This window comes from Pyrus communis, chromosome 3, assembly GCF_963583255.1.
Source record: "Pyrus communis chromosome 3, drPyrComm1.1, whole genome shotgun sequence".
NCBI classification, from domain to species: domain Eukaryota; kingdom Viridiplantae; phylum Streptophyta; class Magnoliopsida; order Rosales; family Rosaceae; genus Pyrus; species Pyrus communis.
The window spans coordinates 19,330,264-19,390,584 of NC_084805.1; the positions used below are offsets into that span (position 1 = coordinate 19,330,264).

The following is a 60,321-nucleotide window of genomic DNA, read 5'->3' on the forward strand; positions in this document are numbered from 1 at the left end:
TCTCTTCCAACTAAAAGGCTTGACCAAGCCCATGAAGCTCTCCCACCCTGCTTTGCATTGAGGAATGAGAAATTAGGGAAGTATCGAGCTTTAATCACTGACGCCCACAAGGAATTAGGCTCCATAATCAATCGCTAACACTATTTCGCCAGAAGGGTGTCGTTGAGCTTTTCAAAGTTCCTCAGGCCTAACCCTCATTCCTCTTTCGAATGACCCATCTTCTCTCTGGAAATCCAATGAATCTGATTCTCCCCATCTTTTTGCCCCTACCAAAATTTCAAAATCAAGGCATCAAATTCATTATAGAAGATCGTGGGAAACTTGAATAAATTCATAGGGTATGCAAGAATTGCTTACGCCATCTCCTTAATGAGGACCTCTCACCTCGTTTGTGAAAGAAAAGATTTCTTCCACCCTTGAAGCTTACCCAATAATCTTCCTTTAACATAGGCAAGCCCAATTTTCTTCGATCGGCGCCAAATAGCCGGTAGATCCAGATATACACCTAGGTCCCTGACCCTCACCATACTAAGAGTGCTCACCAGCAGTTGTGATAATGATTTAGGCACATTAGATCTGAAGAAAACATTCAACTTCGATTTATTGACTTGTTGTCCAGAAGCCGAGTAATAATCATTGATCAACTAGATCAAATGCCGGCAATTCTCTTCCTCTGCCTTGAGAAAAATGAGTGTATCATCAGCAAATAAGATGTGAGATATAGTCAGACCCGATGGGTTCATCTAAACTCCCTTAATCCACTCTCGGTCACTGGCCTGCTGAATTAGAAGTGAAAGTACTTTACTGACCAATAAGAATGGGTAAAGGGATAAAGGGTCACCTTGCCGTAACCCCCGCAATGGCACAAATTTGGGTCCTGGTTGACCATTCAGAAGGATGGTGAAATTCACCAAAGAAATGTAGCCCAATATTATACTTCTTCATCTACTATCAAAGCCCATCTTCTGCATCACTACTAATAAGAAGTCGCACTCCACCCTATCGTCGGCCTTATGCATATCCAATTTGATTCCCAACTCAAATTTACGTTTCGCACTTCTCATTTTGAGGAAGTGGAAAAGCTCATGCGCAATGCCAATATTATCTTGAATTTGCCTACCCGCCACAACGCATTCTGGGTTGTAGAAATCAAATTCGGAAAAATCATCTTGAGACAGTTAGCCAAGACCTTGGAGTACACCTTATAAGAGTAGTTACATAAACTAATGGGATGGAACTGAGATATGGATTCAAGTTTTTAAAGTTTGAGAATCAATACAAAGTGAGTAGCATTGATCCGCATAAGATTCTGAGACCCGTTCATCATCTCTCTAATTATTTCATTCACATCCGCAACAATAATGTCCTAATGCGCCTAGTATAAAAGCCCAGAAAATCCATCAGGTATGGGAGCTTTAAGACCTCCCATTTGCATAGCTGCATTCTTGATCTCATCAACCGAAACTGAACCTGAAAGAGATGCATTCATTTCTTTAGTGACTTTTGGGGTGATACAATCTAATAAATCCCCCCACTCCCGCTGTCCCGATGAAGTGAACAGGTTCATGAAATGCTCCTCAAACAACCGCTGAACCTGACTAGGATTCTCAACCTAATCCTCGTTATTGTTTTTAAACAAGATCACATTGTTCCTCATTCTTCTTTGCAAGGTAGTTTGGTGGAAGAATTTTGTATTGGCATCCCCTTCATTTAACCATTGAACCTTTGATCTTTGCTGCCAGTATTTTTCTTCCTGACTCCACAATTGATCCACTTTTTTAGATAGAGCTTCAATTTCCTGGAAATTCCCGCTCCAGTCCCGTTGAAGACTACCCAACTAACTCTTCATCTCCTGTATTTGCCTCCCACACTGTTTAAATTTCTCTTTACTCCATCTGGTTAAATTACCTCGGCAAGCATTAATCTTAAAGTTCCATCTTTCTAACGGGTTCCCCTCCCTGATATTTTCCCAATCTCTTCTCACAATTTCTTTGCAGTCACCATCTTTTGCCCAAAATGCCTCAAAATGAAACAATTTTTTCCTTTTTACTACCTTCGGCTCACAATACACCAAAACTGGATAGTGATCAGACCCTAAAGACGTACCATTTATGGCCGCAGTGTTTGGCCAAAGTGACTGCCAACTGGCATTCACCATCCCCCAATCCAGCCAAGCCTCCACAAGCTGCCATTTCTTGTCTCTTTCTATGTAAATTTAGGGCCATTGAATCCCAAATCCATAACCTCCACCTTGCACATGAATTCTTCCAAGAATCTCGGCCAGTTATATCTCACTTCCGCACCCCCCGATTTCTCGTGATCCCACAAGAATTCGTTGAAATGGCCACCACTTATCCAAGGAATGATGTCTGGACCGAATCTGTGAATCATACCCTTCCATAATTCCTCTTTCTCCGCCCTATAAAATGTGCCATAAACTCCAGTAAACCGGAACACCACCTGAGTGTCAACTAAACCACATCTAGCATCAATGAAATTCTTTGATGAGTCCATCACTTTCACCAGGACCGAATTATCCCACCAGAGGCTAAGACCTCCCGCTCTACCAACCGGTGCAACATTGAACCCGTTAGGATACCCCATCTACTTTCTCACCCCTATTATTCTAGGATCTTTCATTTTTGTTTCCGATAGAAATATCATAGAGGGTCTATGTTTCCTTATTTGCCCATGTAGGGCACGAACTACCGTGTCCAACCCTAGACCACGACAGTTCCAAAAGAAGTGTATCATGGCGATCTTGCGGCTGTTGAAGGCCAACTGCCACTGCCTTGAGATGAAGATCCCACATTCTTTGCCATCAAGGTGTTCTTGTCACCCGCATCAATCTCTTCCATGTAGTCCCACATGTCCTGGTACTCGATCGGGACTTCTTGTAACTCCTCCACATATATCACCCTTTCCATCATTAGACATTGTTCTCTGATGGTCATTGCCCTCAATCTCTCTGTTGCCCTTTCTTTTTTTTCTTTTACCCTTCTTGTCTCCTTCTCAGTTTTTGGTGGTGAGCAATGTAATACTATGAAATAGAATGAGATTTCTAGTAAAAAAACTCCACCAATAGTTACCTTGCCTTCAAAATTTAGCCACACATCATTTTAATTATCTCATGGTTACTTGTTATTTAATTAAATCTTTTATGAAAACGAAAAACAACTGAATAAATTAAAAATAAAACTTACCATTTATCCTATCAATTACACAATTGATTGAATTCTCTTAAAAGAAAACAATTGACTGAATTATCCTATTTTTCTTCCTCTATTCATTGCACATAGCACAACTCTAATCTTCCTTCTTATCATTATCATCCATGAGACCATAACTTCCAGACTCTGAAACTATAATTGTATCAATGTACCATCACTACTTCTTCGTTGTTTCTAAAATTCTTGATTCTCCATGAAGCCAATGACAACTATAAAACCTATACTGACACTGTACATAGCTTCAACCTTCAAGACAAGAGCATGCTAAAAAGAGGTACATTATATAAAAACCCTAACCGATTTTCCTATTCCGTAAAAAATTATTATAAAAATTACAAACCCTAACTATTACTGCCGTGATTAAATAAAAATTTCACCAGAAGTACTTTGGCATACCTTTCAATTGGACGCACGATGTAAAAGGGAACCACCCAGTTCTATTCTTCTTTCATGTGCATATCAGCCTTTGTATCACGATTGTCTTCTTTCATGTGCAAATAACCTGCAGGATTTACATATCAATGAGTTCCAGTAGGAGCACCACCCAGTTCTATTCCTTTGCCATTCAGTTCTTTTTTTTTTCCCCATCCTTTCTGTTGGTGTATCAGTACTAGAGGTAAAAGTTAGAATTGAGATTGAAGTTGTGCTGTTGCGATGAAGAGAAGAAGAGAAATAGGACAATTTAGTCAATTGATATTTTCTTAAGAGAATCCAATCAATTGTTTAAGAGTGTTGTTATTTCCACCCAGTGTCTTATCTTCCCACCCACCTTTACAATAAAATTTTTAATTACAATTTTGCCCATTTATAAAATGACTCATAAGAACCTTAACAGATATATAACAATAATTTCAGTCACATTTATGCCACTAACAGCAGGTAAAGAGATTTTTGTTTTCCGCTCAACTGAAAGATTTTGGTGTTTTATTCATGATGTGAAATTTTGGTTGTTCGGATGGTTCCAAGTTTATAATTTTCCAGTTTGTTGGCTTCCAATAATGCTTGAAGACTTGAAGTTCATCTGCTTGTCGTATTTTAGTAAACATGGCTTCCTCCAGACTTATCATACTTTTCTGCAAACCAGATACTTCCTTATCCAAATCAACAATTATTCTTTAGTTATTCTGTTCAATCTCTAGCTCTATGACTCTGTTATATGTTTTGACACGTCCCGATTTCGGTGTCCAAAGGACAACGGGATGGTCACGTGTTGGCCGACACTCGTGAGTGACGCAAACCATTTAACGAATGCATATGCCGAGAACATATGAAACATGCATAAATAATAGTAATAATATTCAACTGCCAGCAAAATAATAGTAATAATGCATGACATGTTTAGAGCATACTATTAATTCATAATATAAGGGGAAGGTAAAATAGAAGGTGCTATTACAAGAGATGTCCAACGTGGAGAAGAGGTCATAAGTTCACTGATAAGGAGGTGCAAAACAAAATATGAGCGGACCAAGTTATATAAAATAATACTAAAATAATTATTCTTCAACGTACTAACCCCCAGTTTAGAAAACTCATATAGTATAATAAGTAATAGGTTAGCATGCCATAAAACCTTTCATAACACATATATCATACTCGACCGAAGCCACTACGTCACCCGACGGAAGCCATATATAAATATCTTCCAACCACTACATCACCCGACTGAAGCCATAAATAAAAAACTTTTGCCCGTAGGCACATAGTATGAATAACCACTAAGTAAGCACATAAAATCATGAACATAATCTTTCCAAAATATATCTCATCAAAGCGTAATAGCTCAAACATCATATCATAAATATCTCAGTAAACAGTTATTCGATAAAGCATAAAATATCATAAAGCGTAAATCCGATTTACTCACAAACGTTTCATAAAACGTAGTCATAAAATCATGCTTTCATGCATGCATTTCTAATGATAAAATCATGCATTTTAGAAGGAGTCCACTCACAGATACTCCGTCATCTAAGAGTCGTGCGAACTAGAAAGGACAGAAACACCACTAACAAACGCACCTAAGCACATTATATATGATATATGCTTTATGAAAGGTTTTAAGGCATGCTAGGGTTTTCAGAAAACCTATTACTTATTATGTTATATGAGTTTTTTAAACTGGAGATTAGTACGTTGAAGAATAACTATTTTAGTATTACTTATATATAAACTTAGTCCACTCATGTTTTGTTTTGCACCCCCTCAGGACTTAGAATTGAGGCGTACAATCCCGGCATCAAGGCACTCCCACATCGGTATCTTCGAGTCCTCTCGGTGTAGGACCCACTCCCTTGTTCGTACATCTTTATATTATTCCTTTTACAATGTTCTGGATTAGTTGTATACTCTGAACACGTTCCACAATTGCATATTCATTATAGTTAAATTTACAAGTTTTATTTATGTTCGTTCTTTTTTCATAAGTTCTCATGCATGTTAGTATGGCTTTGTCACCTTCGAGTGTCGGTCAACATGTACCTACCTTAATCTTTGGAGGATATCGGGATCGGGCATGTCATGTTTGGCCTTCTTCAAATCTTCAGTAAGCTTTTCAATTGTAACCAGATTTTCTACAACTTCTGAGAAGAACAATATAAATGCACTTGTCAAGTCTTGCTCTAATGACGATGCCATTACTTGGAGATTTTTTTTGTTCTCATATTTCTCATTTATAACATTGAAAAGCATGTCTTTCTTTAGTTCAATAGCTTTCTCTCCATCCCCGTGATATCACTTTTGAGATTTTCTATGCTACTATCATTTTCCTTCACATTTCTTATAAGGTTCTTCACGTTAATGTCGTGCATCTTTGATTCATGAAAATGAGTAATTAGAGTGATTGTGGAATGATGTTGGATGTGATTGTTATTATTATGAATAGATTGGTGGATCAATGTGGCTTGAGAATAAAACTATGCTTCGTTGGTTCTTTGATATGTTACATGCTATGAATTAAGGTATCATGTTGAACCATAGTGATTTATCTGATTTATGAAATCATTGTTTCGCCAATGATGATTATGGTTAGACATTTTCAAATCTTATGGCTATGATAATTATGGTTGAAAATTTTAATATTTATGAAAGTCATGATGATTTTATGAGCGGGAATGAAATCGCAACCCGAGGCTATGATTGGTTTAATATATAGTGGTGAATAATTGTGATTTGGAATTCCAATGAATGTGGCTGGAATTTTTGATATGTGATTTGCCAATTCTGATGGTTTGGCTTGAAATTCTAATATTTATTTGACCAATGAGGGTTACAGCTGGAATTTATGAAATTTGTTTTGCTAATGATGTGTATGATGAAAATTTTCTGATGTTGGTATCACTAGTGGGTGTGGCTAGAAATTTTGAGGAAGAATCGTGGTAACGGCTATATATAGTCAATGATGGTAAGTGGTTTTACCAATGCTTGTGGTCATTATGCTAGTATTTATCTAGCCAATGGTAGATGTGGTTTGATAATCTAGTATTTATTTAGTCAATTCGGATTGCGGCTTGATGTTTGATAATCATTTTGCCAATGTGTATGGCTAGAATTCCTGATAATTATTCTGCCACTAAATGTTGCTGGGAATCTAAGTATATGGGTGAGGATCACGATGGTTTTCGTTGATTTATTTATTTTGAGCTTGAATAAACTCATAGGTTGAGGTTATGACTTTATTCACTATAAATGGAATGATGGGGAAGTTTGTAATTACAAATTTGGTTAGTTTGGTTGCCAGAATCATGAGTATTAATGAATTCTTGTTAATAGTGGCATGCTTTGTGATTGTGCAAAGATTGGTGTTGAAGTTGTGCTGGGACAACGATGATTTGTGAGTTGAGGTACAATGTGGTCGAACTTGAGTTAGCTCAACCTGGTTATAGCCGAAATGTGAATGTGTTTGTGCATCACTATTTTCTTGAATTGTTGCGTTCGCGGATAGTGATTTGAGAATAGAAATTTCGAAGGCGAAATATTTTTTTGGGGGGGAAAGAATGTGAAATCCTGTTTCCGGATTTCACTGTTATAATCTACGTATTTGTATTATTGAGATTTTATATTATTTTTCGAGAATTTATATTAATTTATTTGAAATTAGATTTCAATTAAACTAGTTACGAAGAGTGAAGTTTGGAAAATTATTATTTACTCGTTGACCTTTCGAGGTCACAATAGCGTTTTCGAATAGATCTCGAAACCACGAACGCTTAGGCGAAAGCCGTTTGCGAGTCTGAATTTTAACGGTATAGTTATGGACGTTTGAAGTCGTGAAACTTTAGGTTGTGGAAATTATTTAATTTCCACTTTGAGGGTAAGGGGCCCAAATATATAATTGGGTTAAGGGAACCGGCTAGTAGGAGTAAAAAAAACAAAAAGGGGGACAATCCAATTATTAGAGGAGCAGAAAGGACCAATAGGAGGGTGGACATTTCTTTCCCCCATTGCTTGAACCCGTGTACTCCACTAGCCATTTTTCAAAAACCGGCCAACTTCAAGCCAATTTCTACCATTTCTCAACTGATTTTCTTATCTCCTTCACCTACAACCTGCTCAACTACCTTCCTCCTTCCATCTCCACCAAAAATCAAGGGTTTTTAAGCTCTAATTCGGGTAGGACTCCACCGAAGAACCCGGGGGTTCTCGGCGACGATTCATCATTCCGGCGAGTATCACCATGCACCATCACCCTTAATCAACTTCCCTTGGACCCAGGAACAAGACCCAACTGGTAGGAACACTGATGAAGTCGAATTGATGAACACCTACCTTAGGGTTCCGGCGGTTCGTGGCCAGTTTGGGGTATTTTTCGGCCAAATTGGCCTTGGCTACAGGTATAAAGTTTACTCTACTTGTTGAGATCTTCGTTCTTGTGAAATTTGAGAATTTTTGGAAAAAGTCGAATTTTCCGATATGTAACATTTGATTTATGAAATGCTATTGGTTGAGTACATTTTCGATAAGGTCCGCCACTTAAATATTCTAACAATTGACGATCTTACCATTGAATTGACACCAAATTTTAGTATGCTATTGTAGATATGGTTTACGGACCTTAGGGTATTACTAGTGAAAATCTAGTGGACCTATATTGGTTTGATAGTGACTTGAATATATAAGACATGATTATTAACTTAATTTCTTAAGTTGGTATCAATTGTGATTAGGAATTGGTCTTATGAATATGATTTCTATTGAAATGTGATTTTTATATATTTAGCCATAGACCTATGCTTATTAAATAGGATTTGGCTTGTGCACTGATGATGTTTAGGACGTATATGTGTTTAATTATCTTTTTAATAATTTGATTGATAATTAAGATGAATGTTATGACAATTTTGGGATTTAAATATTGTTTGATAATTATTTGGATATGATTACCAACTGTATATCTATTTGAACTTGGCATTCTATCTAGCATGAGATGGAGATGGAAGGTAAGAGATGAGTTAGTTACTTTATTAGATTTTTTGTAGAAATAGTAATTGAGAGAATTCCTTGTGTTGTGCTCCATCTGACTTGATGCTGGTTGATATGTGGAATCGATAGCATGTATGCGTATAAGTATGTGTAATGTGTAATGATGAGATTGCACCACGTAGTTGTCGTACATGGATGGTCCTACTTGATATATCCGTGATAGGGGGACCATATGTATTAAGAGGTTATCATGCTTGGTATACCCGCGATGGGTGATCATTGCCTGCATGATGAGTTTATGCCTATGGTCCTGCTTGGTATATCCGCGATGGGGGACCATACGCATTCTAGAGGTGATGAGGATTAGTTGTACATGGTACATTTTTGGGCAATCATATTGGTTTGGTTTTGTTGAGTGGTCTGAAACCCGAGGTTGTTGAATTTCATGGAATGGCCTAAAATCCCATTGTTTGGAGAAGTAGGCTTGGCCTAACTGTGTCACTCTAGCCTTAGTTATATATATATATATATATATATATATATATATATATATATATATTTGTGTCAATGGTTTCGAGAGTCTTGTGAATTGAGTTAGAAAAGACGTTGGACGTCTGAGTGACTCCTTCGGGTTTTTCTATAATTTGATTATGATTTCATAAGGTATGAATTTAGAAGATATGGGAATGATTGTTATTACTTTGATCAAATTAATTAATTAATGCGGCTAGAGAATGGTTTTGTGCTTTGTCAGCTCTTAAATATGATGTGTGTTGTGAATTACGATATCATGATGAGACATAATGATTTATATGTTGGATGGGAGAGGAATCATGTTTTCATGGGGATTGGTTATGTAGCCTGAGTCCAAGAATTACATGTTGTCAGGTTATATTGAACGATTGAGGAATACTATGCTTTTCTGCTTGAACTTAGTGGAATAAACGTCTGATTTTGTGATAATGAACTACAAATGGCTTGATCCCTATTGAGGGTACATAGGCAGTCTAACGAGGAGGTTAGATGCAGCCATAAAGTATACGAAAAAATTTCTTTGCAATTTGATTCTCAAATTGTGATTTGCCATATCCCGGAGACGGGGTATGTGAAATATACGAGTATTTGGGTGACGTCACGTGTCGATCCTGAACGTATGTCGGGATCGGGGCGTGAAAATGTATATATTTTTCTTTCCCTTTTCTCTTTTCCATGGAAAAGAGGGTATTTTCCCTTTTGGTTTGGGAAACTTGAAGACTTGTCATTGGTTTGGGAAACACATCATCTGACTTGCATGCCAAGTTTAAAGTCGATTTCTCTTTTGGAAAATTCTGTAAAAATATGGGAAACATAGCTTTATCTCTTATCGTTTTAGGCATATATCACACACTACTAGGAAAAATTGGGAAAGCCTTCAACTCGTTATTTTCCCACAGCTGCGCAGTTCTGACGGGAAAACAACTTCTGCGGAATTAATTTTGAAAACTAGAACGTTTGGCTTTAGGGAAAATTATGAAATTTGGACACAACGATTATCGGCCACTTAGCTTCCTTCTCCAATTGGCCTTCCATCAAAACTCCCCTGGAAAGTTAAATTATCACCAAAAACGTCCTGCTTGCGTAGATTGGTTGAAACTTGCCATTTTTTGCTTGGAATGTGCTTCCTTCTTTTGGTTGGAATGTACTTCCTTCTTTTGATTTTCCTTTTGCTATTTGGTATTTACTCTCTCTTATAGCATTAGAAAGAAATTGACCCCTATTTATGAGACAATTGGGTGTGTGTTTTGGCCACAACACACCCTTGTCATGCACTGCCAATGTGCTTGCTGCTGTGTTATGCCTTGTAGCTGATATTGCCGTGCCTTCTGCTTCTTGGAGCTTGTTGCAGTGCGTCACTTTTTACCACACGGTGCCATGAAAAAACTGCAGTGAGGCTTCGCTGTGTAGTGCTTTTTGGTCATAATTTTCCCTCGGTGGTGACGTTGTCGTGCAGTGCAAGAAAGTGTGTGCGTAATCGCTAAGGATTTGAGTAGTGCGATTGCGTAGCATTTTGGTTTTCTTTGCTACAGTAGCGTGCTTTGAATGACTGTTTTGTAGCTGCCCTCTTTACTGTGTTGCTTAAGCTTTGTGGCTGATTTCTTTTCGTCGTTGTGACTTTGTCATCATCACCCTTCAACGCTCATAAGGTTTGTCTCGCATGTCTTTTGCTTTAGTGAAGCAATCTTTTTTTTTTTTTTTTTTTTTTTTTTTTTAACGTTGCAGCCATCATATTTTTCAAGTGCTTTAAGAGCAACACCATCATTATACTTGAAATAGCACTTTGTCGACTATTGGAGAAACCATCTTTGTTTTTTGCTCATTTTGTAATACGGCTTTGTAGCCGAATTCTTCCTTTAAAGAAATAAAGTATCCACATTCTTGAATTTTCTCTTTATTCTTTAAAGTGTTTGTGTTTTTGTTGATGATGTGATTGTACTTGAAGTTTTGAAGTTTCAAGTTGCCTACGTACCCTCAGTTGAGGATGGATCAAGTCATGACGTAGTTCAAAGGAATGATGGATTGCTTTTGATGATGATTTTGATTTTGATTTTTTCTGTTTTGTCGTACACAATTTATGCTCTTGGGGGCCAGGAGTGTTGGGTGTTGCTTTTTAAACTCGTGCGAACAAGGAGTGTCAAGTGTCGCATTTTAAGCTCGTACGAACAAGGAGCATTGGGTGTCACCTTTTAAGCTCGTGTGAACAAAGAGCATTGTATGTCGCCTTATAAGCTCGTGCGAACAAGGAGCATTGTGTTGTATGCAATTTAGGCTCATGTAGGCGAGGAGCATTAAGTGTCGCCTTTTAAGCTCGTGCGAACAAGGAGCATTGTATGTCACCTTTTAAGCTCATGCGAACAAGGAGTATTGAGTGTTGCCTTTTAGGCTCGTGCAGGCGAAGAACAGGGTGTCGCCTTTGAAGCTCGTGCGAACAAGGAACATTGTGCGTTGCCTTTTAAGCTCGTGCGAATAAGGAGCACTGTTGCCATGTGTAGTTTAGGCTCGTGCAGGCAAGAAGCATTATGCCGTGTGTAGTTTAGGCTCATGTAGGCAAGGAGCATTGAGTGTCGCCTTTTATGTTCATGCGAACAATGAGCATTGTGCCATGTGCAGTTTAGGCTCATGCAGGCGAGGAGCATTTTTCCGTGTGTAGTTTAGGCTCATGCAGGTGAGGAGCACTGTGCTGTGTGCAGTTTAGGCTTATGCAGGCGAGGAGCATTGTGTGTCACCTTTTAAGCTTGTACGAACAAGGAGCATTAAATGTCGCCTTTTAGGTTCGTGCGAACAAGGAGCATTGTATGCCTCATTTTAAGCTCGTGCGAACACGGAGCGTTGTGCAGAAGGTGTCGTGTAGCTTGAGCATGGACGGGAGTGGTCAGGCGTCACTTGGAGAGGCACATGATCGAAAGATCTAAACGTAATCGTAGTAGTATGTGTTGCAACCGTGTCTTCAAGTTCAAGCTTGATCTGCCATTTTTGTGTTAGCTTTATGATGAGCTCCTTGAGGATGGATCACTTACCGACAGGATGACTTATGATACGATGGTATTTGCAGTACCTAGGATCGATAATGTGATTGATCTCTTCGGGGTGCTTGCATTCAAGTAACCCAATCACCTTATTTTCCAGTAAGTTGTCTAGCATTGCAGCCATGTCAGAGTCAGGAAAAGGGTATGTCTTCTACTCTAGTTCCCTTAAGGTGTTTTTGTACCTATCTTGGGTGTGAGAAGGCTCACCTCTCTTCATCTCATTCGCTTTGTTCTTGGAAGAGATCTTAATGGGCGCAGAGGAGGTCTTGATGGGGGTAATATGGATGGCAAAAGCTTCCTTGAAGGGCTTTTTCCCAGTCTTGTCTACCTTTGGGGCAAACACCTTATCCTTTTTAAAGTCGGTGATTGGCTCATTCTTCCCATGATTGGAAATACTTAGCTCTATATCATGGGATTGAGTTGCCAACTCTTCAAATGTTCTCGGTTTTATACCTTGGAGTATGTAATGTAACCCCCAGTGCATGCCTTGAACACACATCTCAATGACGGAGGTTTCAGAAAGCCGATCTTTGCAATCTAGACTTAATGAACGCCATCTATTGATGTAGTCAACGGTAGGTTCATCCTTCCACTGTTTCGTACTCGTTAGCTCCAGCATGCTTACGGTGCAGCGAGTGCTATAGAAGTGGTTGAGGAATTCCCTTTCAAGCTGGTCCCAACTGTTGATAGACTCAAGCTCGAGGTCGGTGTACCAGTCAAAGACATTACCTTTTAGTGAGCACATGAACTGCTTGACAAGGGAGTCTCTCTCCATCCCAACATTGTTGCAGGTTTCAATGAAATGGGCAATATGTTGTTTACGATTGCCCTTTCCATTGAATTGCATAAATTTGGGTGGCTGATAACCCTTTGGCATTCTTAAGGCGTCAATCCTTTAAGAGTATGGCTTTAAGTACAACACAGAATCATGCGAGCTTCCTTCATATTACGCCTTGATCGTGCTTGTGATCATTTCTTGCAGCTGTTAGATAGAGAAAGATCACATGGACGTCGTAGCTTGGTCCACCTATAGCTTGTCCTCAGCTTTGTCCATCAGAGGCTCCTCCTTTTCGTCAGTTTCCTCCTTTGGTGGATTAACCTTCGGGTCAGCTTTCTTGTTGTGATGCGCCTCCAGACGATTGACGAGTGTAGCAATCTACAAGTCATTTTCCTCCATGGTCCTTGTCAGCCTTGCGATTGCTTCGCTCATTGAAGAGTACAAATTTGAAACGCATAACATGGAGTGTATATGGATGCCACATCCACCTCTTTATTAGAGCTGTACCATCATTTTTGTGCTTGAATAACATGTCACACAATGAAACACACTTACGATGTATGATAAAAGTTGAGGAAAAGAAGATATATATTTATTCTGGTATAATATAACAGATTGGATTGGTAAACATTGAAACTATGAAAATTTGAAAATTGAATCAAAGAAGCGTGAGAAACCAACCTATTGTTTGGTTGTTGGAATTAAACTAAAACGATAAAGTACACACAAATTTCATTTTGGAGATCATGTCAGCATTTCTCGATCTTCTTTTGACAACTTATTTCAATTAATTTACACTACTTTAAAATATTTTTTTCCTAACTTTTCTTCCAATCAACTAAATATTTACAAATACTTCACACTTAAGGTGGCACAATAAAGAGTTAATTAGTACTACGATTTAATGATATTCTATTTCACCTGTAAGTTAAAGGTCTTAGGTTCGATTCTTGCAAAATGCGAAGTTGAACCATATTATTATGGCAAGTTTATGTAAGGTTTAGCCCACTCTTCCACCCTCTTAGTGTAGATACTATCGTTTGTTCAAAAAAATAAAAATAAAAAAAAAAAGGCCAAATTTTTCTCACCCTATAATCCAGGATGACCGTTCATAGTTTTTCCCTTCAAAATCTTTCCATGTATCTTTATAACTAACCCATATTTACTTATATTTTATTAAATCTTTTGTGAAAACAAAAAACAATTGAATGAATTAAAAAGGAGAGGTAAGAATTTAGATAGTGTTACAAAGATATGTCTTCAAAACCACAAGAAACACATATGACATCAAGAAAGGATCAAGCTATTCCCGCAACCAACGCAAAGAACAAGAACATCCTTGTCGTAAGTGGTGGCACTTAGGGCATCACAACTCGAAGCAAGGCAAGAGCTCTCTCTGCCGTGCCTTCCACTCCTACATCAACTCTGTTGGAGGAGCAAGAACACTCGAGGCACGAGCTTGTGATCACCCTGGCGATTGCTTCGCTCATTTATGCCAGCTGTTCTTCAATTGAAGTCGCACCAGTAATCATGACTTGTATGGCTACGAGATACAAGTTGCTGCTTGAGTCGGTATCGGAAGTCAATGACTCAAAGTACCTTTACTCGAGGCACGAGCTTGTGATCACCCTGGCGATTGCTTCGCTCATTTATGCCAGCTGTTCTTCGATTGAAGTCGCACCAGTAATCATGACTTGTATGGCTACGAGATACAAGTTGCTGCTTGAGTCGGTATCGGAAGTCAATGACTCAAAGTACCTTTACTCGAGGCACGAGCTTGTGATCAACCTGGCGATTGCTTCGCTCATTTATGCCAGCTGTTCTTCGATTGAAGTCGCACCAGTAATCATGACTTGTATGGCTACGAGATACAAGTTGCTGCTTGAGTCGGTGTCGGAAGTCAATGACTCAAAGTACCTTCTCGAGCTTTCTCCTCCAACAGAGTTGATGTAGGAGTAGAAGGCACGGCAGAGAGAGCTCTTGCCTTGCTTCGAGTTGTGATGCCCTAAGGATGTTCTTGTTCTTTGCGTTGGTTGCGGGAATAGCTTGATCCTTTCTTGATGTCATATGTGTTTCTTGTGGATTTGAAGACATATCTTTGTAACACTATCTAAATTCTTACCTCTCCTTTTTAATTCATTCAATTGTTTTTTGTTTTCACAAAAGATTTAATAAAATATCAGTAAATATGGGTTAGTTATAAAGATACATGGAAAGATTTTGAAGGGAAAAACTATGAACGGTCATCCTGGATTATAGGGTGAGCAAAATTTGACCTTTTTTATTTTTTATTTTTTTTGAACAAACGATAGTATCTAAACTAAGAGGGTGGAAGAATGAGCTAAACCTTACATAAACTTGCCATAATAATATGGTTCAACTTCTCCTTTCGCAAGAATCAAACCTAAGACCTTTAACTTACAAGTGAAAAAAAATACCATTAAATCGTAGTACTAATTAGCTCTTTATTGTGCCACCTTAAGTGTGAAAGTATTTGTAAATATTTAGTTGATTGGAAGAAAAGTTAGGAAAAAAATATTTTAAAGTAGTGTAAATTTACTGAAATAAGTTGTCAAAAGAAGATCGAGAAATGCTGACATGATCTCCAAAATGAAATTTGTATGTACTTTATCGTTTTAGTTTAATTCCAACAACCAAACACTAAGTTGGTTTCTCACGCTTCTTTGATTCAATTTTCAAATTTTCATAGTTTCAATGTTTACCAATCCAATCTGTTATATTATACCAGAATAAATATATATCTTCTTATCCTCAACTTTTATCATACATCGTAAGTGTGTTTCATTGTGTGACATGTTATTCAAGCACAAAAATGATGGTACAGCTCTGATAAAGAGGTGGATGTGGCATCCATATACACTCCATGTTATTCGTTTCAAATTTGTACTCTTCAAATTATATTCGAAATTCGTGATCCGAAAGTCTATTCTTTTGTCGATGATGAGCGGTGACTTGCACTTGTAGAGAAAACATCCACAATTACCACAATCTCACACGGCGACTAATCCTTAGACCACATACATAATCATTATTCTAAGACTCCGGTACTAGGCAACTAATCACTGTTCTAAGACTCTGATACCAGGCAACTGACCACCACAACGTTTAATCCTTTAATCGATGGTGAGTTCGTGGCCTCCAAGCACAAACTGCTTTCAAGCATCAACGTCGCGACTCTCGTATAAATAAGAGTTGATGCTCTTTCCTCTTAGAGATGCACAAACTCACTGCTTCTTTTAGATTAACAAAATATATGAACCAAACTTGGACAGATTTCGTGGCGTGTATTTATATATTTATCATCTTGAAAGATAAAGATAGCTTATTTATTCGAAAATTCAAACTCTACAAACTTACAAAAGGAATCGTGGAAGATCGATAACATCCTGAATAATTTCAAGATGATCCTCAAACAAACCTACGATTGAAAGAGAGAACTTTGTGAAACGGTGAGCAAACCATTACAAATTCGAGGCACATAACGAAACAAGACTTTCAGCCAAACTCGAAGCAGGGCACTTAACGTCTCTTGCTTTCTAAGTTACAGCTCTTGTTTCGGCTCGCTACTCTTGAGCTTGGCAGGTTCATCCTGATCTCCTCCTCCTCCCCCAGTGCTAGAGATGCTGATCACCCTAGGAGTAGCCTTGATTTTATCAGGGGACAATTTGGCCAGCGTCACAGTGAGAACCCCATTTTCCAACTTGGCGTCGACGGAGTCTAAATCCACGTTCTCCGGCAACCTAAACCGCCTCCAAAATTTTCCATAAGACCTCTCAACTCGGTGCCAGTGATCCCCTTTCTTGTCTTCTTCCTTCTTCCTCTCTCCACTCACTCTCAGAACCCGGTTCTCCTCCACCTCGATTTTCAGCTCCTCCTTCTTGAGTCCCGGCACATCTAACATTATAACATGGCCCTCCGGCGTTTCTTTCCAGTCCACCTTTGCTGGTGAGAGTGCCAGCAGGGTGTCTTCTTTGTCAAGTTCAAACGGGAGCTGTTCTAGCACGCGGAAGGGGTCTGGAAAGCGCTCCGACCAGAGATCGACTAGAAAATTACTTCCTGGTCGATCCATGAACGGCAGCAAGGACCCATTGGATGACCTAGAAAGAAAAAGCAGAAAGCTCAAGGCGATGAGAATATTTCGAGAAGGTTGTTTCCTCATTTCTCTAAATGGTTTATTTGTTTGCAGGAATGGATTGGTGCAGTGAAGAAGAAAAGATCGATATGGCAGTGTCTAGTGTCTGCTAGCTTTGTCAGGGTTTGGACACGTTTATCTGTGTATTTATATAGTGTAGAGGTTGAAGTTATGCACGGGATGGTTCTTGAAACTTCCAAAATATGCTAACTTTACTTAGACCCATTTAGAGAAATCAAGAACGTTCCAGCTTCATCCTTCCTTTCTGTTTTATTTTTATTTTTATTTTATATATATTTTTTTATCTCCTTTCCTTTATTTATTGTTGATTTATTTATAATTATTTACTTCACATACCATTCCAAAAACAAAAAACAAAAAAAAAAAATAAATAAATAAACAAAACAAAAAAAACAAACAAAAGTTTGCTGTAGAGATTATTTTTTCTTTTGTTTTTTGGATCCTATTTACACCCAATAGGAGATGCCAAATAGTTAAAATTAAGTGAGTGAATTTTATGTGAAGCGTCCTGAGTTCAAGCACAGTGATATGTCGGTCCTAGCCCAACGATTTTATTGGCCTGTGGATTGGGCTGATCCTGGCTCGATAGGTTGGCCCTAGCCCAACCTTTTTGTTGGGCTATGGACTGGGCTGATCTTGTTTTAGGGCCGAGCTTTATTCAGCTAGATTTCAAATGGGCAGGGTCTAGGCCTTGCATTTTAGGCCATGGACTGGCCCAAGCCCTGAGGCCCTGTTCTTAAACCCAGCTCGATATGTCCCGACGTAATTTGAATACTTTTGAACTTTCCTTAAAATAATATATAATATAATTGACTATATTAACCAAATAAATAACTTAGTTCTTTTTTATGGGTCAAATAAATATCTTAGCTCAAATGGTAATCTCTGCTAATTAATAAAACATCTATATTAATTAATAAAACACTCATTGTCAACTAAAATTCTATGAAATTATCAGTTTAACCCTCTAATTAAAACAGAAAATGAATAAGAAATATGGGACAGAAATATAATTTTACACAACCAAATTTTGCTTTTTTTCTTCCTTCAAAGCCTTACCCACATGTAATCCTAACATATCTCTAATTAAAAAAAATAAAGAATAAAAAATAAAAATAAAAATAAAAAAACTTTTCACTCCCACATACTCTATCACTCTCTTCCTCTCTCATTCTATTTCAAAAACAAAAATAAAAAATTTTCTCACACACTTTGTGTGTGCCCATATGCTAATAAAAGTAAAATGGTAATTGACAATTAATAAAAGTAAAATGGTAATTGAAAACTAATAAAAGTAAAATGTCCCAAGTTCATTCTCAACAAAATTACGATTTTTTATAATTAAATGAAAAGAATTGTTATTAGCACTCCAAAAATATTATTCTGCACTCCAAGTTTTCTATATTAGGAAAGAAAAATACACTTGTGATGAGTGTATTTTGAGATTTTTTTAATGTCAATAACACTTCCCTAAATGAAAATTAAAGGTACAAATTTGGGCCGGTCTGAGCAGCTCGCTCACAGGCTAATGGGCTGGGCCAAGGCCTACATGTTCAACATAGAGTCGGGCGGGCCCATTTAAATCCTAAGGCTCAAAAGCAACTTGGTTAATTATTTGAACTTAACCCAAAAAAATAAATTATTTATATATATAAAAGGAAAGGGCAAAAATGATGAAATATTCATAATTCCAAAATTATTCTCTATATATATAAAGAGAGAAAGCAAAAATGGGATAATTTCAAAATTACCCTCTCCCATTAAATTTTTAATCTATATATATATTTAATAATTTAATAATATTAGAAAGTCAGAAGAAGAGTTTGGTGTCTCAAAGCTTCACAAAAAAAATTGAACTATAAATCCCCTCAAACAAAAAAAATTAAAACTGCCGTGAAAAATGGATTCATAATCCACAAGGGTATTTTTGTCAGCAAGTAATCAGAATACAACCTAATTGAAAAATTACAGGAAAAAGAGAGAGGACTGCCAGTGAAACCAACCCATCCACATCTATCTTCCACAGCCCCATTTTCTGATCAAACTTCTTCCTCACACGATCCAACAAACGTGATACGCCACGTGGTGCAGACGTGTAAACGGAAGAGGAAAAAACCCGAATGTCTAAGGAAACAGTTTCGCAGAAAGGGAAATCCAAACAGTATATATTGATTGCTTAACCGGAAGGGGAGAAATAAAAATGGGGTTTTCTCAATTTTGTTTGGAGTTTAATAGAAAGTACTAGTCTATATATCATAGTATTGAGAAACTATTCTGCAAAACTTTTGTCTCTTGCTCGCAGGTTGAGGCTCGATCACCTTGACTGCAGCTTTCATGGCCATACAGGTAGGTCAGCTTTTTGCTCCAAAACTTGATCTTTTGTTTCTATTTACAAACTTTGATCGGATTTTGGTAAAGGGTTTAGTAAAGAGAACGTTTTTATTTGGTTTGTGTGATGTAGATTTTAGAGTTCGTCCGAAATGGGGAAAAATTTGTGGCGGAATAAGGATTGGGACTACAAAGTGGAAGAAAATGAAAAATTTCTTGCGCTATGTGATTGTTTGCTTTCTGATGGGTGCATGCAATTCACATAGGGTAAGAAAGTTTGGTAATTTAATTTTTTTTATTTTTAATTTTGGTAATATTTCAACTGTTTCACATTGTGTGTGGATTATCATCCCTTTCTGAAGTCAACAAGCACAAGGGCATAATTGGAAATTTGTATCGTTAGCCTACATTTCATATTCAGAAGGTCAGTTGGTGAGTTTCGTATGAGTTTGGACTTTAACCCTAATGCTTTTTTTTTTTTTTGGTAGGTTTAACAAAACACTCCTAGTACTGTTCATTTTTAACAAAAAATCACATTTATACATTTCTCTGGTACTATTCAATATACTTTTAAAAAGAGCTTTTCATTAAAAGAAAAGTTTTTTTGGACTTTTCTTTAGTTTACCCTTTTTTTTTTATAACTGATTCATTTCATTAAACAAAACAAAAATCAAGGTGGTTGATATTGCAGTCCACTCATATTTGTTGTACAAAATCTGTTTAGTTTTTCTTCCTCAAGGTAACAACCTTCTATTGACATTTTTGATATATCATATCTGGGTTTAAGGTACAATCAGATTGGTTGAATACGCTTAGGCAACCTTAAATCGGATTACTTAATTGCACCATTATTAGTGGTAGGAGCCTAGGAGGGATATGTGCGTTTACTATATACAGATCAAAGCATGCATTTTCAATTGAATCAGGAGATCAAAGCATTTTTACCCATTTTCTTTGTTCTTTGCAGATTTGTAAATAAGGATTAGGACTACAAAGTGGAAGGTCTGAAAATTTTCTTTTTTGAAAAGGATTACAAGTTATTAAAGTTTCTGAAGGTGTCATCCACTCTGAAGTTCGAGCTACCTCACTGGTTCAAGCGGGTATTGAGGTCTTCATGTTCCATGACTATTGTGTGTTGTTAAAAGATAGAGGGCTTCTAGAGAGCAAGGGAAAAACCCCAAATCCAATATTGATTTTGCACACTTTTCTTTTTTTTGTTCTTTGCAGATTTGTCAATAAGGATTGGGACTACAAAGTGAAAGTTTGGAAAAATTTCTTGATTGAAAAGGATGATAGATTAGTGAAGGTGTACTACATTATGAAATTTCTATTCAATGCCCTGCTTAATTTGAATTCGTTTGTAAAATTCATATGATGTATGATTATTTGTGTACTAATTATTAAAAGAGTAATGTCTTTCTCAATTTTATTACCTTTTTTTTTTAATATTCTAGATAAAATACTTTAAATTTTTACCTGTATTATTAGAGATGATAATCGCCTTTATTTTACGTTTCTATATATTGAACCAATCCTTGCATATAAATACATCTAAAATGTGTAAGTTGCGCATAGTGCGCCGTGATTAAAAAAATATCTTCTGCATGCGCTCACGCGCATGCAGTAAGGCTAGTATATATAAAGGGAGAAGGCAAAAATGATGAAACCTTCATAATTTCAAAATTACCCTCTCCCATTAAATTTTTAAATAAAATAAGAAATTTACAAAAAAAAAAAAAAATTAAAAAAAAACCCCACTCCCATAACTAACTTTATTTTTTTACTATATTATTATTTTGTTTTTTCTATTTTTATTTTTTAAAATAAAAAATCAAAAGAGCCAATTGCCTAGCAAAGTAATGTGTGAAGATATTTTTCACAAATGTGGAGAATACGTAAAATGAATTGATTTCAATCAAAAATCAACTTTGGACTATCATATCAAGCTGAGTCCAGCTTTAAATTTTGAGTGATGTTATTTCTATCCCAATATCTTATCTTCTCACCTACATTTTAATGAATTTTTTAATTACAAATTTGTCCATTTGCAAAAAGATTGATAAGGACATTAATTATCTTGTTTTGCTTAATTTAAAAATAAAAAAAAAGTTGGGCATGGGAGACGATTTGTTTACCTTAAATCTTAACTCATATTTTCATCTCTTTTCATTTAGAGAAAGTAAAAAAAAAAAAATATCAATGGACTTAGAAGATTACTTTTTCATTGAACAGGTGAAAGATGATGCTTCTACGGAAGAGGTAGAAGATTATGTTTCCATTGAAAAGGTAGAAGAATAATTTGTGTGTAGGTCATTTGAATTTATCCACCGTATTTTTAAATTTATCGTTGTTGAATTCTTTTGAATTTGGATACTTCTGTGGTTTCCATTTGAATTTACATATCATAGTGGTTTTCATTTACATATTATTTTCATTTACATATTATTTGTTATATTTTTTTTAAGAGACAATTTTATAATTTCATAGTGGGTGGGGAAATAATATTTTAATTTGTTAACTTTTTAAGGTGGATGAAATTATAACGTGAGTAAAAAAATAAAACAATGGGATGAATTTAGTAGTCTTCTAAATTTTTGAGATAAAAGAGATCTAGCCCAGCACAAGCTTATGACTACCAGGTAGTCAAGTTTGATGTCATCTAAAATACCAAAAAAAAAAAAAAAAATTTACTGTTCTAACTAACATGAGTACGCTCATGTTAAATGGTAAAAATAAAATAAAATAAAAATAATTATTATTACAAATTAATTGACCATTTGCCTTCAACTTGATAGATACCTTTTCGTATATTGAAAGTAAATGAAGAAATGATTAGTATCTAAGTTAGAGCTGATTTAAAAACATCTTTAAAATGATTGAAAATTTTTTTGATAAAAGTTTTTTGAGTTTTAAAAGCACTTGCATCTAGGAAATTATGTGTTACTTGCATGAAACATTTCAAATGGTTTTTATGATTCAGTTACATATTTTTATAAAAGTATTTTCAATCAATTTAAAAACAATTCTAAGCACAATTTTTGTATGTTTTTCTTTGTATGTAATGAATTCCACTATGCTTATCAAGATGGTAGATTAAATTTTGTTTATTTTTACTAAATATAATAAACAATACGCGTGTAAACGGTTGTAAACGAAAATGTATCCTGTAACTTGGTGAATATCAAATAACACAATGGGTAAATTTCAAGAACACATTCTGAAAGCTGGTGATTCTTTCTGTTTAGGGCCTTTTTGAAGGCCTTTAATTCAAAAATCCCTTTTTCGAAAAATCAGAAAATTGGAAATACAAAGAAACAAAATAGCAAAAATCACGCGGAGGGAACACCCGCAATTGCCGCAACCTCCAGCTCCCACTGTGCGCGCCATAGCTGATTTAGGATTAGGGTTTTCAATTCAGCCCCAAATTTGTCTGAAACCTTGAAATGCGGCCCAATTGCTGCCACATATCCCTAGCTTTCGTGCTCAAATTACTCAACTTTCTTCAAGCCTTCATCGGCGTCTCAATCCTTGTCTACTCGGCATGGATGCTCAACCAGTGGAACCACCATATTCCGATAGTCCCGCCACCGCCTTCAGCTCCTTCCCCTGACTCTTCGTCCTTCTCCTCCCTCCGATTGAGCTCCGACTCGGCGGCGCTTGCCGATCAGATCACGCCGTTGGATTTTGCAGTCCATTTGGTGTCTGGATCCGATGAGGGATTGGGGTTCGGATTGAACTCGTTCAAGCTTCCAGCGCCATGGTAATTTCAAAGTTTCCAAATTTTGCTGAGTTTCAACTGGTTCGTGTAACCATGCTCGATTTTGTTCGAATTTTGACGTTTCTTGAGTTGGGTATTGAAGCAATTTGAATTCAGGGTGTTGTTTTTGATACGTTAAATTTGAATATTTTGGATTTTGGTGGGCTCTGGGCAATGGGGTACTGAAATTTTTGGTACATTAAATGCTTAGGAATCATCAAGTTTTCAAAGGGACCCATTTGATTGTTCATTTGATGCTTTGGTTTCTTGGTGGCAGGTTCATCTACTCTTTTATGGGACTGGGAATTTTGCTCTGTTGCGTTAATTTCATAGGTTGTATTGCAGCTACAGCAATTAATGGCTGCTGCCTTTGCTTTGTATCCTTAACCAGTTAGCCAATAAATCTTTCACTAATTTCAGCTAAGAAATTGTTTTGCTAGTGTACCGGTACTGCTTTGCTATGACTTCTGAAACTTAGATCAATGTTTCGAGACCCATGACATGGCAAGTTCATAACTTGTGAATGCTCAGTTTGGTTGGTGATTAGAAGTATTAATAGAACAAAAGGGAGAGACTTCTACAGTAGTAGTGTTCATTTGACGAGCCCCTAGGAAACAAAAGGCTTCGGTAGTTGGAAGATTTTGTATATTAGAAGCTAGACGACTACTTCCACTGTTTGTATTAAGGTCCAGGCAAAGCGGTAGTGGATTAGAGTGTTTTTATTGCATAATAAGAAGCATTACCACTAGCTCCAAACTTAAATAGTTTTGAGGTATTGAACTTCATTTAAAGTTTCACGGTGATTGTCCTTTATATGTCATGCAAGTTGAGTTGAATGAACCTGATTTCCAATGCGCCTTTTCTGCATTTGTTGATTATGTGTTCTACCTTTTTCTTAACTGGCAAACAATTCAGTACACAATACTTATAACCATGCTTACTCTACTAGAAGCAGCTTTGGTGGCATTCATTTTAATTGATCGCCGTTGGGAAAAGGTAACATTTTATGATGGAAAATAAATTCAGTAATAAATGTGCATTGGTCTTATCTAATCTTTATCCTATCAGAATAATATGTTTTATCATACCTCCACAGGATCTTCCATTTGACCCAACTGGTCAACTTGACAGTCTTCGATCTTTTGTTAAAGAGAATATTGACATCTGTAGGTGGGTCGGGCTCACTGTCATTGTAACACAGGTATGCTAAGTCCGATGTAGTGATGACTTTTATCATTATGTTTATAATTTCATAGGACTAAGATCAATAGAACTCTTCGTTACATGATTTGGAATTCAAATTTTGGACCTTTCGAGGAAACCTCATTGGATGGCTAATACTGATTAAGATTAATGTCTCTGACCAAATTGCGTTACTCATTGAATTTATTTTATTTGGATTAGAGATATTTTTGAGTTATATTTCACTAGTGAAGATTACTATTGCATTGAATTGTTTCCTTATGCTCATCTTTTATGAAACGTCAGGCTTTATCTCTGCTACTCTCAATAACTCTGCGAGGCATGCTTTCTACTCGCAAACCTGACTATGATGTTGAAGATGATTCTGATGCTAGGGCTAGAACTCGGGAGCCCCTGTTAAACCAAAAATTAAACCAAGCATCTGGATCAACCAAAGGTGATGGGAGAGGGAGTCACTCTGACATCTGGAGCTCACGGATAAGAGAGAAGGTATTTGTCTCAAGTGTAGCCATAATATATATACATTGATCCTATTTTTCAGTAGCGAATCTGATTTGATGTCTTTTCAGTATGAATATATTTCTTCTCTAATACCGACATCAGTATGAATATATTTTCTTCTCTAATACGTTGTTCTTGTACGTTGCACAGTATGGATTGAGCTCTCTGAATCAGAATGCGTCAGCGAGTATGAAATCCGAGTGAAGATGGTAAACGGTTTTTCATCTCACCGATGAGAAAAACCGATCAGCGTTGGAGGAAGTTGTGGTGTATATATCCAACTCTCGAATAGTGTGCTTGCTTGTTTTTCTTGTATGAAAGATGTGTTTCTGGTAAAATTTGTTGTCATTAAATGTAAATGAAAGAAAGCTTGTGATTTACGTATACATTGTGAGTCTGGCTGTCATCATTTCTGAGGAATTTGAAACGGTTTTACAGTAACTACCATCCCCGCCGCCGCTGTAGGTGATAGATTCTCTCTGTTGTCCTCATTGACAAACTATGCTTCTTTCATCGAAAATTCTATTATGTTTCAGAGTATCTTGTATGACGAGGCCGTTTTTTGTTGCATTGGAATTTGGACGGTTTCGAACCCTTGATGTAGCCTACTCTTGCCCATCTCATACCCACCCTCAACACTAGGCTAGCCCCAATGGCTTTGTATGATGAGGTTTTTGACCAAGGATCCAACGGACCTCTAGCGTATAAGATACCCGGAGCATACGAGAAAACCCATCCTTTCGTTTTCATTAATCCCGTGAGCTTCTGGAATCGTGGGTTCTTTCGTTTCATTTATTATTTGATTCCTTCCATGGAAATGGAATAACGTAGAAATGGCAGGATCACGAGATTTCTTTTGCCCGTCTTTTTCGCTTGAAACTAACTACTACTGGGCCACCACTCTGGGTACAGTGTGGTAAAGGGCACATTTGGTTTTTCACGTTGCACAGACGAATTAACAGTAGGCTAACAGAAGGTACAATATTAACACAAATTCGTAAGATTAGTTATGACATTATCAATTTTAAAAGATAAGATATGAAAGTATAGTGACACCAATAGTTAACGTAGTTTTTTGTAGTTTACCCTCTTATTTATAAGAGAAACATTAGATTCCGTACATTAAAACATAGTAGAATTTTCGGAGGCGTAGCTTTCTTTAGCATAACACACTGATATCCCAATCACCTCTTCACCATACAAACAAGAGAAAGATCTGAATGTGAGACAAAGTCAGTCACCACATGATTTTTTTACAATCTTGTATACAGACAGAGTGGACACATTTATCAAATGATGATAAACTGAAATATTTTGTGGCATTAAACAATTAAGGTGGGTTTTTTCAGGTCCACCATTGTCGAAAATCAAATACACAAAATAATAGAGTTACAGTAAAATTAAATAGAAAATGAATCAAAAGCCTCATCATGTCCTCCCTCTCAAATCCACCACTGCCTCCTCAACCAGCTCCTCCAGCAACTTCCCCTCTATTTCCTTCCCAAAATTATCAATTTCCAACCTCATGTTTTCCAACCACCCTTTCCCGACAATCTCCTTCTTCAACACCCTCTCCACCACCAGGTTGTTGATGTCCCCACCGTCCTCCAAAACACACCTCACCTCATCTGAAAACCACTCCGTCATTCGGGCCCACACGCGGTCTGCCAACCGGGGAGAATCACCCTCTAAGAACCTGTCATGGGCCCCGCTGCATGACGTGGTCCTTGTGCAGCTGTCTGAACCATAACCGGTGATGTCCACCAAGGCTGCATTTACGTAGTCGAATACAAGCTTCCGACTTGACCGCAATCGCCTTCTTTTGGCCTCATGCAAAGGCTCTTTGTCACTTAGGTTGGCGAACTTGTCTCTCAGAGACGGGTCCAAAGGACTTTCAAGCGAATGCCATCTAGCGAAAAACGAGCTGCACTGCACCTCGCCATCTAGGCCAGCGGTGGATAGAAGGGTCTGGACAATGGCATGCCAGTCTTGTTCTTCCCCCTCGGTTGAAACTGAAGGGGATTTTAATAGATATGGTGAGGCAGTCTCTGCACATGACTCATCCCATGATAGCGTCCGGGAGATTGATCCTATAGGTGGTGATTTGTCAATCAAATTAGACTTGGGGTGACTTCCTGTTTTAACACACAAAATCGTAAAATTAGACAACAATTAAGGAGGATATGAAAGAAAACTAATAAATCAAGGATTGAGAGAGATACCTAGGAGGTTTTGCTTCAAAATTACAGAGGATTCCCGAGTTGTATTATCATCCTCTTCCAACGGTGCTTCTAGAACTGATATTGGACTTGCCTGATCCAGATTTTCACCAACACAGCCGGGCACCACAGGCTTTGCCACACACAACCCTGTCTGCAAAATTGAAGCGAAAAACAAATCAATTGAACCATTCATGCAATGACAATACAACACTGAATAGCCATTCATGCAATGACAATACAACACTGAATAATTCAGGTTTTACAAAAAAAAAATCATTACTATGATGCATGCATTTTACTCCATATAGCAAAGTATATTGCTTTAGAGGTTGCTGCAGTTTTTTTGTTTGTTTTGGAGGGGTCCTTTGCAACAAATAAAGAGGGCAAGTACTAATAGCAGACGAAAATGAAAGATTGAACTACCTCGCGTGGCACTGTGCCTTGGTTTGGTCCCATGCTTGTTACATGCTGAGATTCTTTTCCTAAATATCCAAATAAAGCAGGAGACAAACACCCTTCAATGCCACCATCATTAGCACATTGAGATGCATCATCACTAATTATACCAGGAGGAACCAGAGAATTTGGTGGTTCAGCAAGGGCGGACTGAGATCCACTAGATTTGCCTCTGTTTGATTTTTTATTTCTGGAGAAAAATAAACTTGAGACCTTCCCTTTCAGCGATGATTTCATGCTCTTTGCCTTCGTTAGCTCTTTGGGAACATCTGTCTTTCCAGCATCAGGATCTGAAACTTGAACATTGACCCCGGCACCATATACTGTAGAAGATACAGGGAGAGATTGTGATCTAAAAAGACTTCTGGGAGAATCAACAGCACTTTCTTCTTCAATAGAATCAACAGGTAAGCATGAAACTGATTCCCTTGGTTCTTGTTCCTTCTGAATAATCTCATCCTCAGATCTTGCGGGCTTCTTTATCTCTGAAAGAGCAAGCATCTCACCCAATGTACTAGAGCTCCTCTGGGCATGTCTTTGTTCCCGAGGATTCCCATTTAATGCCATGATTGCCCATCTTTCAGAAAGTCGCTTCTTCGCCTCTCTGCAAACCGATGACTCTGGCGAACATGACATGCGGCTGAAGGAGGATGAAGAAAACGGGCTACCAAACCTATTGATGTAATCCCATGAATGCCTAGAAGATGGAGACATGACTTCAGAATCACTGAGATTTCCTGCTGCATATTCATGTTCTGATTTGTAAAATGAACTTTCATCACCAGTATAGCCATTGGAAAAAACAGAGGAAATCAAAGTTTCGTCCCTCCGATGACCCATCAAATTATCACGCATCTTCTGTGTGATCTCCTTTGCAACTTCTCTTGATTCTCGTCCCTCATCATCTTCATGTTCCTCATAGAAGTTTTCACCATATAATATTCTTGGTGATGAGGTGGGTGAAGAAACTGCCTTAATGTCATTAGCCTTCCCAGGGCTAGGCCTTAATACCACTATCCGAGTTGGCGGAGCCGGATATCCATCAACTTCCTGATCAACAATAGTAGGAGAGTATCCATGGTGGCTTTTGTCCCATGCAGCCGCTTGACCAGCCTGAGCTGATTTCTTTATCTGTTCATCACTCTTGTGCCCTATGCCTGATAATTTTTCGCTAGAAACCATCTTTGAAGGTCTAAGAACAGTGATCCGCTTCGTCTCAGTAGACTGAGGAGGGATAGATTGTAATTCATGTAGATGCTGAGAAAACAAGGAATTAGGTTCTTGCAGAAACGTGAGGAACAAATCTCTATTGGAGCTTAATACGTCAAGTGCATCTTGGAACTCCTTGGACTGGCGAAGCCTCTCATCCGTGGCCAAGCGTTTGGCTTCCATGAACTTCTGACGAACAAGAGCCATCTTCTTCTCATTAACCTTTTCATTATTCCTTCCCTTCTGCGGTGATTTATTTCTTCCATAACCTGCCTTCTGAGGTTGCTGCCAGACTTCGTAAACATCTTTGTAATCATTCTGTTCTGAGCACTGATGAAATTCGCGTAGCATTCCCTTGTCCAAAAACCCATCTTGTTGTTGCCAACATTCCAATGGCATGCTGGAATGATTATTTGTACATTGCGAATAGCTGTTTGTATGACTTCTTTGTGAAGCTGAATCAGACTGCTCTAGTGGGAGAGCATCAAGCCCCATCAACTTGGCAACCAAGTTGGGTGGATTCTTTCTAGACTCCACTTCTTTTGACATTTCTCGGTCTAAAAGGATCTTTATGGGTGTTCCACTTGCTTTATTGTTTGATGAACTTCTTCTTAACTCAGACACAATCTGAATACCCCATAAAAATGTAACACAAATCAGGAAACTGCGGTATAAATGATTCAATGAGAAACAATAGACAACTTTGAATTGCATGTTTCTCCCGTGGCACTGGATTAAATTCCATTAGTCAAGAGAAAAATCCTGCAAAAATTACCGGTTTATCGTCTATGTGATCTCCAAAAGGGGGAGGACCCAACATTGTTGCCACATCCGATTGACTCCTTGAGAGTGAAGAGCCTACCAAAACTGATGGATCAGTATTACAATTGACAGATACACGACTACAAATAGCATAAGAAAAGCAATCGCCAGACGTTCCAAAAAGATAGCAAACAGCAAAAATTAGAACAGGAATTTGACAGTTGAATTATGAAAGCAATTTGTAAAGCATTAGAATCTGTCACCCATTACTGATTAATAAAAGACTGTATCAAAGGAAATTACCATCACGGTGCGGTTTATCAGTGAGCAGCTTGTTTCCAGAAACCCCATTACCCAAATCAAAGAGGTTCACCATTCTTCCCAAGCATCCGGGGAAAGCCTTGTCCGCGTCGTGAGCTTTGCCGATCTGCATCTCGTTCATTTCAACCCCTGTGTGATCACATATTTCAGTATATTAATCCCAATATACAATCACCTTCAATTTTCATTTGTTGAAATGGAATAAAACAAATGCAGTCAAAGAATTCCAAATCAAATAAACAAAACCGTTGAAAAACATGACATCTTCAAGGAAATTTACTCGTGGAACATTTATTCCAAAAACAAAACCAATTCGAAGCCACACAATTCAACACGATTAGAAATTATGGAAAAATAAATTTAATAAATATTATTTTTCCATTTCAGTCAAACTCAGCACAAACAACGAACCTGAAAGCTACAAGCTTGAAGCTTGAATCCCAATCAAGAGAGAGCACAGTGGATTGAAATATCACATCAAATTTTTATGCTTAAAAAGCAAAAAAATAAAAAAAAAAGTTTGGATTTTTCTAAGATGAAAATAAAACCCAAAAGCAAGCTAATTATAAGGAAATCATTGAGCTAAAATTGAACAAAAAGCGAGAATATTAAGCTCAGGAAAGCTGCTATTTCTTCAGCTTTAGCTAATTAGAAAAGCAAATCCAGCTACACGGAAGGAATTAGATTCCCCTTGTCAGCAACACAAAGAAGAGAGAGAGACCAAAAAGGTAACACTCAAAAGGACGACACAGGCATAAATCTGACAGTTACAAGCAGCATACAGAGGGGGGGGATTGGGACCTGTGAGCGTCAAGGAGATGGGAATCTGTCATTCCAGCGATAATGCGGCCGGAGGAGCTGCCGGAATCTGAGGTGGCGATTGGATCAGCGGCGGTGGCTCTGAGCCCCAGTGGGCGTGGTTGGCTTCGGTTTTCTCCTGTGAGCTTCTGCTTTCTCTCTCCTCCCTACCGACTTTGTTCAGCTGTGTCTGTGTGGTGTCGGACTTGAAAATGGTATTGTTTAATTGAGATTGATTTGAGAGAGAGAGAGAGAGAGAGAGAGAGAGAGGGATCAAAAACGGAAAAGAGTTAAGTCGGGGGTAATCAGCCAATATTCGTATATTTTATAGGAAAGTTTCCGTGTTTCTATTTATGTCCTTGTACTGTTGGGTATTTACAGTTATGGCCTATTTCGTCGGGGATTCTGATAAGATTTGTGCCCTAGCTTGCTATCACCTTCACCCATGCCCCCCTTATTTAGTATGTGAAAGTGAAATTTTATCCGTTTTCTTTTCTTTTTATAATTTATTTCAATTCACCCTATGTTCTCTGAAGACAGCAGAGCGATGTTATCTGCATTCTAAAATATATATGTACGACGCAAATTTGCATGAGCTGTAAGATAAAGCGTGTGAACCATATGAATGCTCCAAATTTCACTTGAGCATCTAAATCTGGATCATTTTGACAATTCTCTCATTCATTTTGAATTAAGTAAAAAGATATTGTTTACTCATTGTCTTTGGTTTCCATTTTAACATACAAGACAATCGTGTTTATAAGTTTGGTAGATTACTTATGTCACATCCTGGCCCAGCGGGACCACTTCCCGGGCCCGACTCCACCGTAACACGATATTGTCCATTTTGGGCCCTGACCACACCCTCACGGTTTTGTTTCTGGGAACTTACACGAGAACTTCCCGATGGGTCACCCATCATGGGATTGCTCTCGCGCGCTACTCGTTTAACTTCGGAGTTCCTACAGAACCCGAAGCCAGTGAGCTCCCAAAAGGTCTCGTGCTAGGTAGGGATGAGAATATACATTTAAGGATCACTCCCTTGGACGATGTGGGATGTCACAACTTATCCCTAAATTTTGACCCGATATTAAACACATTTTCATCATTTTATAAAGAAAAATGCTAGGGATGTTGAAGAATAAGATCTCACGTCGATCATATAATAAATTAATATATAGGAGTTTTTACTCATAATATCACCAAAATCTTTTATGATAAAACTCAAAATCTAACAAATTAGTGGTTAAGTTAAAACAGTATTAGTAATGTTAGTAGTGGACCATACTAGACGCTTATCAAGGGAGCACAAAGTAGAATCCTAATGACCAACCAAACGTCCACGCACCTACATGATACAGAAGTTGTGTGTACACATAAGCCAAAAGAAATGAGGTGGACAATATTCTAATGCATGAAATGCCATGCATTTTTAGGTTGATTAATTAAGTAATTAATTAATTATATAATATAACAACATTTTCAACTTTAGCTAGCTAATAAGATAAGAAGATTTTTTTTAATTAATATTTTGCTGTTTTATTAGAATGCTAAGACGGAAAAGATGCACTCCTCATTTCATATATTATTAAGCAAGTTACCAATTAAATAAACGTTTAGGAAGGCACCTTGGAATATAACTAAACAACAAAAGTACGATTGTCTCGGTGCAGCATTAACATAATCAAGACTTAAACACCAAATAATTAGTTATTGTTTTTGTTCTCTTAGCAACTGAACCGTTTACAATATATATATTAAATAGGTTGTTTGTAGATTGTTTCAAAAGAAAATGTGTGATAATTTGATGTTGGTGCTATTTACACATCTCTATTTACCTTTTACACATCTCTGTTAATTTCTGCTATTTGATCATCTTTAAGTTATTTGATCCAACAACTGAAAATTAAGAAGGATCATATGTATAATCAAATGTATCCCTAGTAGGTCAAGTCTTTCGTTCAACAACAAAGATCAAAGTTAAAATAACAAGAAATCAACTACGCTAAAATGTATTGAGGCTAAAAAACCTCATCAATATCAACTAACAAATACCTCCAAGAAGACAAAATCTTAAGTAAGAATTTATGATCCTATCATCTGACAAAAGTATGATATTCTTTGTATCTTAATCTCATCAGACTTCATACTAATTTCACCCGCACAAGAGAGTTGTCCTAGTAAGCCTTTTGTTATTTCACTTTGTCCCCATATGCTTTATGTTATTTTACCTTGTGATAGATGAACTTTTGGTGGTGAATGTGAAAGTGAAATGCTTTTGGTTTTGGAAAGCAGATGGGTGAAGAAATGTAGCAAGGTGAAAGCATGGGGTAAACCAAATTATTATGGGCAAAGATGAATCTCAAGGGTAAAATCTTTGACATTGACAATATTGCTCAACATGGCTAAAAGAAGGACCTACCCCAACCACTATGAACTTACAAGACACATGATCTTCTTTGCTCACACGTAATTAAAGAGGACTACTCCATTTGGTGGGGGTTTGAATTTCCCTACTTAATTAAAACTCCATCCTTTCAATCAATTATATTGATGGTTATCCAATTTTAGGGTTCAATACAATTGGGTTCATAACACAATAATTCAACACCAATATGGTCTTTATAAAGTGATACTACTTACAACAACTCATAAAAGATTTTATGTACCTTCTTTTAAGTCTATGTATTTATGTGAAAAAAATATTTGATAAATAATGAGAGAATTCTACTATATTCACAATAAATTGCAATCAGGAGGTTCGAGCTTAAATGCAAAGAGCCAAGCACACTGATGTAACCAACTTGATTATATCCAAATCTGCTTCATAATTTTCTCTTGAATAGTACTAATCTCTTTATAATTTTATTATTTTACCTTGTTCTCTCTCACAGTCACAACATCATGCTTAATGTATTGAGTAGTATGTGTAACTAGAATCAGTTACAAAACTTTTAATCAAAAACATAAATGTCATGAAAAAGATAATTAATAAACCACAGTTCAATCCTCCCACTTAGTTTTGTTCAAATTCTATTTTTATAAAAAAATTGGGAACCAGATCTAAATACATATATTTCCGTAATTTATTACTACTATTATTTTCTTTACCTTTTTATTTTTTTCAAAATCCTTTTCTTTTTCTAATTATGTAAATAAAACATTTAATTTTATTTACACACTTATAATGAAATAATTAATAGTCGTTTTCCAATACTTCCTTTTTGTCACATATGCATATAATCGTTCGCATGCTTAGTGGAGTAGTCAGTAGCTTAAACCCGGCAGAAAATCTGTGACGTGACGCAAATCTTTAATCTTTTATCGACGGTGAAGCATGCAGCGTGCACATGCATATGGCAAATGACAATGACCACCTTTTCTGTTTCCATTTGTTTAGTCACCGATTCAGATTATGGGCAGATTTAGGAGCTTAATTGGTTGTTTATGTCAGTCATTACGAAAAGGACTTAACCAACTAACCACTCCATTTGGACCGAGGGAATGTGTCACCTTCAGGCATCTGTCAATTTTGGCACTGTTTTAGTGCATGTTTAGCCATAATTAAGTGCCTAAACTTTATACACCAAGGTGGAAGTTTTAAATATAATTATTATGTTAAAACTTGTACTAATCCATTTAACAACGTGACCAACATATAAATGGTTGATCACGGGAGAAATATTGCATACAAGATTGTTCTAGTTTGGAGATGTGATTGTAATTACCCCATAGTGAATTGGAATCACTAGTAATCACGTGCTCATGACATCACTACTACTTAAGAATTTCATTTTCTTCTAACACATAGCGGTTACTTAGAATCAAGGTTTTAAAAGACGTTAGGTGCTAATCGGATGGCGGGCCTAACGTCTAGGCGGACTAGGTTGATTTAAGTAAATTTACTATAAATAAGTGCCTATTTATACTAAAGAAAACACATAATTGTATCCAGATACATAAATTGCAAAATAAAATGATATATAAATTATAAAGTATTAGAACACATTGAAAATATGGGGAACAAGCATATAACAAATGTTCATCCAAGTATTCAACAAGCCTCTTACATTTTGTAGACAAAATATAATGCAAAATGAAAGTTATCGATTTTTTTTGTTTAAGTAAGAGTCGCGATCTATACAGACCTCTAAGCGGGTCTAGGCAGACTTTCTTAGTTTTCATGCACTTAGGCACTAATCAAAGCGGTGACCAGCCGCCTAGCACCTGAGATAGGACCTAGGCGGCATCAGAAGCGGATTTTTAGAACAATGCTTAGAATATATTTCATTTTTTTCCTATTACCTAGAGGTTATTTAGAATATTGTTTGACTTATTACAGTTAAAAATGAATGTCTTCGTAATTGCAAATCATAAATTAATATATACTGAGAGGATTTATTAATCACAAACAAAAAAGTATTCGGGTGAAAGAAAAAAATTCATTGGAACACTGCTCGATTGTTACAATTGAAGAGCCAATTATTTTCGCTACCTACGCTTATCTCCACCTACCTTATACAACCTGACCCAAGAGTCCAAAACTCTCTGTTTTCAAGAATTTATTTGTTAAGGATATGATGGTAAAACCACGACCTGCTACATCCACCGTTTGGCAAATTGCAATTCCAACTTCGACGAAGAATGTGAACAAAATTGATGAGGGGGAACGACTGATGACACCAGCAGACAAAGTGGGGACAGATGTCGTGGCAAGTAGGAGGGACGGCATGGTTTTGTTTGGAATAAAATTCTCTCCGCTTTAAATTCACTCCCTTCCGGTCCCTTTATATTTAAAGATCACGGTTAAGTTATGTTAACATCTTATGTTTATTTTTTTATAAAGAGAGAAAAACAAAAAGGAAAGTGAGAAAGAATGGAAAGGAAGGAGAAAGACAAAGAGAAAAGTGAGAGAAAATGGAAGGGGAGGAGATGTGGAGGAGAAATAATCCTACTCTTTTTTGTTGTTCAAAGACCACGAGAGGTTTTTTTAGTGTGATGGGAACCAAGTATTATAAAACAAGTAATTGAATATTTGAAAAAAAAAGAAATTCTAATTCATTTGTATCATGACACTTGGTATACCAAGACTTGTTTTGGCACACTAAAAATTTATCAAAGGACCACAGAGTTAGGGGCTTGTTTGGAAGTGCATTTAAACTGACTGACAACACTTTTAATGAAAATGTTTATGAAACTAATCCTTAGTAAAACTCCAAGTAGATCCTAAAAAGCACTTTTAAGTGTTTTATGCAAAATGCACATATCTAGTGCTTCTTTCAAATAGCATTTAAAATGCTTTTAAAATCCAACATTAATTTTAAAGACACTTACAAACAAGCACTTAATTCATTTGTGCGAAAGAACCGGGTCTATACTCCGGAGTGGAGAAAGGAGGACCGAGGACCGGAGAGTAAAAGAAATTGTTTAATCATTTGCAATGACTAAATCACATAATTAATGATGAATTTTAAGATTAAAATGAACCATTTTTTCAATTTAAAGTATCATCGTATGATAACACATCATTTTCTATCTTTTCTCTTTCGTTCAAATATGCTAATGACTTAATTGCATGCTAAAATCCAAGGGACCAGAGGACCCTCTGCAACGGCTACATTTAATTTGTGATGATCTTGCATTTGAATTATGTCTTAGTCTACTTAATTACAAAAGGTCATGAAAAAAATAGTGCATTCACTTTCAACTACTTTGAAGCATCATTGGAACCAAATCTACTTATTAGCACCCACTCCACATTAATTCCACTTTGATAATATAGTGCTGCAAAGTAAGAATACGGAATACATAACTCTCAAGAAAATTTGTGTGTTAGACATTCACACCGTCAAATAGCGTTACTAATCTACATGTGGTAATACGTGAGTGGACATGTAAGCAATGGATAAAGTATAAGAAGTAAGGAGAAGAGAGAGATGAAGAGAGATTGGGAGGAGAAATCAAAGGGTCTGTTCTTCTCAATATTCACAACAACGTATGTTAAAATATTACATATTGACCTTAAGTGGAGAGACACATGATTAACAATATTCAGAATAAGTCGTTACATCATACGAATTTTTGTTAATGCCATCAAAGTAGGATGATATTACAATATCAGATTCATATTAATTTACCGACCACCTCTCTTATGGTGGTTGGACTCACACAAGAGTTCCACATGATAGTTGAGACTCCCACGTGAACCTTACATGTCTGAGAGATGTGTTTACTTACTCATGCATTGAAGAACAATATCAACTTGCTTCTGCCTAAAGTCTTGCAAATCTAACATTTTCTCAAGTGGAAACAGTATGAAGTTGCTAAGTCCCTCTGCTCAAGTAACTTGCCCATCACTTAATCTCTAATGATTCTCTACACAATATACGACACGAAAAATACATTTAATCTACGGTGCTGGATCATTTCGTAAGAATCAGAAAGGCAGAAGTGTGATTCATGGAATCAATAACATGTACCTGTTTATAATGCTGCAATCTTGCAGCGATAAAAGAAATCCGTGCCCCAAAATATGAACTAGTATAACCGCTGCTGTCATACATCGTAATGTAGCCATTGACGAAAACTTACTTTACTATCAAGAATATTGACATCGCTATCAGCAAAGTTTGTCTCTCTTTCGTTACTTTCATCCCAGCTTGGCTTATCAAGCAGCAATGGCCATGTCTTCTCTCTGTCCAATGGAATTTGGAGGCAAAAGGCTGGGCTGTCTTCATGGACATCAACATTATCTTCAATGAAATGAGTAAGACTTCTTGGATGACTTGAGTCATCTAAGTATGTTTCGTACTTATCATCATGGTAAGTAAAAAGGCGGGAAGATAAGTTTTCCTGTTCAGGAAATTGTAGAGCTAGACAAGTTGATGAATCATGCTCTCTCGAGGAACCACTTAACGGAAGGTAGTTCCAACCTAAATCAGAATCAAGTCCAGAGGAAAGGAAAGATTCAGTATTAGGAAGATAGTACCCCTCATTGATAATTTTGCTGGAAAACCAATGGTCGTTTTGGAGAGATAATGTGGTGCTTCCAACTTCGTATGCAGTGTCATTAATGCAGTCTTCAGCTAGATTAATAAAGTTCGGTATACATGATGACAAGGTTAACGGAATTTGCTGGAAACCTGATTGTAAATCGCCGTGGCCTTCAAGACAATGCCTTAAAATTTCATTGTTGTAATAACTGGCAAAGGATGCGGATTGGTGTTCAGTTCTATATGTTGATAAGTTAGATAAACTTCTATCTTCTTCCGTACTGTCAAAATCCCAACCCAGCATAGGAACACATGGCTCTCTGTCGACCAAATATTCATTTGGCTGACGGAAAACATCTATCTCTTTGGCATGGCCAGACGTCAGCAACCCATATTCTTCAAATGGAAGAAGAGAAGGTGAATCACTCTCAGTGCATGAAATTGCAGTACCTCCTAATAATTCCTGGTCAGGTTCCCATACTCTGTAGTGAAGATGGTTCTTGTAAGCATAACTGGTTGGAGAATCGGAACATAAAATCCTCTCTTTTGATCTCTTTGACCAGCAAGATGATACAGAATCATTCAAGCAAGGGCTAAATTCAAGTTCCATAAAGTTTCTAGTAGGTGTTGAATGAAGTTTCCTGAATTGAATATCTGACTCATAAGATGGAAGTGCCATAGACTTGTCATTGGTGTCCAGTTGCCTAAGCTTACGATCCTTAAATTCCTGCAACAGCAAGTACTTTTCTTACCAATTGGAAACCATGAACAAGTGTAAATCCAATAATCCATACAAAAAGCTAATAGATGATACATTGGTCTCATTGCACTTGGGGATCAGCCGACTGAGGAGCACAGAAACAAAATCGTACCTGAGATAATATTATTACATCCTTAATAGGGGACATGAAGATAATGTAAAAACTTATTGATCATAGATTCATAATATGTCTAACCCCTTTGAGCAGTGTTCATCAATTTCAGGAAATGAGGTCTCTGCCACCCACTGGTGTAGTTTCTGTCTCTTCCTATCAAAAACGTCCGCATGCCTGTTTTGAGTTTCTGTCTCTCCAAAACAAGTTAAGTTTCCGGCATGATTCAAAATAACTTATTAGTGTGAAACCAAGATACCGAAACATTCTCAGGTTTAACTAATCAGATCTGCAGCTACAAAAATTAAAAGTCAAAGGAAAACATAATACGATGGTATTGGTCAAAGAGACAACTGGCTAGACAGAAATTTTGGAATAGAAAGCGCGTATTAATTTATCAGATTCATATTTCCTTTTCCTCTCCATCTCCTTGGTCACCAAATCATCATAACAAAGAAAAACTGTAGAGGTTTCACATACAAATTACCTTTACTTCTCAAGGAATTGTCACATTCCTCCACCATATTGTTCTGTCTCCTATGTGCATTCTCCAAGGTTGCACAAGCTCTCTTGATATTTAGTTCTACACATAAACGGAAGTTGCACTAGTAACTTCGAGGTTGAAGTACGCAGTTTCAGGCTTAACTTCACAAAATATGCATGTCAGACATTTCCCTTTAAAGTTGATGCAGTACAAATAGGCTTACAGGACACCGGTTTCTGCATTAATTTTTTAACTACACCTCTTTACATTGAAAATATGAGCTTTTGATGCACTACCAAGTACCAAGTCCAAGTGGTAGGAGAAATGAATGAGCCAACTTACCTGGTGTAGCATTTTCGTTGAAAAATGAAGACCTCGTGTCCTCTCTCTTATTCCGGACCACATTGATCCTCTCTGTACAGCAGGTAATTCGTCAAACACCAACCGAGCAAATTTAGATGGCTAGAACCATAATACACTGGTTTCATAGACTTCAGAGTTGAAAGATTACCTCTGGAACAGTCACTGGACTTGGAATTCTTTCTTTGGTCGACCTCTTCACGGAGAGAACAAGACTGCGCTTTACGGCCTGCGCCTTCCTTCAATTTCTTGAAGAAGGCGTACTCGGAAGTCTTGGCATTGTCAGCTGATTCACAGACTTTGCATCAGATTATTAACTTTTCAAACAAACTTCAACTAACCCATAATAACTTACGAAAAAAGGCGAAAACTTGAAAGACGTAACATTTTGAAAATAGCATTACCAAATTCGCATCTTGGGGGTCTCTGATTTTCATCGTCCTGCGAATCTGTAAATGTGACTCTTTTCTTGCAGCTGGTATCTACAAGCAGAAGCAAAATCGAAACACGAGCATTATCGAATTTGAACAATTTAGCCCTGTGAGAGTCAAAATTTTTAAACAATTTCGAAACTATTTGGTTGATTGATAAATTGGGTTATGGAATCGGAACGAACCTGTTGTTCTTGGGGGCGTTGCGATGGGGAATCGGGAATCGGAGCTCCGAATCCCATGAAAACCTCCACGATGCGATGGAATGTGGATTTGAAGCGGATCTTTGTGGTTGGAATCGGAAATTTTTCGCTTCATTGTGCCCTAAATAATAAAATTGCGAAGTCGATTGATGAGTTGTAATGAAACCCTAGCTTTTGGTTTTTTTGTGTGTTTGAGGAATTGAACTGTTTTCGTTGCAATTGGCGGTTTCGAGTGGAGCCACGAGTACGAGCATTTAGGCGCCAAATCGGCACGTGATAGTGCTTTTCATATTTTATTTTTCAAAAATTAATTTTTTCCTTTTAAGCAAATAATTTTTTTTGCCCTTTTCCTTTTCTGTCTTGTAAGTAGTGAAACAAGCACAAGTTATGTTTGTTTCTTATTAAAGAGAAATTAAGAATTAACTTCTCTCCGTGTGAGAGTTTCCTTCTCTCTTCTTGAGAGTCTTTTCCACCTTCTCTGTGTGAGTGATCTCCCCACCGACTAAAATCAGTGCCGATGGCCTTTGCTGTGGCGCGGGTCAAAGGCAAGCTTTTCTTCTCGCTTTCTATTTCTTAGTTTTATGTTAATTTTCTCCCCAGTTCTTCCTGATTCAACCAAAGAGTCTCTACCCAAAGCCTATCTTCCCCAACTTCTTTCAATTCGATCTTATTGAATTTTGAATGTCTATATTTTTGTATTATGTAAAACCAAGTACAAGGAAAGCTCATATAAATGAGCGGAAGAAAGGAAAAGAAACAGAAGCCGAAAACAAGGAAAAGCAAAGCAGAAAGAAAGGAAAAGTAAAGCAGAAAACATGGAAAAGTAAATGTGAGAAAACATGGAAAAGTAAAGCAGAAAACATGGAAAAGTAAAGGTGACAACTATGACAGCCAATGTACCATACATACACCCATGCTTTCTTCCAATACTCCCCCTCAAGCTGGATCAAAGGGATTAATTGATCCAAGCTTGAACAAAAGACGTTGAAAATCAGCAGAGGGTAATCCTTTTGTGAAAATATCCGCAAGTTGATCATGACTGCGCGTGTAGTGAGTGTCAATCACCTTGGACTGAACTTGATTTCTGACGTAGTGACAATCAACTTCAATATGTTTAGTTCGCTCATGGAATACAGGATTCGATGCAATGTGCATCGCAGCCTGATTATCACAGTGTAGGGACATGGGTTGTTGATGAGGAAAACCTAAAGTCAACAGAAGGCTTTTGAGCCAAATAAGTTCACAAGCAGTGGACGCCATAGCACGATACTCTACCTCTGCACTAGAGCGTGCAACAACACTTTGTTTCTTGCTTTTCCAGGTAACTAGGTTGCCTCCCACAAACGTACAAAACCCAGTGGTAGACTTGCGATCGAGAGAATTGCCTGCCCAGTCAGCATCGGTATAGCCTGAGATCTGAGTGTGACTATTGTTGCACATAAGAATTCCTCTACCAATGGAACCCTTAAGATAACGTAGCACACAATGAACAATCTTCAAATGATCCATGCTTGGAGAGTGCATAAACTGGCTAACAATGCTGACAACATATGATATATCAGGACGTGTGATAGTCAGATAAATGAGTTTGCCAACCATTCTTTGATAGTAACTTAAATTGGGAACTGGATCACCGTGAGTTTTTAGCTTCAAGTTACTATCCAAGGGGGTACGAGCAGGCTTGCAATCTGTCATTTTTGCTTCGTGAAGAAGATCCATGACATACTTGCGTTGGTTGAGGAAGAAACCCTTGTGAGAGTGTGCCATCTCGATGCCCAGAAAGTATTTGAGAGTGCCAAGATCCTTGATAGCAAATGTTGTTGAGATACTGTTTAAGAGCATTAATCTCTGACATATTATCACCTGTCACAATTAGATCATCAACATAAATGAGCACAACTAGTTTACCCACTAAGCTGGAACGAACAAATAGGGAAGAATCCGCAATACTTCGACAAAAACCAACCCTTTCCAGAACATGACTGAGCTTGGCATACCATGCATGTGGACTTTGCTTGAGACCATAAATGGATTTATGGAGTTTGCACACCATTTCTGGATTGTTTGATTGAGGATGACCTGGAGGTAGCTTCATGTAAACCTCTTCTTCAAGTTCACCATGCAGGAAAGCATTTTTAACATCCATTTGAAAGAGAGGCCATGCATTGTTAATTGCAACCGACAACAATACTCTAACAGTGTTCATTTTTGCCACCGGAGCAAATGTCTCTTTATAATCGACGCCATAGGTTTGTGTAAAACCTCGAGCAACCAAGCGAGCCTTATTCCTTTCGATTGTGCCATCTGAATGAAACTTAGTTTTGTACACCCAACGACTCCCCACTGCCTTATTTCCTTTTGGAAGTTTCACTATAGTCCATGTGTTATTTTCATGGAGGGCTTGAAGCTCCTCTGCCATAGCATTTCTCCACTCACTGTGAAGATTGGCTTCTTGAAAACTTTGAGGTTCTCGAGCTTCATTAATGGCACTTAGGAATGTAGCAAAAGAAGATGAGACTTTGCTATAAACAATAACATCAGTCACGGGATACCTGGCAGTGTAGGTCACATAATCATGCAACTTGGATGAAAGTTTCCTCTCTCATGCAGGATTGCGACGAACTGTAGGAGATTGAACTACAGGTATTTGAACAACATCATGGTTGGAAGGATCACTGGAGGATGCAGTGTGAATCTCCGATGAGGAAGGGTTTTCATCTTCAAGATGTTCCACCGAGTGAAGGTTAACATCATCCGGCACATGATCACTAGGAGTGCATGTTGCATCTTCTCCGTTTGGATATGGAAAAGGAAATAAGTCCATCAAATGCTCCCCCTGTCTAGAGTAATCCAGTGATTGTGAGAAGTAAGGAACATGTTCTTCAAATTTAACATCCCTTGAAACAACCATTTTTCTAGTTGTTGAATTATAGCACTTGTAACCTTTTTGGGTAGATGAATAACCTAGAAAGACACATTTGGCAGCCCTTGGGTCTAGCTTGTCACGATTTTGAGTTTGAATGTGAACAAAGCATGTACACCCAAAGACTCTCAAATGGGAAAAGTTGATCTTTCTATTTTTCAAGACCTCATAAGGTGATTTAAAATTCAACACTTTACTAGGCAATCTATTGATGAGATATGCCGCAGTAAGGACTCCTTGAGACCAAAACTTCTTAGGCACATTCATGTGAAACATAAGAGCTCTAGTCTTCTCAAGTAGATCTCTATTCTTCCTCTCGGCCACCCCATTTTGTTGAGGTGTTCCAACACAGCTTGTTTGGTGTAATATACCATGCGTGCTCAAGTAGTGTGACATGTTATGAGACATATATTCTGTGCCATTATCTGATCGTAAAATATGAATTTTTGAAGCAAATTGGGTGGCCACAAGTCTATGAAAATCTTGAAAAACTTCCATCACTTCACTTTTAAATTTCAAAAGATACAACCAAGTAATCCTTGTGAAATCATCCACAAAAGTTACAAAATATTTGTATCCATCAAAAGACTCTATAGTTGGTCCCCAAACATCGGAATTCACGATTTCAAAAGGGTTACTAGCCCTAGACAAAGAGGAAGTAAATGGTAATCTAGTAAACTTAGAAAAATGACAAACATCACAAGGACTTGTAACTTTGCACATATTTGGGAACAAGGTGGATAGAACTTTTTCAGAAGGATGTGCTAGACGTTGGTGCCAAAGTTGTTGTTCTTGAGCTAAGCTTGAAGTGACTTGAAAAACCTTGGGAACTTGAATATGCTTGGAAAGATAGTAGAGACCATTTAAGAAAAAGCCTTCACCAATCGTCTTCTTGGTGACTACATCCTGAAAGATCACATTTTTTTGAGAGAAAATGGCAAGACAATTTAATGAGTTTGTGATCTTGCTAACAGATAAAAGTTGAAAAGGGAATGAGGGAACATAAAGAGCCTCAGACTCGACATCACTTGAGATCAAATGTATTTTTCCTTTTCCCACAACCATAGCATTTTTTCCATTGGCAACTGACACTTGAGATGGAATAGAAAATTTTTCAAATTTATGCAAGTTTGTAGACTTGTTAGTTATATGATCAGTGGCTCCAGAATCTATAATCCAATAATCATGCACATTACCAATGTTGAGAGCAGTTGAGAAGGAGTGTAAGATACCTGGGATGTCCCTTTGTACCACGCCTTCATTTCCAGCCAGGAAGCCAGAAAACTGTCCTAGTAGTGCAGTTTGATTGTTGTCACACTGATTTAGTGGTCCTTCACTATCTCCAAGACCTTGTTTCTTGTGAAGAAACATAGCAAACTCGTTGATCAGTGTAGCTGGATTAGTGGTGAACTTCAGTGCTCCATCAGAAGAAGTTGTGGCAACATGATTTGCCTTGTAAGAAGGGTTGTACGAGCCTTTCAAGACACCTTTGTTATCCCTAGGAAACTTTGGTTTTAACTCTGGATGAAGAATCCAGCATCGGTCTCTTAAGTGGCCACCAACATCACAATGGCTACATTTTAAGCCAGTTTTCTTTCCTTTGTAACCTCTCTCCTCACCAAGTTTTTGGTTAGAGAAGTAAGCCCTAGCTTCTGGTATATTTGCCTTCATGTCCAAGGTCATGACTTTCCTTCGAACCTCTTCTCTTTGAATTGTGGCACACACACTTGAAAAAGAAGGCAGGTCGGGATTCATGAGGATATGGCTTCGAAGATCTTCGAATTCAGGGCTCAGGCTTGCTAGGAGTTGGAATATTTTGTCTTCCTCGGCCCTTTTAGTTAGCACAGCAGCGTCGATGGTGTGTGGTCGATACACATTCAGCTCGTTCCACATAGTGGTCAGCTTTCCAAGATGTTGCACAAATGGCTTCCCTTCCTGTTGCAAACCAGCAATGTCCTTCTTTAACTGAAACACTCTAGCCGCATTGTTCTGATTTCCATACATTTCCTTGAGATTTTTCCAAAGAGTCATGGAGGATTCAGCATAGCTAAAAATTTCTGCAATCTTACGATCCATGGAATTGAGTAGCCACGACATGACCAACTGGTCTTTGCATAGCCAAGCATCATACTCCGGTGAGGTAGTCTCAGGCATTGGAATAGCACCATTAACATAACCAAGCTTTGATCGTCCTCCCAGAGCAAGAGAAACTGCTCTCTCCCATGGAAGATAGTTAAACTCATTTAGCAAGACAGAACTAAGACGTTGATTTGGGTTGATATCAATATCTGAGTGTGGTGATGGTGGAGTAGCATGAAAGCCGTCTCCTTCCAAATTTACTAAGCTTTCTTCAGCCATGATTGAAGGACAAGAAGCTCACAAATCTCTCAAGAGAACACCACAGAGACAGGCCGGTTAGGGTCACTGCTCTGATACCATATTGAATTTTGAATGTCTATATTTTTGTATTATGTAAAACCAAGTACAAGGAAAGCTCATATAAATGAGCGGAAGAAAGGAAAAGAAACAGAAGCCGAAAACAAGGAAAAGCAAAGCAGAAAGAAAGGAAAAGTAAAGCAGAAAACATGGAAAAGTAAAGGTGAGAAAACATGGAAAAGTAAAGCAGAAAACATGGAAAAGTAAAGGTGACAACTATGACAGCCAATGTACCATACATACACCCATGCTTTCTTCCAATAGATCTGCAGTCATATTTCAAAGCAAATTTTTGCGTTCTTTTGAGAGGGTGCGTAAAGCTCCGGTGGACTCATCGGCTTGGGTGTTTTCAACACCACCTCCCTCTCTTTGTCTGCCTTCGATGGCACTTTCGTTTGGGGTGTTCCTCGGACTTCTTCCACTTTGTGGTTGAGATCGGGAAGATCGAAGCAAGCGGGGCGATTAGGACGACTTTTGTGGATGGGTTCTATGCAGTTGGTCGATTGGATTTGGCGGTGGCTGGAGGCTTGGTTCTGGGTTGATCAAGATAACTTTGCAGGCGGTGGATGCTGGGGTCCGGAATAGTCTTTTGCTTTGTTTCTTGTGTTGGGCTCTTTTGCTGAGCTTTGTTGGGCTTGTTGGAAGGTCCTTTTGTGTGTCTGGTTTCTTTTTGTATGTGTGCCTCTCTTTGTAATCTAGTGTTTGAAATAAAATTGTCTCATTTTTTTGGAAAATTTTCCAAAAAACAAAAAAAGAAAAGAGAAATTAAGAATTTCAAATTAAGCAATTGTGTTTGAGCTTTTACCTAAATTTTTAACTTAAACGTTAAATGATTTTTCAAAAATAAAATATTAAAATTTTGGACGATTCATCTTCTAAATTAAAGCGAATTGTTATAAGTTTATAATCATGCAGTGGGATGCGAAACGCGCAAAATTTCAGACTGACAAGATAAGAGTGTAGAATTATCTTTTTGACGATCCATCTTCCAACCTAAAGCGTTGTTCAAAGTTCAAACACACAGCAGTTGATTGAAGTGGAAATTGAAAGCTTTTGCAAGGAGGCATGCTTTGGATCATTTTTCAGGAGTAGGATTTTTGGCTTTAAAAGTCTACTTTAAAACTCCCAACAACCCATTACACAAGTTTATAGTCAGCATTAACTCAATCATATCCAAATCCATAGACAAATCTTACCCTGTCCGACTCAGATGACCGTTGAAGGTTTGAATGAACGGATTCCACAAAGCAAAATCTTTTTTGGCATAATTGCCATTGCAAACCAGGCCGTCAGAGTATCCCAATATGCTATAAGGGCGTTTTAATCGGTGAGCTGCAACCAGCACGGTGGTCTCGAACGTACCATTGTCGTACAAAGGCACCGCCACCGGAAATCAATCAAAGGTAAGAAATGGACGATTAAGTAAAATGGTGGGAGAAGAGCTGGTTTTGATGGAGTGTTGGTGATGCGGTTGGATGAAGTGTTGGTTGCGGATGGAAGCACTCCAAGCTTTGGAAGCATGCATGTATCGAGTAAGATCCTTGGGTTCTAGGCTTCTAGCAGTACAAAGATGTTAAACAGCAACTCCGGTGGGCGGAGGTTTGACATTGTACTTGTACTTGACGCGGCGGCAAAGCAATAAAATCAAATTGTTTTACTAGGTTTACGGAAACATAAAACCTAACACAAATCTACTCATTGTGAAAATGAAGAAACAAAACTGATAGCATAAGCCAGGATGATTTTTATTGACAGATTGATCAAGACTTTATACGGACTAGACTGCTTGGAACCCAAGGTATCCATCCTCTATTCACAATTCAATAAAAAATATCAATCGAAAAATAATGGACATTAATGTAATTTGCACAAAAATCACGAACATTAGGGTAATTTCCCAAGAAGAAAACTGATTTAAATTGCCAATGCGGATTCCAATGCCAGTACCAGTGCAAACTTCTAATTATAATCTCAAGGCTTCCAAAAACTAGGTCAAGTTCTAATTCCTAATAAGGTTTGCAAAAAACTGATCAAAGTCTGTAAGGTAATAAACATTCAACTGAATCAAAGTCTGTAAACTAAAAAACTAATGCTGTTATCATAGATCAATGATATGAGTTGAAAAAAAAAAAAAAAGAAATACAATAATACAAAGATGAATAAGCCTAGTCTAAAGAAAGCAGCATTAAAATCGGATCTTTTTCTGTTGCTTTGACTACCATATGAAACGGAATACCTTCTTCAATATTGGAAGTTTCTTCTTCTTAGGCCAACACACGTGTTGCTGCCTCTTTCAACATTTACAGGATCACCATCGAGAAGAGCACAAAGGCTCCCCGAGCCCCCCCACCTTCACAAACAATTACTTCAAACTCATCAGGCTTACGACAAAATTCAACTTGTTTCACACTCTTTTTCTCTAAATCAAACCAAAAAGGCTGCTCGCAGTCTATCTCAAATAGTACCGTGTGACCGTTCTTTGAAAATACCAAAGGTTTGATGTGGGAGTCAAAGTTCATGTAAGGCACACCAGATTTCTTGACAGAACAAAGAGGGGTCCGCCAAGATCCCGTGACTCCATATTTCTTCATAATCCAAACATCAATTTGAAAGCCTGCAACCTCGAAATTGTGATGACAAATATATAGATAGCTTCCCAGCAAACACAAAGAAATCTCATCCTGGTCCCCATGAACTGGGATGGGAAACTCGCGATATTTCTCACTTGCAAGATCAAGAGTTAGAATCATTCCTGGACGATCGTCATCGAAATGACAATCCATCTTCTAACTTATGGCACTGTTCAAACACACGGCAACTGATTGAAATGGAGGAAGTCGAAAGCCATCGCAAGGAGGCATGCTTTGGATCCTTTCCACGTCTTGGATTTTAGGCTATAAACGTTCACTTCATAACTAGCAACAACACTATCCTCCTATACACAATTTCCACAAACAGATCTAGTGGATCACCATTGATCCATGCTAAACTCCACAACTTCCACAAGTTTATAGTCACCATTAGCTTCCACAAGTTTATAGTCACCATTAGCTAATTCATACCGAATCCATGCCCTTGTTTCTTCAGTTTGTCGTTCATCTAGCTAATATCGAATCCATAGTGCCCTTGTTTCTTCAGTTTGTCGTTCATCTCCGATGGTTGCTGGAGGCTCGGCTCGGAGGTGGTTGTGCAAAGAATCTTCTTCCACATTCAGTATCAAACCCAACCACAACAACTACACATTCGGTATCAAACCTATTCACATTACCTACATATTCGATATCAAACTCATCCCCATTATCTACACATTCGGTATCAACTCATCCACATTACCAATATATAAGACTCAAATATAATAATTTTTAAGTTAAAAATCAAAATTTTACATAAATAACATTAAATTAGAAAAAATGATGGTTGACCCAAAAAAAAAACTGTTGAGAGTAAAATAGGCATGAAACAAAATGAAAAATGATAACCCTAGCTATTAATTGACCTTATAATCTCACCATGGTAGTTTTAATATATAAGAAGATAGTCAAAGGACGTTTGGGTTTTTCCTAAAATATTCCAGAACAAACGCAATTGGTAGTCACTTACTATTAATGTAAAATTACAAACAATCCCCACTGGTTAGGGGGTAGACCAGAGACGAGAGAGGGGAGAGAAACAAATTAGCGGGTTTTGAAATAACTGGTTTCTTCTTTTTAAGAGAGAGCTTGTGATCTATTTTCAAATTTGTTTTCAAATTTGAGCTCGGATTGCTTCCCTGCTTAGAGCTCCCTACTTCCTTCAATGCATTCGTTCCCCGCTTAGAGCTCCCTACTTCCTTCGGTAAATTGCTTCCCTGCTTAGAGCTCGCTACTTTCTTCGGTGCATTGCTTCCCCGCTTAGAGCTCCCTACTTTCTTCGGTGCATTGCTTCCCCGCTTAGAGCTCGCTACTTTCTTCGGTGGACTGAAATCCTGCACAAGAACATGATGGATAAATACATGTAATTACAAGTAAGAAAAAAGAATTGGATTCCAGGCATTGAAACCCACAGTTCAGCAAGATATATGCACGATAGTTGATAGGAAAATAAAAACTAAAACTAATTTAAGTAGCTCAAACTCACCGGTGAGTAGACGGAAGCTTCTCTAGCTATAGCATAGTGCACATACCGCATCATCCCATTATAGGTACAAAATTCTTGTCCTGTTGCAATACAGACGAAGCACTACAAGAGCCAGCCATAAATTGAAAAGTATCAGTCCTAAATTTGTTTATGTTTCAACTAGTTTTTCTTAATTTATTGTTGAGACTTGCTAGCATTACTTAATTTAATTCTTTCACAGTTAGTACCATATTCATAGTAGCATGGATGTCTTTGAGCATGCTAAAAGCCAAACGATCTAATAAACATGGTTACAAGAGATCCAAATGTTCAGATAAAAAACAGGGAAAGAAGAAAGAGTTGAAGCAAATTTCAGGGAAGTTGATCATTTAATATTTAAGGCTCAAGATTTTGTAAAAAGGGAAAGTAGGGTATCATATACCTGCCCTGCTAGCAGTTTTGCTCACAGCTTAAAATATTACATAAGTTTCAGAAAAGTATATTTGAACTGCTTCATTTGTTAGGGTTTTTTACATGTTATTTTGTTTCTCTTCTAGCAGATCAAGTCTTTTATGTAATTAAATCAAATTTTCCATTAGGGTTTAATGAGGCTTTTTAATGAAATTTCACTGAAAAGAAAGACTGGTGCAGAAATATGGTAGACAAATGACAGCTACAAATAATTGAGATAGGCTCAGAACTATGGTACATCAATGACAAGTCTAGGATTTTCCTCAATCTGGAACAGTTCATGAATAAGAAGAGGTAATGTTAAACCTACAAACAGGGATTATTAAGTGTACACAAATGGTAAAATTACAAACCTATTTATACATTAAAACAGTTAAGGAACAACAAGTTTCTGTTTGTAATGAGCTATTTTCCAAAATCGCCGAAAATATTGTGTCGCTTATTGGCAACACGCATCCAATATTAATTAAGCTCCTCAAATTTGACGGTAAAAGTATTCAACACGTGCAACTATTTGGTAAACGATATTCCTTACATTATCTTAAAAAACTTATGAAAAAACTGAACTGAATGGTCAAAAATCATGCACAGGTTTACGACATTCCTTAGAATCCTCTTAAATGCGTTACAAAAGTCCTTAGATTCATCTAAGGAAAGGGACATTCCTTAGATTTCATCTACGGAAAAAGACATTCCTTAGATTCATCTTAAATGCGTTACAAAATTCCTTAGATTCGTCTATGGAAAAAGACATTCCTTAGATTTCATCTACGGAAAAAGACATTCCTTAGATTTCATCTTAAATGCGGTATGACAAAACTGAACTAAATGTTCAGCGATCATGTACCACATAGTACTAAATATAAAATAGCTGCATGCAATTCAACACTTGAAGCTACTCGAAAACAATTTTACTTAGATTCATCAAAAACAGGTCACGAGGAAGCTGAGCATGATGTTCAACGAACTTGTATCACGTACAGTCAAATATGTTTTCAACATTAACCGATCCCACAAGATCTAGTATCCGACCACATATCTCATAGATCACAAGTATCTGTGCAAGTCCACGAGTTCTAACTTATGAACACTATAATAATGAGCAACTCAATCTCAAGATTCTCCAACTTATATAACCTAATCCGTATCAATGGGTAAGGAGATGATCATGCTTTATGGTATCAAACTTTCTACACTGAGAAGTTTCCTGAACAAAGCGTGGTACTTACGCTTTATCGAAATAAAGATCAAAACAATTCCATGCTGCCCAAATAATAAAAAATTTGTATTCTAAGTTGATCATAAACACTGAAAATACTATCATCTAAGTCAATTAAACGATTTAACAACACTGGAAAACCTTTTTCTAAGAAAGAACAATGAAGGCTTCAGATCTGCAGCTCGAATTATCAAAACAGCGGTTCAAAGTCTTTTTTCCATGCATTACTCAATCAATATAAAGAAACTCACAGTAACATCACTAAAAATTAAAAAGATAATAATAATAAAAACACAATAAAATTCGAACCCAAATCTTCAAAATTTACAAAGATGGTGAAAAGGGTATAGAATTTGGAGTACCTCGACCTCAGTCCCATCACCCTCAACCCTCTTCTGCATCACCCAGCCCTCAGGAATCGCATACTTAGTCCTCGGTGGTGCCATTGCTCAGGATAAGACCAACCCAACAAACTGCACACTCTGTGCAGCTTGACAACAACAAAAAGAGGGGCGTTTTATCCTTTTGGGTTCGATACGAACAAGGTGGCAAGCATGGTAAGCGAGGCGAGAAGAGGAGAGAGCTCGGTTGGCAAACACGTGGCGCCATTTTTTGGAGAGGATGAACGAGACAGTAACGTAAGAAAGATGACGAGGAAGAATCTTATCTGGGATTTAGCTGGTTCTTGAGAGAGAGATAGAGAGGGAGCTGCGTGTTATCTGTGAGGGGTTGAGACGAGAGAGAGAAAAGCAGAGCGAGCCAAAATTAGATTTTCCAGAGAAGCTGCCGTTACACTGATTTAATATTGGCGATGTATAAAATGCTGTGTTAAACGGGCCAGGCCTATATGGTTGGGCCATTGGAAGGCTAGACTAATGAATATCTTTCAAATAAATTTTGAATTCGTCTAATTCTTAATTTAACAAAATTTATCGTGGAAAAAAAAAAACGTAAATTTAAATTGCAGAAATGTTCCCTTTTAGGGATTTTGTCGAGTAGATATTTGATTAAAACTATCATTAATATTTAATTAATCTATCATCGTTATTTAATAAAAAATATTCTTTTTAGAAAAACTAGAAAAGTGCTCACTCAAACTTTTCTTATTGTAAGTCCTGTATATCAAAATTAGAAAATGCTCGGTCAATCTTTTCATTGTTGATCTTCTCATAATGTTCATTAAACCCGGATTGCTTAATGTTAAAAGTTTGATTATTGGGTGTAAGTTTATTGATAAATTTTAGTTTTATTGTTAATTTCATCTTGTACATGATAGTATTTATAAAATAAAATAAAAAAGAGACAAATTCACATTTTAAGTTTTCTTAAGTCCTATTTTCTTCATAGTCTTTGTGTTCCATTTTTGTTTTTGAAGAGCAACGATAGCATTAGTTTAAAGAGGTTGATTACAACTCACAACACAGAGAAGGACAACAGGCCAGCCCCTCACAAAAACATCTAACCAATACATTCTGGCAGAAAGATATCAGACGGTAGGTCTGGCGGTTCCTCGAACCAAGACCGAAAACACTCACCATGCATAACAAATTTAGCAAGTCGGCATACGCCAACATGATATATATGATGAGGATGAATGCTACAGACAATTACCTAAAAATAATTTTTTTTCTTCCAAAGTAGCATTGGTTTTTTAATCATGTTTTGGTAAAACTACAAAAGTTTGGAACATCTACATGAATAAAGCAGATTTTTCAGTTAATGAATTATTTTTTAGATATTTTTTTTTTCTGAAATTCAATTTCATTATTATTTAGAAGAATTTCACGGGAAGAAAAAGAAAGATATTGGTTTGTCCGCTCATCAAGTCCATAATCAAATATGACATGTAATCACATATTATCCAAACAAAAAGGATATGGTGCACACGTGTCATCACCCTAGTGGAGGCAACGAATTATCTCGCGTTGCCAGGATCAGATAATTCTGTCGTCCTCAGTAGCAACACAAACTCAGTTCATTCAAAGCCTCTGGTCTTAATTTTATATCCATTAACTTCTGCCACAATCTCAGCACAAGCTAGCACACAGAGAGCTAGAGTGACCAACAGCAGCACAGAAATCTCACACATGGCTGGCTGTGGCATGGCATCAGCTGCCTCAGGCTTTGTGGTAGCACCAAATGTTGCAACCACCAACGCAGGCTCAGCTTCCAGCCGGAGTAGCATGCTGTTTTTCTCTTCAAAACCCAACACCAACACCAGAAGCAATGCCAGGTTTGTGATCAGGGCAGCTGAAGAAGCCGCTACGCCGCCGGGCGCCACCACGACTGCACCAGAGGGGGCAGCTACCCCTAAGCCTAAGCCACCACCAATTGGACCCAAGAGAGGCACTAAGGTTAGTTCATGTGAAAAAATAATGGAAATAAACTAGTGTTCTTTTTCAAGTATTGTTGTGAGTAAATTGTCAATTGGTTTGTAGCATTGCTGAATAGAAAAATCAAAACCAAATAACCTAGAAAAAAAGTAGGGATATAAAAAACACTAATTGTGAATTTGAAAGGCTTGTAGCTTAAATCATTAAAGGTGTTATCCTCGCACTTGTAATCCTTTGTTTAAATTGTCACTCCTCCAATGTTACATTACACAAAATATATCGCTAAAAACTTGTAAAGAGCTCAGTTAGTCCATAGTGAGTAAGAGGTCCCAAGTGTTCGTTAGTCTAATTTGATAGAAATAGTCCAACTCAGGTCGAACCACAAGAGACCTTATTATATGTTCTTGAGTATGAATTTTTCAACAAATGGTTTTGTGTTTAGTTTTAATACACAACCAATTGAATACACAAGAAATTGGCTCATTTACTAATCTGGCATTAGAACGAGAAGAATTGAATTGAGGATGAATATTGAAATGTTGACCAGTTTGACTATTTCACTTGGCTCCATAGTGTGTGTTTTTTTTTTCTTTTTGAATCATAACTCTATACTTTCTTTCACAGGTGAAGATTCTTAGGAGGGAATCCTACTGGTTCAAAGGCATTGGATCTGTTGTGGCTGTGGATCAGGTCTGACAGCTCTCTTTCTCTCTCTCTCTCTCAATAAAAATGAACTTGAAAAAGAAAATGGAGTACTTAAATGTGGATATCTATTTTGCAGGATCCGAATACCCGTTACCCTGTCGTGGTCCGATTCAACAAAGTTAACTATGCCAATGTGTCCACGAATAACTATGCATTGGACGAGATTGAAGAAGTTAAATGAGTTTGTAGTGGCACTGTAAATTGTAATCTTAATTAAATTGTCCTTCTCTCAGTTTGTTCCTTACTTGTTGGTGCCCTTTATTTGTGTATCATACTCTAAATTTCTTCTTCCACCTTTTCTTAGTTATTTTCTATCACTGCTTGCTCAAAATACGAATAGATCGATATAAACTCATAGTATATACCGTATTTATACACCGGATTCATAAGCCAGTTTCATGCATCTATACGCTGTAAATTATCCTATACTGGTTTCATACACCGGAGCCGTACACTGCTTCTCTCTTTGTCAGTGTATCTTTATCTTATGATAGAGAGGGAAGCGGTGTATCATATTGGTGTCTTTCCGCCGTATATCATTCTAGACACCTCTTTTAACCTTATGCAGTGTATAGTTTATTTCTGTCGATTCTCCTTCCGTTATTCAATCCAAAGACCATAAGTAAATAGGGGTGTGTCAAGAGAGAAAAGGTTGTGCGGAAGTAACTTCCGTTTTCCATTATCCAGATAGAAGTCGAAAGCAGTTCCAAAGATGATTTCCAGTTCCCAATAGGCACAGGCAGGACCTGTTTATTCATGCGTAAGTGTTTAAGTACTTTACGTCTCAGAATCTGCAAACCCTTGTTGGCACCAGAGAAAGTATGTTTTACGTGTTTGGTCGAAACGAAAAACCATGTGGTTAATCACCCAATAATACAAGAGAGTTAGCAGATACCCGAAATGTTGATATGCATGCCTTTAAATGCACATAAAATCACAATATTCTCAACAAATTGCAGGGTCATGACAAGTAATGAATGACTAGAAACTAACTTATCTCATAGCATTTCAGGTAATCCAAGTAGAATTTAATCTATACAAACAAAAAATATTTTCTTAAACTCTTCCATCAAACCCGTCGAGAAGACCAGACCACATTCCCTTTACAGGTGGTAACTGTGCAACGAAAGCATTCCAAGGTGGGTAACCAACGCCACTGCCACGAACACGACCATCCAGGCGAAGAGATATATATCTGCAAACAAAGAAAATGATGTAGAATTACTGACGAAGTGATCTTATGTTAATTCCACTAGGCAAACTGTCGTAATATAATAGATTAGGCATAAGGCAATTTGCCTAGTGGAATTAAAGACAGAAGCAATCATGGAAGAAATGCTTACACGGGATAGTCAGAGGTGACACCGGCCAGCTTCTTTTGTTCGTCCAACCAGCTGCAATTTCCAACGAAAAAATGAGCGTGTCTGAAGAGAGAATAAGAACTTGAAATGATTAAATCATTTTGTTTTGCAAAAGGTTTACTTACTTGGTCCATTCAGTAACATAAATTGGAGTTAGCTGCCAGAGTCTTTTCCTCTTCGTAGTAATATCCTTAGCCTCTTCACTTTCTTCAAACTCAAGACTAGGCACGTTTCCATCCGTAGCCAAGGGCACAACAAGCACTCCTCTTTCCACAAGCCCTTCAGTGAAAGGCTCACTTCGATTGAACGATTCTGTGATGAACGATGCAGGGCCAGCGCATATTACAAGCCTAGCAATCCCTCTCAAAGAGCTAACAGGAATGACCTTCTTTTCAGAAACACGAAGCTTGAGATTTGAAAGATTTTCCTCTCGAGAGAGCCTAGCAATCTGTGCATTCTTGGCCTTGTTCTCCCTCAAATACAAGAATGCAAAGAGAGACACTGCTCCAAGGTCTATGCCAAGACCCTTTGCAATTTCGGAGGCGTCGAGTGCTCTTGATGGATTTGTTAGTGCTGCAATTAACTGTGTGGTTGCTATTAATCCTCCTAAACCACCACTTGCAATGAAAGCAAGGTAGAAAAACATTCGAACGGAGCGGAAGGGAGTGAGAACTTCACTCCTAATCCTGGCCGTGGAGCTGAGGAACAAACAAACCTATGATTACAAGGAAGCCTAATGTGTAAAACAGAAGCTGATATAGCACAAGGCAGTGGAATGCAAAGAACCCAAGTCAGCAAAGATGTTTGAAAATTTGAAAGAACCCCATTACTGCTCAATGCACTTCAATTTAGAACCAGCTCCATTCACAGTACAAATAGATAGAATTTATCAAGTATCCATCTATCTGTACTGTGAATGGAACTGGTTCTAAATTGAAGTGCATAGAGTAGTAATGTTTTCTTGGACAATTTAAGCTTCCACCATAGTTCCCCAAAATATGCGCATATAAAACCGGGTATAAACTTAATCGAAAATAGAATTGAGAGATATTAAATAAATAATAACGGGACACTAAACCTTGTTATCTATACGGTTTATTGCCTGTTTAGTATTTCTAATTTTATTTTTAAATAGAAAGTTTGTAACCGATTCTATATGTGCAGACTTTTCTTAAACTAATCATGCAAAACAATCATTCTCAAAATACTGGAAAAGGGAAGACCTGATTTCAGTAGAAGAAGTTTGCTTATCAGTTGCAAAGCATTTGATGGTTGAAGACTTGTGCTTTGAGGTCTGCAGAGCGAGAAATTGTGCATTGCTACAAGAGAATGACCAGAGGCTGGTTGTGATTCCACTGCTGAGTTTGTAGTGAGTGTGGTTTGGAGGTTTGAGAATGTAGAAGGGAGAATTTGGAGGTTTGAGAATGTAGAAGGGAGAATTTGCCACAGAAGCCATGGCCACCGCTTGAGTTCAGAGTTCTTTTGTTGCTTTTTAGAGTTTGGCAGTGGTTTCTTGGGAGGCCATATTTGGATGAACACAATACTGCCACCTCCCACAACCCAAATGGTGGTAATAAAAGCCAGTCTTATTCTCTCACTTGATTTTTCCTTTTATTTATTTATTTATATTTTCTATTTATTTATTTTTATTTGTTTCTGAGGGACCAAAAAAGCTTCATCTTTAGCTAAAATTACGATCTAGTGATATTCATCTTCACTTGTAAGTAAAATGTTTTAAGTTTGATTCTCGTCAAAGGTAAATTTGAACTATATTATTGCTAGCCCATTATGAGACTAAGCCTATTCCCTCCCCACTAGCGTAGATAATATCGTTTGTTAAAAAAAAAATTTGCACTGTTTAGTTGCATGACTTTAACACCATAGTGTGTGTTTGTTTGAGCTCACTAAATTTTATTGGACTAATTGGACTACTTAGTGCTGGTTTGGTATTGCTGTACTTTGGAAAAAAACTGCTTCTGCAGTGATGTGAAAATAAGCTCATTTTTGTTGTTTCATGTTTTCAGCTTTGTTCACCCAAAATTGTGAAAATAAGTTGTTTTTAAGTGTTTACCAAACACCTTTTTGAGCTCAGCATTTTTTTATACCCACTTTTTTGAGCTCAGCCTTTTGGAGATGTGTTCGTTTTGTGCCGGATTTGGAGGAGATTTGAGGCTTTCATGTTCAGATTTGATCCGAACGTTCGGATGGGTTGCATGTTAGATATACGTTCTATGTTAGAGGTTCCAAGTAGAATATAAATTAGGAAGACCTAACCTTAAAAGTGGCATGTGTAGATCATAAGTCATTAGTAAAAATACATAGGATTGCTAGGTGATGGTGGAACCCTAATGCTTTCTTTAATTTGATTTCTACAAAACTGTTTCCTTTTTCTTCATCTTTAATAGTGCATATTAGTTTCTTTTATTAATTAAATTCTTTTTATTAAATTAGGTCATAAAAATCAATCATCTCAATTTTCTGCTTAACAATAATTAATTGAAATTTGATTTGCTTCAATTTATTTAATAATCCCAACGACCTTGCGAGAACCGTTTATACTACAATATCATTGTCATTCTTACAAGTAATATAGGAGTTTTTAACCCGTGTTTGCAGTTGTGGTAAAATCCCTATCATTATGCTTAGATATACCTTCTTTTAATTTCAAGAAATCAAAATGAGTTATGATGTCGATGTTCGGTCCTTTTATTTTTTGCCATCTATTGAGTGAATTTTCCAGCCCCTTTGCCATCTATTGGTTTAAAAATGAAAATTACAGTCTGAATATGAGCAGTCAAATTTGCCAATCCAATCTTATATTTTAAGCTCTTACATCCAATCTTTGTTCATGTTTCGTATCAGTGTCGTTAGTTGGTCATTGTTCTGTCAAGCATTGATGTTTATGTTTTATCCACTTCCGTGCAAATTGTTGCCCAAACAATGGCGGTGATTGAATTTATTTTGGATGGTTTCGTCTGTGTAGGTGCTACTGTATTCTGCACGAATAGAATGTATTGGGAGCTATTTTTAGCATCTGGTACGAACTCAAGACGGCAAAAACATGGGACGAAGTTGAGCAAATAGTGTTGGGAGAGTTGAATAATTGCGGAGGTTTCCCTGGATTATCTTCCACTTCGCATTTACTGTTGCTATAGTTTGTTGTTTTATCACTTCATAAGGTCCAAATAATGCGTACAATCATGATACCAATGTACCCCATTTTTATATATGATCAAACTACAAGTTTCATATTTACTTTTTTATGTCCAACATTTTTTTCCCAATTTTTTCTGTCAAGTATGTATTGAGTGTTAAACCAAGTCAATCTTATCAGAAACTCAACTCCAAAACAAACTCTTCAAAGGATAAGATTTCTAGGTCAAGTTTTAGTTTGAATAGCTCAAAGATGAGTTTATTGTGATTTTGTATTTTGAATTCAAAGATCTCCATGTAAATAGGGTATTCAAAACCCTACTTGTAATCTGAAATTGATGTGTATAAATATATTGCAACCCATCATTATATGGGTATGCAACTGAGCTGAAAACCCTAGTGTTCTAAAGTTGTACATGGTATTGAGCCCTATAGTCTAATGGTTATCATCAGCAATCCAGAGTGGATTATAATGAAACATTTAGTCCAGTCGTGAAACATAGCACCATTCAACTTGGTTTGAGTCTTGCCGTATCAAAGAAGTGGAGTGTGCGACAGTTAGATGTACATAATGCGTTCTTGCATGGCTATTTGGATGAGGATGTGTACATAAAATAACCACCAGGTTTTCTTGATCAACAGTATCCCAATTATGTGTGTAAATTGCAACGCAGTTTGTATGGTTTAAAATAGGCTCCCAGAGCCTAGTTTCAAAGATTCTCGGATTTTCTCCTTCAACTTGGGTTTGAAGAATCGTTATGTGATTATTCATTGTTCGTGTTTAATCAAAGAGGAGTTTACTTGATTATACTTATCTACGTGGATGATATTCTTCTTACATGCAATAATGATAAACAAATGCAATGGTTGATCACGAAGCTCGGCACTTTGTTTTCTATGAAGGACTTAGGCCCTTTAAGTTATTTTTTGGGGTGTCGAGGTTACTTATTCTAGGCATAATATGCATCTTACACAGTCCAAGTATGCGTTGGATCTACTGGAGCGCACAAAGTTTATTGATGTACAACCTATTTCCACTCCTGTGCCTACGGGACATAAGCTAGGTCAATATGATGGTGAACCTTATTCGAATCCAGAACAATATCGAATGGTTGTTAGAGCGTTGCAATATTTGAAGATTACCAGGCCCGATTTTTCTTATTCTGTGAACCAGGTTTGCCAATTCATGCATATGCCTCAGACTACACATTGGATGGCGGTTAAGAAGATCTTGCGTTACTTAAAGACCATGTATGATCATGGTCTTGTCTATAAACCTAGCAATGTTCGATTAAATGCTTTCTCTGATGCTTGATTATGCAGGAAATCTGGATACTCATCATTCAACTGGTGGTTTCTGTATCTATTTGGGAACAAATTTGATTTCGTGGAGTTCAAAGAAACAAAAGACTGTTTCAAGGTCCAGTACATAGGCTGATGATAGGCAACTTGTTTATACTGCAGCTGAATTATCATGGTTAGGCAGCTTGTTTCAAGATCTTCATATTTATCTTCATCGGCCGTAGATTTTGTGTGACAATGTTTCATCGATTGCTTTGG

The 60,321-nt window shown here is 37.3% G+C and overlaps 7 protein-coding genes across 8 annotated transcripts; 2 read left to right on the forward strand and 5 right to left on the reverse strand.

The window, feature by feature from the left end:
* Positions 1-16,388: 16,388 nt before the first annotated feature.
* On the reverse strand, positions 16,389-17,240 carry LOC137730223 (22.0 kDa class IV heat shock protein). Its single transcript, XM_068469291.1, has one exon. It carries the CDS (start codon positions 17,170-17,172, stop codon positions 16,555-16,557), a length of 618 nt encoding a protein of 205 aa, XP_068325392.1. The 5' UTR covers positions 17,173-17,240; the 3' UTR covers positions 16,389-16,554.
* Positions 17,241-22,771: 5,531 nt separating this feature from the next.
* Positions 22,772-25,426, forward strand: LOC137728970 (tetraspanin-18-like). Its single transcript, XM_068467786.1, has 6 exons — positions 22,772-23,254; positions 23,529-23,628; positions 24,167-24,247; positions 24,348-24,452; positions 24,740-24,943; positions 25,106-25,426. The coding sequence occupies exons 1-6, from the start codon at positions 22,938-22,940 to the stop codon at positions 25,157-25,159; spliced, it is 861 nt and encodes a 286-aa protein (XP_068323887.1). The 5' UTR covers positions 22,772-22,937; the 3' UTR covers positions 25,160-25,426.
* Positions 25,427-26,172: 746 nt separating this feature from the next.
* On the reverse strand, positions 26,173-30,990 carry LOC137727983 (uncharacterized). 2 transcript variants are annotated; one of them, XM_068466849.1, is made up of 6 exons: positions 30,727-30,990; positions 29,908-30,054; positions 29,618-29,700; positions 27,601-29,469; positions 27,178-27,328; positions 26,173-27,090 (listed from the first exon to the last, which is right to left on the reverse strand). In XM_068466849.1, exons 2-6 carry the CDS (start codon positions 30,044-30,046, stop codon positions 26,384-26,386), a joined length of 2,949 nt encoding a protein of 982 aa, XP_068322950.1. In that variant the 5' UTR covers positions 30,047-30,054; positions 30,727-30,990; the 3' UTR covers positions 26,173-26,383. The 2 variants fall into 2 exon arrangements, with proteins under 2 accessions (XP_068322950.1, XP_068322949.1); XM_068466848.1 differs by having other exon boundaries at positions 29,618-29,709.
* A 10,011-nt stretch (positions 30,991-41,001) lies between these two features.
* On the reverse strand, positions 41,002-42,484 carry LOC137728372 (uncharacterized mitochondrial protein AtMg00810-like). The gene is made up of 2 exons (XM_068467178.1): positions 42,257-42,484; positions 41,002-41,928 (listed from the first exon to the last, which is right to left on the reverse strand). The coding sequence occupies exons 1-2, from the start codon at positions 42,482-42,484 to the stop codon at positions 41,002-41,004; spliced, it is 1,155 nt and encodes a 384-aa protein (XP_068323279.1).
* Positions 42,485-47,724: 5,240 nt separating this feature from the next.
* Positions 47,725-48,207, reverse strand: LOC137728373 (F-box protein CPR1-like). The gene has a single exon (XM_068467180.1). The coding sequence runs from the start codon at positions 48,205-48,207 to the stop codon at positions 47,725-47,727; it is 483 nt and encodes a 160-aa protein (XP_068323281.1).
* A 4,964-nt stretch (positions 48,208-53,171) lies between these two features.
* LOC137728994 (photosystem I reaction center subunit IV B, chloroplastic-like) lies at positions 53,172-54,564 on the forward strand. Its single transcript, XM_068467811.1, has 3 exons — positions 53,172-53,563; positions 54,167-54,232; positions 54,324-54,564. The coding sequence occupies exons 1-3, from the start codon at positions 53,297-53,299 to the stop codon at positions 54,426-54,428; spliced, it is 438 nt and encodes a 145-aa protein (XP_068323912.1). The 5' UTR covers positions 53,172-53,296; the 3' UTR covers positions 54,429-54,564.
* Positions 54,565-55,170: 606 nt separating this feature from the next.
* Positions 55,171-57,144, reverse strand: LOC137728993 (protein LOW PSII ACCUMULATION 1, chloroplastic). The gene is made up of 4 exons (XM_068467810.1): positions 56,832-57,144; positions 55,734-56,306; positions 55,591-55,641; positions 55,171-55,442 (listed from the first exon to the last, which is right to left on the reverse strand). The coding sequence occupies exons 1-4, from the start codon at positions 57,062-57,064 to the stop codon at positions 55,304-55,306; spliced, it is 996 nt and encodes a 331-aa protein (XP_068323911.1). The 5' UTR covers positions 57,065-57,144; the 3' UTR covers positions 55,171-55,303.
* Positions 57,145-60,321: the final 3,177 nt, after the last annotated feature.

What these genes read in the sequence shown, in the direction of transcription:
- LOC137728993 (XM_068467810.1), bottom strand. Translation starts at nt 57,064, where the DNA reads ATGGCTTCTGTGGCAAATTCTCCCTTCTACATTCTCAAACCTCCAAAT. An exon ending in ACTTCTTCTACTGAAATCAG is followed by an intron (nt 56,307 to 56,831) that starts GTCTTCCCTTTT and finishes TTTGTTCCTCAG; the next exon opens with CTCCACGGCCAGGATTAGGA. An exon ending in TATGTTACTGAATGGACCAA is followed by an intron (nt 55,642 to 55,733) that starts GTAAGTAAACCT and finishes TGGAAATTGCAG; the next exon opens with CTGGTTGGACGAACAAAAGA.
- LOC137727983 (XM_068466848.1), bottom strand. Translation starts at nt 30,046, where the DNA reads ATGAACGAGATGCAGATCGGCAAAGCTCACGACGCGGACAAGGCTTTC. An exon ending in TGATAAACCGCACCGTGATG is followed by an intron (nt 29,710 to 29,907) that starts GTAATTTCCTTT and finishes CTGATCCATCAG; the next exon opens with TTTTGGTAGGCTCTTCACTC. An exon ending in AAGGCACAGTGCCACGCGAG is followed by an intron (nt 27,329 to 27,600) that starts GTAGTTCAATCT and finishes TCAATTTTGCAG; the next exon opens with ACAGGGTTGTGTGTGGCAAA.
- LOC137730223 (XM_068469291.1), bottom strand. Translation starts at nt 17,172, where the DNA reads ATGAGGAAACAACCTTCTCGAAATATTCTCATCGCCTTGAGCTTTCTG.
- LOC137728994 (XM_068467811.1), top strand. Translation starts at nt 53,297, where the DNA reads ATGGCTGGCTGTGGCATGGCATCAGCTGCCTCAGGCTTTGTGGTAGCA. An exon ending in GACCCAAGAGAGGCACTAAG is followed by an intron (nt 53,564 to 54,166) that starts GTTAGTTCATGT and finishes TTTCTTTCACAG; the next exon opens with GTGAAGATTCTTAGGAGGGA. An exon ending in CTGTTGTGGCTGTGGATCAG is followed by an intron (nt 54,233 to 54,323) that starts GTCTGACAGCTC and finishes TCTATTTTGCAG; the next exon opens with GATCCGAATACCCGTTACCC.
- LOC137728970 (XM_068467786.1), top strand. Translation starts at nt 22,938, where the DNA reads ATGCGGCCCAATTGCTGCCACATATCCCTAGCTTTCGTGCTCAAATTA. An exon ending in TTCAAGCTTCCAGCGCCATG is followed by an intron (nt 23,255 to 23,528) that starts GTAATTTCAAAG and finishes TCTTGGTGGCAG; the next exon opens with GTTCATCTACTCTTTTATGG. An exon ending in TTGATCGCCGTTGGGAAAAG is followed by an intron (nt 24,248 to 24,347) that starts GTAACATTTTAT and finishes ATACCTCCACAG; the next exon opens with GATCTTCCATTTGACCCAAC.
- LOC137728372 (XM_068467178.1), bottom strand. Translation starts at nt 42,484, where the DNA reads ATGGCAGAGGAGCTTCAAGCCCTCCATGAAAATAACACATGGACTATA. An exon ending in CAAAAATGAACACTGTTAGA is followed by an intron (nt 41,929 to 42,256) that starts GTATTGTTGTCG and finishes TAATTGTGACAG; the next exon opens with GTGATAATATGTCAGAGATT.
- LOC137728373 (XM_068467180.1), bottom strand. Translation starts at nt 48,207, where the DNA reads ATGGATTGTCATTTCGATGACGATCGTCCAGGAATGATTCTAACTCTT.